The sequence below is a fragment of the Numenius arquata genome, chromosome 6 (assembly GCF_964106895.1).
Source record: "Numenius arquata chromosome 6, bNumArq3.hap1.1, whole genome shotgun sequence".
Lineage (NCBI taxonomy): Eukaryota > Metazoa > Chordata > Aves > Charadriiformes > Scolopacidae > Numenius > Numenius arquata.
In genome coordinates, this window is record NC_133581.1 from 35792922 (window position 1) to 35863485 (window position 70564).

General features: G+C 46.5%; 2 protein-coding genes across 4 annotated transcripts in view; one reads left to right on the plus strand and one right to left on the minus strand.

The window, feature by feature from the left end:
• The first annotated feature begins 4081 nt into the window (after positions 1-4081).
• Positions 4082-41640, plus strand: PRR5L (proline rich 5 like). Of its 2 annotated transcripts, XM_074149639.1 has the most exons (9): positions 4082-4251; positions 5693-5773; positions 9808-9856; positions 23894-23951; positions 27308-27399; positions 31367-31507; positions 32945-33071; positions 41184-41218; positions 41267-41566. In XM_074149639.1, the coding sequence occupies exons 1-9, from the start codon at positions 4082-4084 to the stop codon at positions 41564-41566; spliced, it is 1053 nt and encodes a 350-aa protein (XP_074005740.1). The 2 variants fall into 2 exon arrangements, with proteins under 2 accessions (XP_074005740.1, XP_074005739.1); XM_074149638.1 differs by having other exon boundaries at positions 41184-41640.
• Positions 41641-58637: 16997 nt separating this feature from the next.
• The window catches only part of TRAF6 (TNF receptor associated factor 6), a 16098-nt gene continuing 4171 nt past the window's right edge, over positions 58638-70564 (minus strand). Inside the window, exons 2-7 of one of the 2 annotated variants that reach the window (XM_074149258.1) lie at positions 68541-68691; positions 67772-67930; positions 66799-66870; positions 64177-64254; positions 63202-63322; positions 62441-63138 (exon numbers count right to left, since the gene is read on the minus strand). In XM_074149258.1, the coding sequence (XP_074005359.1) occupies positions 62441-63138; positions 63202-63322; positions 64177-64254; positions 66799-66870; positions 67772-67930; positions 68541-68691 (1279 nt within the window). Of the gene's footprint in view, positions 63323-64176; positions 64255-66798; positions 66871-67771; positions 67931-68540; positions 68692-70564 lie in introns of both variants that reach the window. The other variant, XM_074149257.1, reaches the window with a different exon arrangement.

Genomic DNA, 70564 nt, shown 5'->3' on the forward strand with positions numbered 1-70564 from the left:
GCACAGATGACACGTCTCCCTTGTTAGGCGTCTGGAGGGTTTTGGTAGCTGGGGTTTGAGATGATAATCAAGGATAAGAAGAAAAAACCAGCCAGGGGGTAGGACAACTGAAGGGAAGGAAGAGCTATAGGTAGGTATTACCTATCTCTCTCTGATAGGTATTACCTATCTCTCTGACTTATGTCAAGCTTCTTGCCACAAAAGAGACGCGGGACCATTAAGCGAGATGTGGGGAATGTTTTAGGATACATCGGCTGGTGAGCAGTTTGAAATGCCCTGATGCCACGTAAAGCATTGTCTGGAGCACGTGGCGGTGAGAGATGATCTTGGTGTGGCTGTATCTCTCACGCAGTCTCCAGGTCTTCGTGCCTTTTGCAATCAATGGGGAGGGTGTTCTTGGTGGCTGAACGTGTTGCACCCCGGTGTCTCCCTTCACTCTGCATAAAAGGGGAAAAGTAAAAATTGCTTCTATGTAAAGCTTTTTCTAGTTCTGCGGTTGATGAATTATAAGACTATGATTATTAGAAGCAGGTTTTATTTTGTAGTCTTCTAAAACACTCTAATCTTAGGAAGAGGCGACTGTAGATGTGAGGGAGTTTTTGGACTGAAGGCCTCCAGGAGGACAAAATCTGTTTCTGAATGTTTCTGTGTAATTCTGTGGGAGTTCTCACGGCAAAATGAAGAGGAAGATTGTTCTTTGCTGTCCTCAGCATTTTGCTAAATACTATTCATTTCCAATAGCTAAAATAGCCCGAATACTATGAGGGCTTCTTACTAACCTATAACTATGTTAATGCCTTTCTTGCCACAAGGGTAGTTTCTTTCAGTAAAAAGCCAAAAAAATTGCACACTGGAGAACACACACCACAGACATTGCCAACAAACTGCGAATGCAGCTTCCCTGCGAAAATGGAGCAGTATTTAAAGGCTGTCTTGCTGTGAGAGGAAACTCTGGTCTGATGGAAGTGTTTGGTTGGGTTTGGGTGCTTTGTTGTCCCTTCAGGTGCTCAGGGTCTGCAGACGACTTGTGCCAAAAGTCTGCTTTCTAGTAAGTGCTCTGTTACTTTGAGCTTTATGAAACTCTGAAAATAGTTTAAGTAGACTGTGGGATTGTCCTTCTCACAGGCTTTGGCATTTCCAGTTCTGATAACAAGAGGGTCAGTTGTGTTTGGGTACCATTTGGTGGTGAGCATTTCTTCAGAATAGCAGCTTGCTGTGCCTGCCATTTAACAGTGATCTTAGATAAGAGAGGGGAGATTTGTATCTTTGAATCCTGAAGAAATGTAAAAAAGATTCTGAATCAGGTCCTAAAGCTGAAGATCTTGTCTTAAATTCCTGATGAGAACCTAAAGTAAGGCTGACCTGACAGTAAGAGGGGGTTGCAGATTGGGGGTGAGGGAGGAAGGGGAAGAGGGGGGGTCTTATCTGCTCTTCGCAGACCAGAGTGTGTTATTATCTGTCCGGGTGACTTCAACAGAGATGAAGGAAAACAACATGTGTGTTTCCGTGCGCAGAAACAAGGACATTCCCTTGGTGAGAAGTGATGGGGAAATTTGCTGTGGGGCTCTGTGTAATGCCATGGTTCGGAGGCTGCTGTGGCACCAGTCTCATAAATCCATAGCCCAAGCTCAGGAGAGACTTTCCCGATCGTGGTGTTTCACTGCTTGCACAGAACAGGCCAAAGAATTTCCTACAGAAATGTTAAATATATCTATAGTAAGGCACAGAGGTTTTTCTGCTGATTTACATTTCTGAATTTAAGCTTTCAAATTCATCTAACTCAACTTAATATAAGTGGAGCTTTATAAAATGATTTCATTCCTGGGGAGAAAGATGCACTTAACGGCACCTGGAATAGCGATAGGAGGAGGCTTGTGGGCTAGCACAGACATCTTAACCACTGCTTTCCAGCCCTCTTAAATCCCTACCACTGATCTAAAGCAACACTTATATTGCATTTTATAGCTTTGAAAAATGTATGCTGTTTTCCCTGTTTAAAAGTGGTTAAGGTAGAAATTTTACTGCAGTGCTGGGGGAAGCGAGCTCTCACTGAGCCCCTTGCGCTCTCAGCTTTGGCACTTGAAAAGGACAAGCATTGGCACAAGCACTCGTTTTGCAGCAGAAAAATCTGATATACTTACACTTTGCCTCCTGGACGCCTTTTGGGACGTGGTAAGAAAAGCTTGCCCTGGGCTCTCCAAGGGACTGTAGCTTTATTCCTCTGGTGATTTCTGATGTCGTTGCACTTGCCAGTAGAGAAATTGCTGGCAGATTGAGAAGGTGTGGGCAATGTCAAATGATCTGTTATTTCTAAATGCACACAGAAGACCCTGCTGATTTGGTTGTATTAGTTTACATTTATTCTTAATTTCTAAAAGTTATGACTTTTTTTTTTTTTTAAATTGGAATACAGCAGTCACAGAATCAACAGATTTCTGCGCTTTTAAGCAACAACAGTCAAGGCTAAGCTCATGTCATGAAAGACGTGACATAAGACATGCTTATGACATGAAAGGCTGTCTGGGCTTTGTCATCTCTAAAGACAGCCAGGAGTTGTCTAAAGACAGAAAAAAGTTGTACTTGTAGCTGTGTTTCAGTTCCACAAGGATCTGTGAACACTGTATTTAGCTTGTGGGGGAATAACAGCTGTATTTATTCCTTGAATAGCACTAAGAATGATAGCACTGCATGTTTCAGTGCCTAAAAAAAAAAGGTTTTTTTTCCTCTGTGTTTTCTCCTTTAACTTCCTGGGCAGCAGGGCGGTGGTGGCCATGGCACAGCGAGAGCTTCATGGTGGCTGACCAGAATCCGACAATGCCATGCGGAGATGGGGGGGACAAAGCGAGCTCAGCGTGGAACGGGGCTGGCTGGCTGGGAAGAAAGCTGCTCTCTTACACATAAAAGAGTTAATTATGGTTTGGGGAGTGGAAGGAGTTTGCTGAAGCTGAGCATTAGTCACATTGGAAGCACTGTACAGATGCACATTGCTTCTTTGGCTCTTTTCACCTCATGCTGAAGATGTAGTGGAAAAAAAGAAGATTTTGCTTGACGTCTTTCATGTGCAGCTCAGTTACACAACTTTTTAGTTTGTTTTTTTTCCCCTCCTCTCCCCTTTCTCCCACATCTCCATTCTCCAAACTGCCAGCTACATCTACTGCTTGTATTCATCTGCAGTGGGAAGATGTTGAAGAACAGAAGCTTTGCCAAAGCTTTTCTGTGGTTTTTATCCAGCTAACTTCTGTTTCTGTGGTTTGCTTGGGGCTACATGTTCATCTATACGGAGATGATGATCAGAGTGGAAAATACGAGCATTTTATATTTGGCCTAGCAATTACTTCGCATTCTGTAGAAAACAAAACAAACATAAAAGTCCTGCTTACCCTCAAAATATCTGCTTGTCTGACCACTTTTGCAGAAGCTCCCTATTGTATCCTTTTTGTAATGGACTGATAACGAGTGGGTTTATTCACTTGCACAACACTTCTCAAAAAAAAAAGAAAAAGCATTGTCTTTGTTCATCTTTTTTTCATTGTTCATCTTTTGTTCCTTTCTGGTGAAATAGTTTTCTGTTTCTCCAGTTTCTACTATTTTATACAGGCTGAATGGCTAATTGTATTTAAAGGTATTTGTGAAGTGCCTCTGGCAGAGGAGTTCAGGCACCTCTGTTCTTGCATCTCTGCTAATTGAAATGGAAAGAAAGACCATGCTTGTATTTCTGGTTGGCTGTGGTGGGTCGGTATTTAATGGGCAAGATGGGAAAGGGGGCTGCTGTTGAAGAACTCCAGAAGATTTGCCCAAAGTTGCTGTTAATGGGATAGGATATTTTTACCCCTCCCTTCTCTATCTTGTGCTTTTCCTTTCTCTTTGCTTTGCAGGACTGCTTCAGTTCCTTCATTGTCTTGCAATGCGTGTCTGTGTCACAACCTGATGCCATGGGGAACTGCTAGTCCAAGGCTGACGCTTTGTTTTTGCTGCAGGCTGGGTCCTTGGGCTTGAAGACTCATTGACATCACCGAGATTGACTCTTGGACCTTCAAGAGAAGAGACTTTCTGACGGCCTTGCTCCATTCCACCTGACCCTATGACTGGAGGGTTCACCGTAGCTCCATCCTTTGCTCTCCAGATCCACAAGATGGGTTCATTCAGAAGGCCGCGACCTCGCTTCATGAGCTCCCCAGTCCTCAGTGACCTGCCGCGGTTCCAGGCAGCCCGGCAGGCTCTGCAGCTCAGCTCCAACTCTGCCTGGAACAGGTCAGCGGGACCCCCCTGGTTTATCAACACACATGAATTTTTGGCATTCCAAAGCTTTGCTGGCATTGAAAGTCTGGAGGTGAAAAAATTAGACCGAGTAGTGTTCAGCCTTGGTTTTGGCCAACGTTGTTTAGGGGTACTGTCTTGAAGTAAACCAGAATTGGTCTTTGTTAACGGTTGCATCTTTTAAGTACCATTTAGGAAAACACATTCCTATTACTGTAATAAAGGCCAGTTTCTTAATGCGCAACAGACATTTATTTGCATATTATGAAGCTTTTACCACAGTTGAGTTCCTCTGACAACTGCTGAGCTTGTGGCTTCTACCAGCATTTCCTATTGACAGCTGACTCTGCACGTCATGCAGCAATGGCAACTGGAAAAACAATGTGCAGGGTGAAGAGTGAGATATCCTGACCCAATCTAATGGTCTGCTGCTACTGAAAGTGGATGTTCCCACCTTCCCTTCTGCCACCTTGCACCAGCTCTGCGCTCTGCAGACCCCTTTCTCATGCTGATTTTGCTCGGTTTGGTGATGTCACACAGAAGTATCCCAGCAAAAACATTGCAGTTTTGTGCCAGGACAGTGAGATGAGGTCTGTGAAGCTGGCAAATGCCAGAACTGGCCCCCAGAAGGCAATGCCCATTAAGGGAAGGCCACCTGCTCTTGTTAGCCATGGCAAGCCTCTAGTCCTGCTGAGCCATCCTGTGTGCTGTCACTTTGTGACTCCCTCTGTGCTGGTGAGAGATGTATTAGTTACAAGATCCTCCAACAGCATCCTACAAGCAGTGACAGGGCTTAAAGTTGGGTCTGACTGAGGTGACACTGGCTGCAGAGTGTCTTCCAGCACAGCCAGGGTCCTGCCAGAGGCTGCAGCCTGGGTGGTTCCTGCTAGCATCACTGGATAATGCAGTGGGATGTGTTTGGCAGATATTGCCAAAAATCTACGTCTCCTTACAGCAACTAGCCTGCAGCACACCTCAGAGATCACAGAATCCCAGAATGATATGGGGTTGGAAGGGACCTCTGGAGATCATCTAGTCCAACCCCCTGCCAAAGCAGGTCCACCCAGAGCAGGTTGCACAGGAATGTGTCCAGGCGGGTTTGAATGTCTCCAAGGAAGGATCCCCTAAACAGTCCTCTTAAAGACAGATCTGGTGTGGACCTGTTCTTTGTGAACAGTGTCCCTGGAACAGTTTTCCCTCGCCTACTCTGGGCACAACTTGTGGTTGGTTCTGTTCTGTCTCCCGTGAGAGGTGGAGGTAAACGACAGTGGTGATTTCCAGGGGAGAAAGAGTGGAAGCGTTTAAGTGCAATTAACCTCTCTACCCCATTAGAACCACTCAGCTTTTGGCAGCTAGCTCACTTTGTGCTCTGTGTTAAATCACACCGGTGGCTGTTATTTATGGATGTTGTACTGTCTCATTTCTTTTTTGGCAGCGTTCAAACAGCAGTGATAAATGTGTTCAAAGGGGGAGGCTTGCAGAGCAATGAACTTTACACCCTCAATGAAAATATCAGGTAAGTTGCTGAAATGCTTGAAAAGGGATTTTTGTTGCTGCTTGTTTGGTGTTTGCTTGATTTTGTTCCCCTACAGAACCGCAGTCAGAGGATATTGGTGGGAGGAACAGGGATCGGAGGGAGCTTAAGCACAGCTTTAGGGTTTCAGGCTAACTTGTTTTTTGCTCTTAGATGGAGTGAATGGCACGGGGCACTTGGATAATGTTTCCCTGGCTTGTGTGGATGTGTAGTTTTGACAAGGACAGGATCTGTCTTCGCTTGAATTATAAGGATCTTGTCTCCTCCTAGAGAGTTTACCTCTTCTGGCTGTTTTTTACACATTTTTATCAGGGTATTCATGATGGTAGTAACATCTGTTTTCTAAACCCAAGCTTCTCAGGACCATGGAGTGTATAAAATGAAAGCAAAACAGAGCATTTTGTTTAAAAGCTTAATCTTCACATGGTAATTGCAGAGCAAGACCTGAAAATACGAACCCTAAAGATAAAAACCCTAAAAGCCTAGCAGACGTTTTCGAACACTGATGCTAGTGATGATTAAAAGTATCTTTTTTTTTTTTAAAAGCAGGTTTCATGATTATCTGTGGTTTCATTCTGATTATTTGGAAAGTTTGGCTAGCAGTAGATAGGACTGTAGTGTAGATCAACAGCAATGTGCTCTTGCCTTGGCTCCAGCTGCTGCTAAGAGGGTTATTGTCAGAGCTCTTGGATGTAGTGCCTCCTCTCTTTCTCTTTCCCACTCCATCCGTACTCATTCATTACGAATGCTGTCCTAGAGATCTCCGCTTCTCCTTTTATATGCTCCCTCTTCATCCCTGTTGCATTTTTCCTGAGCGCCAAGATTCAAATGGCAATTTAGGCTGAGCATGTACTTAAGCAGCAGAATAAACTACCCCTTTCCCTACTTTCAAAATAAATGCAGCTCGCAGGGCATGAGACTCTGTACTACTTGGGCTGGTCCCAAAGGTGAAAGTTTAATATAATTCCTTCTGAGAGCTGAGTGAGGGCAGTGTCCCATGCTTTAATGGTGTTTTAGTGTGCTCAGGTCAGAATTCTTCAGGTGAGGTTTAAGTACTTCCAACAGTCTTAATTCTCCACAGGATCAGTATTTCTGTAGGTGAAAAGAAAAACAAATATGGTAAGACTTTGGAAATACCCTGACCCACAGCCCGTCACGGGCTTGGGGACCAGCTTTGGGCTGTTGCCTGCTTTCCCTGCCCAGTGCAGGCAGGTTCCCCTCCCCAGCTGAACCGGGAGGAACAGCCACGGTGCCGGGGCTTGGCCCCAGTGGCTGGACCATGCTCTCTTCGTGTTGGTTGCTGGAGTGGATCTAGACTGTCGAGAGCCAGGCGAAGAACAGGAAATTCTTTGTGCACTGATGGTGGGAGGGGAAATGCCCTCTGCCACGGACAGGCACTCCCAGGCGGCACTTGGAAGCACTCACCTTGAAATATGTGATTAATGTCCCTGCAGGTGCCCTGGGCATTGGTTACATCTCCAAATGTCATTCTCTAAATAGACCACTTTAACATTCAAGTAGCTCACTGATGTCCATCCAAGGACCAAAGGCCGTGTGTCTGTGTGTATGTTTGTGTGCACACCTCAGCCTCTCCCCTGGGACTTCTGATGTGGCTCCCAATGCAGCGCTAGCTCTCTGTGTGCCGGGTGCATCTCCAGCTTGACACGGGGCAAAAAGCCAGACCTGGCAGGTGGCCGACTCCTGTGTGTCATTAGGTCGAGCTGGTGCATTTTCCTTGTTTGTAGCTCTCCATTCAGCTCCTTGGTGGAAGTTAGCAAATGCAGGGCTTTAAGAGACTCAGACTCTGCACAGCACTTAGCTGTTTAATGGTGGGAAACTCAGGAGAGTTTTGAAGTAGGACAGTAATGACAGGACCAGGAGACAAGCAGGTGGCAACAGTTTGTTCTAGATTGCTGCCACCAATTTTTTATCTTGCTGTGATTTGATATCATCTCACTGGATACATTATTTTTTTTTTTTTTTTTTTACTGCTCTGAAAGTCAGTTGTCACAGCAAGAGGAAATGTAAGAAATGCCTTCAGGAGATGGCAATGTGCCTGTGTGGCCAGGAAGGCCAATGGTCTCCTGGGGGCAATTACAAAGAGCAGGTGGAGGGAGGTCATCCTCCCCCTCTGCTCTGCCCTGGTGAGGCCACATCGAGAGCACTGTGTCCAGTTCTGGGCTCCCCAGTTCAAGAAGGACAGGGAACTGCTGGAGAGAGTCTAGCAGAGGCTACAAAGATGATCAAGGGAATGGAGCATCTCTCTGATGAGGAAAGGCTGAGAGACCTGGGGCTGTTCAGCTGGAGAAGAGAAGACTGAGGGGGGACCTCATCGATGCTGATCGATACCTAAAGGGTGGGTGGCAAGAGGATGGGGCCAGACTCTTCTCAGTGGTGGCCATTGACAGGACAAGGGGCAACGGGCACAAACTGGAACATGGGAAATTCCATCTCAACATGCAGAAAAACTTCTTTCCTGTGAGGGTGGCAGAGCCCTGGAAGAAGCTGCCCAGAGAGGCGGTGGAATCTCCTTCGCTGGAGACATTCAAAACCCACCCGAATGTGTTCCTGTGCAACCTGCTCTGGGTGGACCTGCTCTGGCAGGAGGTTGGACTGGATGATCTCTGACGGTCCCTTCCAACCCCTACAATTTTGTGATTCTGTGATGGGATTTCAGGGATCACCTGGCCATGATTAGGAGGAGACCCCTCCCTTGGATTCTCTCTAGGGTGCAAGCCTCGGGTTGCTGGTCTGCCTGTGCAAGGTGAAGTCCTGCCTTGGGCTTCTCCATCAGCTGGTGGAGAGCCCCCTGGATTCTGCTGAAGCTGGTGGAAGAGCTTCTGGCAAATAGACTTATCTGGTTTATCCATCTCACAGAAACAGAAATGTGCTTTGAGCTGGGTGGGGTGAATATAACCACTCTGAGAGAGAGAGTAGAGGCGTGTTGGCATGCGAATAAATGTACACGTGTCGCTAAACGGCCGGGGAGGAAGGTTGCTGTCAGCAGTGACTTTCAGCACAGATGAAGAAAAAGTGGTGCAGTTTGGTAGGAACAGCCCAGCCTGAGAACCGGATGGTCCCTGATTCAAATGCCATTTTCGAGCACTCTTGATTATAATTCATGTCGGTGAAAAGCAAAACTTTTAGAACAGGAAAAAACCTGTAAAGTTTTGCAGTGGAAAGTGTTGGGTGCATTTTACATTTTAGGCAGAATTTACTGCTACAGAATTTATGCTTACAGTTACTGAAAGCTGAAAGTGCAAATACTCTGAACTTTGAGATTATTTTTTTTTTTAATGCTGCTTCTGATGTAAAACAATCCTGATTTTTATATTGGAGTTTTGAAATATAAATATGTATTAGAATTTAAAACTTTTGTTACAGCCTGGTTTAAGATCCAACAGTTTTTATCAGAAATTCTTGTTCAGAGTGGCTTCTGCCTGCCTGTATTTAAAGCACCTCTTGTGAAATTTCTAGAATTTCTTTCTTGAAAAATATGCTTTTTTTTTTTTTTTAATGTGGTAGTCACGGGGAAGCCACAGCTTCTGCTGTGTGTTTACTTCATTGCTCCTCTCCTTATTCTCCCACCTTCTATTTCCAAGAGAAAAAGAAGTACAGCATTAGGTAGATACACTATTTTCAGTGAACTTAAAGGCATCTTTTTTAAAAACAAAAAGCAAAAAAAAAATATGAATTTCAAACTAAATAACTTCAAATTGTCTCCCCAAATTTCTGTGCATTCAGGGGGGTAGAAGTTTTTTTTGCTTGTTCTAGGTGTATGGCTTATAAATAGAGGACTACAGGGAAACTCTTTAATTCCTTCATAGTTTGGGAATAACCTTTGTGGGCATTTGTAGAATATATACCTAAATGTAAAAGAAATCTAACTGTGGCCAAAATGACACATTCACATATACTCACGTTTCTTTGGAACGATAGTAGTAAAGTGCGGGTATACCTGTAAGAGATGACCAGCAATGGCTGTTACTTCATGGCTGCATTCCTTCTGTCTACAGACGACTGCTGAAGAGTGAACTTGGATCCTTCATCACAGATTACTTTCAGGTATTACATTATTTGCTTGCTTTATTTTGAAGTTTGCTCTCTTCAGCTTTTTAGCCTAGAAAAAAAAAAACAAAACTAGGGCCCCTTTTTACACGCAGGTAGCCTGCAAGTTTCATCTCTGTTTTGCTACAGAAGGTGATGGAGGAGCTGGACTTTTTTAATATGGGCCATACAGCCTTGGGAGTAATCGTATTTATGGGTGTTTGTGCTAAATTAAGGGTAATCTTCCTTTGCGCTTAAGAAATGATGCTAGTAGCCTGCCAAAGTCAAGAAGGAATTCACTTAAACTTTCAAAATAAGACGGGATACCGTTTCATAGGTTTTTTTCACCCTATTTCTCTAGCATAGAGAATTCAGGAGTAGGTTTTCTACAACAGGCGCCAGCAAAGGGGAAGAGGAAAGATAACAGCTGTCTGTTTTTGAGGGGGGGAGAGAAGGAAGTCCCTATCAGCAGGAAATCAACCTGGGTGCTGTTTGCCTTTTAGCCCCACACATGTAAACACAATCTGTGAAAAAGTGAAAGACGAAGGATGAGGGAAGACCTGATCGATCATAAATGTGAAGAGGTGTTATTGCTTGTCCAGATAGGCAGGGGTTCAAATGTAACCACATGAAAGCGTGTTGGATGATTTTGAGAGAGCTCTGATGGCTTTCAGTGTTATGAGTCGTTCAGTGCAGTGTTGATTAAAGAAAAAGAGGGCGGTTGCTGAAAACAAGAAGGTTTTCTTCCCTTTGAGAGAGAAAATTTCAGTCCTTTCTGAAGCGGCTGACGCTGCTGCGTGCTGTGCTAACGGCTTAGGGGAAAAAGAAGGCTAGGGTTGTTTCTTATCGGCACTAGATTACACGACTTAGAAAAAAAATCCCCCACGCTATATGATTATCAAGTGAGAAGCAAACTCCTGTCCCAGGGGTTTCACTTCTTCAGGCAGTGTCTGCGTAAGCCGTGTACTGGAAGGAGGCAGCTGTTGGGTGGTTCCTGAGCGGACGCCTGGCCCCGGTGGCAGGACGGCTGCCAGCCCTGCTGCAAAGGGCCTGCCTGGGGTGGAAACGTGCTGCCCCTCCTGCCGATCTAAAAACGGGCAAATCAAAATTCACGCGTGGTGAATGGAAATGTGACAGGTCTCAACCAGGTCGCCGGGTGCTGCAGTGCCAGGCATGGCGCGCGAGGCTGGCACAAGCAGAACATGTCCAGAAGCGACTTCATGCCCTGCAAGGCTGAGCAGACCCTGTCCTGAGGGTTGTGAGGTGCTGACACGTGACTTGTTACCTGGTTTTGAAAATTCGGGGTGTACCGAAAGAGGCCCGGGTGGGTTCCGGGGCTAAGGCACAGCCGCATCGTGTCGCTGCGCAAGAGGAGCCGGCGGCTGCCGGGGACCAGCTGGGCAGCAGGGCTGGTGTTCGGATGTGGTGTTCTCTTCTTCTAGCCTGTGAACCCCGTGCCTGTCACAGTCATGCCGGAGCTAGTGGTATTCCCGAGACTCCTTAGATCTCTTAGTGGTAGAGCTGACAACTGAGGAGACTGCTTAGACTGCAGCCTGCTCCCTGCTGGCGGCTGAGCATCTGTGTTGCACCCCTCTGAGCGAGCCGAGGGCATCTGATCTTGTCCAGGGAGAAGGGTCTGATCGCCAGCACGGTTTTCTGGAAAAGCAGGAGCCAAAGCCATGCTCTTTCACCCTAATGGCAGGGCTGTACTCCTGCAGGCTGAGGGCACAGTGACGATGCAGGTGCTCAGCGGGGCAGTGCTGGCCTTTGCCTGGGAGAGCACTCTTCTGTGCCCACCTCTCAGTTTGTTTTCTGTCAGTCCGTCTGTTCACACTTGGCCAAATATCTACTAGTATCTACTAGTTCACCTGCTGCAGCTGCTGAAGCCACTGTGACTCAAATTTAATTTCTGAGTTGTTTTTTTTTTTTTTTTTTTTGATCAATGTTAAAAAGAGTAACTTGGCATCCAACAAACTTAGCCTGGAGGAAAACTCTTGGTGCTGGCAAACCATGAGACTGGTCTTGAGAAAAGAAGGCTGAGGGGGGATCTGATCAATGCTTATAAATACTTAAAGGGTGGGTGTCAGGAGGATGGGGCCGGTCTTTTTTCAGTGGTGCCCAGGGACGGGACAAGAGGAAATGGGCACAAACTTGAATATAAGAAGTTCCACCTAAACATGAGGAGGAACTTCTTTCCTGTGAGGGTGGCAGAGCCCTGGAAGAGGCTGCCCAGGGAGGTGGTGGAGTCTCCTTCTCTGGAGACATTCAAACCCCACCTGGACACGTTCCTGTGCAACCTGCTCTGGGTGGACCTGCTTTGGCAGGGGGTTGGACTAGATGATCTCCGGAGGTCCCTTCCAACCCCATGTGATTCTGTGATGAGGCAAACTGTGAGATAAAGGCTACTGTAGGAAATGAGCTTTTTTCCCCACTGTGAGCTAAAATGCAGACTTCTGATTCTAGACTGGCAGCACATGGCAGTGATAAGAGTCACTGCTCCCTTCTGAATGTCTTTACCCAAAAATCCTCCAGCTGTGGAGTGGGGAAAGACTATTCATGTGCCAAGGAAGGGCTGACAACATCATTTCATTTGTCTGTGGGTTCAGTTTCACTGCCGATGCCAGCTGATGTACGGCAAAAATGAGCAGAGTTGAATCCGGCTGCTGATTTGGCTGAAAAATATCCTTGAAAGAAAAACTAAAGTATTCAAGCTACTTCCTCTGACTTGTTGTGCTCATCACGTCTGACATGGGGGAGGTGCTGGGGGCAAGTCACCAGGATGGGGACTGGAATGGAAATGCATCTTTTGGCACTGACTTCCTCCTGTATCTCTTAAAGCCCCCTGAAAAGCTATCCTGGGAACCAAGTTTACTGTTCTCTTAGATTGAAGTGGACCCCGAAGGATCTGCTCTCTTGTGTAACTAGGCAGTTTTAAATATCTTAGCAGCAACTAACTGCACCATGTCATATTGAGATGTGATAAATTGACTTAAGTGTTTTCCATTTCTTATGACACAGCCCTTGTAACAGGAGCTACTAGGATAATGTTTAAATTAAATTTTCCATTGCTTTAAGAGTTCTGGCTCTTACATTATGTATATTTTATACACGCACAGAGGCACAATTTTTCTAAGCACTGATTGTTTAAGACTAAAATGGAGCGGAGCTTTTATAGTGAGACAAATCTACCTTTGTGATCAACTTGACTTGATTGCTCACAAGTCTTTTTCACCAACTCCTCGTGCAAATGACCAGTTTTTAGCTCCAGAAGTTGCTAAAGGAATGTTTAGGAACCGGATGAGGTTTAGGCAGTCATTCTCTGCTACCAAATCGTCATCGTACCGGAGTTATTGAGTCTGGTTTGTATTTGAAAGAGGAATGTAATTCCTGTAAGGGTTTTGGTGGGAACTCAGAGATTTGTGTTTATAAATCTGCTGCTTTAGCAACCTTGTTCTATATACAAGCCATCTCCTTGGATCGGAGTCTGGGTGTGAATGCCAGACAGCTGGGACTCGTAATATTTGCTGCACGTCTGCCTTAAAGCAATGCTTGATGCTCCAGGTTTTCCAGTACTGACTTTCTGAATTTGCCCATGAACTGATCTGATTGACAGCTTCCTGTGGCTGAAAAGTGGCACTTTGTACCCTCCGCTCAGTAGCCCAGCAGGGCTCCATGGGCTCTTGCTGCTGGGTTAGTTCTCTGGTGGTCAGCTTAACCACAGCAAGGAATAGTCCTGTGACCACGGAAGGTAAGAGGCTGGGATTTGGAGGAACAGGGTGTATCGGCGCTTGGGACTTTTCTGGGGCAGCTGTAAGATTTTTCAGATAGGCTCCCTTCATTTTCATGCTGTCTGACTTTTGTGGTTGTGGAGAAAATTTTTGAAATATAATATATATTTTTGAAATATAAAACTAGTGAGTGTTGATAAGTCACTGCATTATTTTCCTGATTCTGCAAACAGCCTGAAACAAAACCTTTGAAAATGATGAACTGTTTCTTTTCACTTGCTGGGAGCTTGTTAATCTTGAAACTCACGGGGGAAAATGGGAATGCTGGCTGTTTCACAGCTTACCGCTTTAGCAGAACTGCCCTGTTTAGGCACATTGGCTCCTCCCGAGGCAGAGAGACCCCATCCCTTCCCGGGCACTGTTGCCTCTCCTGGCACCCATGGGCTGCAAATGCAAAAAGACAGATGCTCAGAGCTGATGCCTCTCCAGCCTGACACCTGCTGCCTGCACTGGCAGAGCTGGGAGGTGAGGGATGGTGAGTGGACTCTATTTCCATATCTCCTCATTTAATCCAGCAAGAGCTTTGATGTCCTCAAACCAGAAGCGAAGCTATTGCACAGTTTCCAGCCTGATGCAGTGGAGAGCCATGGGAGGCAGTAATGTCCTGACTCCGGGCCGTGCCCAGAGAGCTGTGATTAATGGGGTGAAATCCAGTTGGCGGCCGGTCACCAGTGGTGTCCCTCAGGGCTCAGTTTTGCGGCCAGTCTTGTTTAATATCTTTATTGATGATCTGGATGAGGGGATTGAGTGCACCCTCAGTAAGCTTGCAGATGACACCAAACTAGGTGGGAGGGTTGATCTGCTTGAGGGTCGTCAGGCTCTACAGAGGGACCTGGACAGGCTGGATCAATGGGCTGAGGTCAATGGTGTGAGGTTCAACAAGGCCAAGTGCCGGGTCCTGCATTTCGGTCACAACAACCCCAGGCAACGCCACAGCCTTGGGGCAGAGTGGCTGGAAAGCTGCCCAGCAGAAAAGGACCTGGGGGTGTTGGTGGACAGCCGGCTGAACATGAGCCAGCAGTGTGCCCAGGTGGCCAAGAAGGCCAACGGCATCCTGGCCTGTGTCAGGAACAGTGTGGCCAGCAGGAGCAGGGCAGTGATGGTGCCTCTGTACTCGGCACTGGTGAGGCCTCCCCTCGAGTGCTGTGTTCAGTTCTGGGCCCCTCACTGCAGGAAGGACATTGAGCTGCTGGAGCGTGTCCAGAGGAGAGCCACCAAGCTGGTGAGGGGTCTGGAGAACAAGTCACACGAGGAGAGGCTGAGGGAACTGGGCATGTTCAGTTTGGAGAAGAGGAGGCTGAGGGGAGACCTCATTGCCCTCTACAACTACCTGAACAGGGAGGGTGTAGAGAGGTGGGTGTTGGCCTCTTCTCCCAAGGGAATAATGACAGGAGCAGAGGAAATGGTCTGAAGTTGGGGCAGGGGAGGTTTAGATTAGATATTAGGAAGAATGACTTTACTGAGAGGGTGGTCAGGCCCTGGAACAGCCTGCCCAGGGAGGTGGTGGAGTCACCATCCCTGGAGGTATTTAAGGAACGTGTAGACGTGGCACTTCAGGGCATGCTCTAGTGCCCGAGATTGTGGGGGTCTTGTGTGTGTGTGTGTGTGGTTGGACTTGGTGATCTCAAGTGTCCCTTCCAACCATGAAGATTCTGTGATTCTGTGACTCAGGCTCGGGCCCGGCTTTCTGTGTGTGTGCAAAACCATAGAAACCACAACATGCGAGCACCCGTGTTGCTGGGGAGTCGAGCAAAGTCGACACAGCGAGATGGTAATGGCTAGCTGTGAAAGCAAGCGGCAGTAGCGAAAAGGCTCCACGTTGGTTGTTTTCCTCTCCCAGTAGAGCCGTCAGAAGTGGGACTGGTGAACCTTCCTGTGGTCAGAGTCCCTCTCGCTGCAGGTTGCCCAGCTGGGCAAGGCATCTGCAGTGGTAGGGGACAGCGTGCTCTCCTCCCTCTGATGTGGCACCGTAAGGTCCCTGCTGCGTGTCCTCCTGGGACCCCAGCCTGTCCAGCAGCCCTTGTGATGCTTGCAGCCTTTGCAAGGCTGCTTTCTAAAGCCACGCTCACAGCTGAAAATGTCTTCTCTCCCTCTCTCCTGCTTGGTCAAAGAGAAAAATCTGGTGCGGGTGACAGTTCTTTCCTTGGTGCCGGGTTTCTACTTCTGCCTGTTCCGTAGGGAGGCAAGGGGGTAGCTGTGTAGGTTGTTGCAGCGATGGTTACGGTTGGATAGAGGCAGCGCTCGCTCCTCTCTGGCCAAGTGATGTCTCATGGCTGGTGCCAGGGCCCGCAGCGGCTTGGCCACTGCATGAGGCGGGGGAGAATTGACGTTTGTGTGAGTTGCAGAGCTCGGCTGTATCTCTGCAACGCTCTTTTGGGTCAAGCTGGTCTTTATTACTGTATTTCTGTCCTCGCTGGCTGGGAACCCCCGTTGATGCAGGTCGGCTAATTATTTCTGCTTCATCTGGCGCTTTCTAGGACTGAGCTTTCATGGAGCAGCTCCAGAGACTCCATAGCAACTGCCCGGCTTTGTTATCTGGGATGGGGTCACCCAGCAGCTCAGCCCGGCTCCCGCGAGCCCAGCAGAGGACCTGGGTGGCCACAGGGACTCCTGCTTTCAGGCCTTGCATGCATCAGCTCCGAAGACGTGTGTGATTCCCTGGAAGTGGTGCCTGGTGGCCATGGCTGAAGGTGGTTAGGAGCCATGCCCCCAGGCTCAGCAGGGCTCCCGCCCGGAGCGGGGACTCGGGTCCAGCCACGGGACTTTCTTTCGGGCACCTTGAGATCCCGGCTGTCGCTGCTGCGCAGCCTGCCCGCCCTGCTCTCCTGACTCTCGCTGTCTCTCTTTAGGTGGGCTTTCTTTTTGAACAAAGCTGTCTCTAGAAGAGCCGTTTGAGGATGTTATTTCATATTTATCTTGCAGTTTGTTCTCTGTTTAGGATCGAAACAATCTCTCTGCTCCTGTCACTATTTTCCCCTCTTCTAGGGAAAAAAAAAAGGGACGGGAGGGGATGGTCCAGGCATGAGATGCTGCAGCTCACGGGGCTTTGCGTCTTGCAGAACACTGCTAAGAAGCAGGTGGGTGTTCGTGTGCAACTGGCAATAACTTTGTAGAAAATACTTGCCAAGTAAGTTTAGGTGATGCTTTTTTTCTCAAATTAACATCAGATTATCCAAGAAACAGTGGCTCTGTGCTTGTAGAGCCTCTAAAGTGTGATTTAACACTAGGACACAAAGCCTCAGTGGACTCGGAGAGGGGCATGCATTTAAGAAATGCTGTAATGTGTAGAAGAGCAACTAATTTTTTCACCCAGTAAAATGGGGTCAGTTATCATGAGTTTGCTCTGGATCATTTACTCCTGTTCCAAGCTATGTTTCTGTTTGATGAACTGGTATTAATTTGTTAATTTTAATGTGGTTTTTTAAAGGCGTACTGGCCGTGTTCGGCTTGGGGACATGAAAGGAAAATAAAATGTCTGTAATTAAATCTTTGTTCTTGTAAACTTCCCCCCAAGAGTAGTGGCTTATTGGTAAATAGTAATATTTTTGATGAGAAGAAGAGTTCCTTTATGCCTTGCTACGCTGCAGGGATGTGGCTTTCAGAGGAGATACGAAGTCGCCTGTGATGGCTTGAGCCTCCTTGATGTTTTCTGTGGAGCTGCTGCCAAAACTACTCCGCTGCCTTCCGCCACCCTTCTGCTTGAAGGCACCATCCACAGCGGAGCAAGCTGTGCTAGTGGCAGGGCAGTCACCCCAAAATCCTTCCTGTTGGCTCTGCCCGGGGGCTGTCACTGTGACCACGCTGTTGGCAGAGCGCTCCCGATGGGCAACACCTGATTTGCCTCTGGCACAGGCGGCTGGGTACCGTTTTGCCCACACGGGGAGGGCGTCCATGGCCCCCATTGGGGATGAGCAGCCCCTGACAGGGTGGAGGGAGGGAGAAGGTGCCCGGCACCGCTGGCACTGCTGGTCTGAGAGAGACAGCTTCCACCTTTGGTCATTGTGCTGGGGGAACTGGAATTGCTCCTCAGGGCATGGATGGAGAAACTCACCTCAACTTCCCTAACAGGGAAAATATCTGTGCTGGGAAAAAAAAGAAGGAATTACCTAGAAAGTGTCTGTTTTATAGCATGACATGTGACTGCCTTCAGGGTTTTTTTTTTCCATTCTCAATGATTTCAGCACAGCTTGCTTTGCAAGAGTAGGGAGCACACACACGTTGTGGTAGGGTCTTTGCTGTGGGAAAAAATGAAAAGGGATTTTTCTGGGGCTTTGCTTCCTGTCTTCCCAAACTCAGGGCATTTGAAAACTTACTTAAAGGCTTTGTCTTAGCTGCACTTCTTGGTGCTGTGCCCGAGGCAGCTATTGTGGTTTTCTGCACTGAGAAAAGTAGGGGGGGTTCATCCTGTGAGATCTCACGAGCTGCACAACATCTCTCTCCACGTTTCTCAACTGCACGTACCCGGGGGGCGGGGGGGAGTGACTTGGGGCTCTTGTTTCTCTGCAGCATGTCCTTCCCTGTGGCCAGAGGGAGGGCAGGAAGGCTTGCAGCACCTGCAGTGAGCGCACAGCGGCCCAAGGTGTCCCAGCAGCAGAGAGAGGGCTTCCCCCTGGGGGTGCAGGGGGAGCTGATGTGCAGCACCCACTGCAGCCGCATTGCAGAGGGATGGAAGGTGGCACCTGGACTTCTTCAAATAAACGTGCCCTTCGGTCTCACGTGGTGGGAGTCTTTATCTGGTCTTGCTGTATTTATTAGATTGTGTTGATTTGTCAGCAAACCCTGGAGGGCTTTTTAATGAAAATTCACCTGTCTGGCTTGATCTGAGAGGGCAGCGTTTGGATTGAATCCATTTCTAAGCCTGTGACTTTAGCAGAAAAGACGTATGTAAAATTTCCAGATATTTTTAAGATAGGGAGAAGGGAAATGTTTTGGTTTGTGCTTTTTTTTTTTTTTTAAAGTCTCTCTTCCACAAGAGAAAGGAAAATTTGAGAGGAAAATGGAAACATCTGCGGTAACTTATGAAGCTAAGCTTTCGTGTTTTTTTTTATAGAGACCTTATGAATGAGATGATGCAATCTATTTAGCACATGGAATTACTGATAATACATCCATAAGAGCATTATAAATTCTTTACTACAGGGCAATGATTAATGATAGAACTGTGCTGCCCATAAAGGTGTACAAATGCGTATTTTGTTTGCTGGCATTAGCTGTAACATAAAAAACCCCTCTGAAAGTAGAAAGCATCAATAATACTAACTTATAAGCAAAGTAGCTGGAAAATTGTATCCACAGTGCTCGGGAAGCATATATAAATTGAAACCTAATGTTCTAGTGCAGATAGAGAAGGGATTTGTATTTGTTGAAAGAATCACACGAAAATAAGTGTGACACCCTCATATATGTGTGTGTGTATATATAAACTTTTTTATTATATATTAGTTTAAAATGACATAGTATTAAAGACCAGCTGTAATATTTCCATTTAATATATAGGAGAGGTAATTACCTTAAGCTATAGGTCAAAAAATAAAGAATTGAAGTAGTCTATTAATAAAACGAAAGCATTTGGAAGGAATAAAGTGCAGTATCACTCCAAACATTATCTGATTGTTCAGGCAGAAACATATTTGCAGTGTAAGTGGGTTTCACCTTTTTTTCCCCTTGTAGTTTTTTTTTCCAGTCCAGATTTCTTCCTCCCTTCTTTTTTGCATTTAATGTTTTCTCCTGGAAAGTCTTTTTTTGTTGTTGTTGTCCAAAGCCTGACATGTGTTGTCATTTATTTATAACAATATATACAAAATATATTTATTTATAGCAAATATAAAATGTGAATGGAGATCCCAATAACTTAATATTTCCCTCCAAAGCCTATATTTCTGTGAGAGAATCTTTGCAAGATAGTCTCCTTCCATTAGTTGATGTCAATGTTTGGAAAGGTGGCAGGCTTTTTTTGTTATGGGAACTTATTTATCCAGCTTGCTAATTGCTGTTGTTATTGCTCAGGTGAAAAGTGTGTCCCAGGCATGTTCTCTTTGCAGCTTACCCATCCTCTGGCAGCCCCCTTCTGCTGGGAACTCTGGCTTTCTCTTTCTCTCAGCCCTAACTCTTACCCTGAGGACTTAGGGCAGCAAAGATGATGGAGGGATTGGGGCATCTCCCTGATGAGGAAAGGCTGAGAGAGCTGGGACTCTTTAGCCTGGAGAAGAGAAGGCTGAGGGGAGACCTTATCTATGTTTACAGTTACCTAAAGGGTGGGTTGAAGGAGGATGGAGCCGGACTCTTTTCAGTGGTTCCCAGGGACAGGACGAGGGGCAACAGGCACAAGCTGGAACACGGGAAGTTCCACTCAAATATGAAGAAGAACTTCTTTCCGGTGAGGGTGCCAGAGCCCTGGAACAGGCTGCCCAGGGAGGTCATGGAGTCCCCTTCTCTGGAGATCTTCAAGCCCCACCTGGATGCTCCTGAGTGATGTGCTCTGGGCAACCCTGCTTTGGCAGGGGAGTTGGACTAGAGGATCTCTAGAGGTCCCTTCCAACTCTGACAATTCCCTGATTCCCTGATTCTGTGGCTGAGCCCTTGATAAAGCCCCCCCCCCCCAGCCATTAATAGTTTCTGACAAGTTCCCTTTACTCCCTGCAGCTTCCTTTGGTAGGCTTTTGTCACATTGGTGATGATGAATAAATCAGAAAATAAGTTTCTGCCGGAAAAAAAAAAAAAAAAGTTTTTTTATTTGGGGGGAATTCCAGAGTCCAAAAAACCACAGAAAGTGGAGGTTTTTTTCCCCGAATAAATGTATGGCTTTTTGGCTAAGAGTGAGTAAGCTGTTGTCAGCAGGGTGAGATACCACAGCTCACAGAGGTGCCGGGACCTGCCAGACACTCAGCTGTGCGTGTCCTGCTGGAGGTCCCTCCTCTCCTACTGACCCTGGGGGGGCACCCACATCATGGAAGGAGTCGGCAAAGACCCAAGCGAGAGCCGGGTGCTCCGTGAGGCCTGGGGGCCGCTGCCTTGCCGTCTGCAGTGATGCCGGAGAGCTCTGCTTTTCCCCTGTTCGGCAACAAAGCTGGTGAAGGGCCTGGAGAATAAATCTTATGAAGAGCAATTGAAGGAGCTGGGACTGTTTAGTCTGAGGAAGAGGAGGCTGAGGGGAGACCTCATCACTCTCTACAACTACTTGAGAGGACATTGTAGAGAGGTTGGTGCTGGTCTCTTCTCACAGGTAATCAGTGATAGAACAAGAGGGAATGGCTTCAAGCTGCAACAGGGTGGGTTTAGACTGGACATTAGGAAACAATTCTTCACAGAAAGAGTGGTCAGACACTGGAAGAGGCTGCCCAGGGAGGTGGTTGAGTCACCATCCCTGAATGTGTTTAAGAGCCGTTTAGATGTGGTGTTGGTGGATATGGTGTAGGGGAGAACTTTGTAGAGTGGGGTTGATGGTTGGACTCGATGATCCCAAGGGTCTTTTCCAACCTGAATGATTCTATGATTCTGTTGGCATCCACAGTTTCTCAAGGTTCCCTTGAGGAGAGTCATTTGTGCACCGTTTGTGAGCGGGTTCAGAAGGTTGCTCACTAAAGTGCTTTGGGTTCCTCTTTCAACATGGTCACCTGTGGGCAGAATAGCATGTTCCTCTGACAAGCAGGACTGCTGAAGTCAGCTCTGATTCCTGTGCTGGAATTCCTAGGGCTGGTTAACAGTTTATAACACTGTTTATAGTGTGACTGTGCTACAGGGATAGGGTTGCTTTAGCGCTCTGCTGGAACTACTAAAGGTCAAAGTCTTGTGACTTGGGTGGGCGGTTCAAATAATACAGTTCCATCCCATATGTTACTCCTAAAATGCTCTGGTTTTGTTGTGTAACTAATTTAAAAGGAACCCGAATTCTACATTATTTTGGGAATAAGACCATACTAAAGATTTTGGGGTTTAATTCTGAAAAAAAGCCATCTGCTAGCGGGGCCAAATTACCTTAATTATGAGCATGACCATTAATTATTTTTCCGTTTTATGCACTATACAATATTTAACCGTTATTGCTACTAACTTAGCTTACCACTGGTGAATTGGATGGCCGTTCCTCCTTATGTCATGGCTGAACTCTGGATACATGTTAGTGGATACAGGTTTTGGTTATTTTTTTTAAAGCAGTGTCTCAAAAGTACTTATATCTGGCTCATTTAAGACAAGTAAGCCATTGTAGCAAAACATGAGTTAGTGTTTTAATGTGGATGAAGTAGCCATGAGATGGGACAACAGCCAAGGAAAGGTACCCATTTCCTCTCTGTTGTACAATGCTGCACTTCTTTCACACCGTGAAGAAGACGATGCCCATCCAGTCTTGTCTTGACATGAAACTTTTCATGAAGTTCCCCCTACTACCCATAGCACGTGAGACGACTGGTGAGCTTGTATGGCTTGTTCTTTCTTCCAGGCCCTTTTTGCTGAAATATTGACAAAGATGCCAATGGAAAAAATTCTCTCTGGTGCTGCAGTGGCACTCAGCCCCAAAGGGTCTCAGAGCTTGCCTTGCATGAGGTGAGATTCCAAAGCGAAAGGAGTTCCTTGAATTCAGCCCCTAATGCTATTAATTTCAGTAGTATTTTCTCACCCGACAACTTTCTGAATATAAATTCTCCACCAGGACAATGCATCCAGAGATATTTCCTTACTGATAGAATGTATGGTGGTCTCTTCGGTCCCTTGGCCTCCACCTACTTGCAAAAGGCTTCTGGAGTCTGTTTGATTAGGTGCTATTTAAGGAAGAGACACCTTTCTTTTCAACACATTTCAGTGATGTCTGGTGCTAACAAGTAGGACTCTCGAGGCCAAGTACAGGTGGAGAGTGTCACAGAGCAACATCTCCTTCTTGTCATTCCCTTCTACAGCACCCCAGTTTAGAGTTGCTTCTTGTGGTGGGGAGGATGCAGAGGTGTGCTGCTCTCTCTGCCTGGGGTGGCTTACCCCGTTATGGTGTGTCGTTAATGAGCCAGCCTGGCACATGGTCACAGGAGGCAGGTCTCATCCAGCGCAGCAGCACGGGGAGGCGTGCAGCACAGCAGCTCACCAGGAGGCCAGGCTGGTGTCCAGGCAGTGTCTATTGGGATGTGCCTTGCTCCCCAGCTGATGGAAGCTTGAAAGGTGCAACTTTGACCTGGTTACCCATTAAAAACAAGCTCTGGAGGATGAACATAAGAGAGAAAGAGGGGTGGGGGGGGAGAGGTGTCTTAATATTGTGCATTACCCTGATATTGAATCCTTTCAGACGGACAGAAGGTTATGTGCTCATATCAGCTCCTTTCTCTGGGATTCTCAAAGCTTTTCAAAGAATCAGAGAATCATTCAGGTTGGAAAAGACCCTTGGGATCATCGAGTCCAACCATCAACCCCACTCTACAAAGTTCTCCCCTACACCATATCCCCCAACACCACATCTAAATGACTCTTAAACACATTCAGGGATGGTGACTCAACCACCTCCCTGGGCAGCCTCTCCCAGTGTCTGACCACTCTTTCTGTGAAGAATTGTTTCCTAATGTCCAGTCTAAATTTTCAGAATTCTCCTCATGCTGTTGGGAGACCAAAAAGGTTGGCGTTTTTGCACCATTCTTATATCTGGGGAAATTGGAACAGAAAGCTTATCAGGTATTTAGATGCACATCAAGATCTTGATCTGTCTGGTCCATGATAGTTACCTAGAAAGACTAGCTCCTGCGTCTTCTGCAGCTTGAGACTGCATGCTGAGATGATCCAACTGCTAGTGTAGCAAAAAATAAAATAGCCTCATAGAAAGAGGATAGGTAGGAATAGAGAACTAAAGGTTAGGGAGCTGCACTGGCTTACTGTGCAGTCAGGCGAACACTGAGGTAGCACAAAGGAAGAAGAGAGTGGAATGTTTTGGTAGCGTTTGGCCTTTTGATCACCTCCATCGTACAGCTGAGGTATAGCATATGTGGCTGCACACTTATGTTAAGAACCATTTTATCTTCTTGACTCCCTCCCTGTGACCCAGGACAGGTCTACTGTGTCTGTTGTGTGTGTGTCCTGTCTGACTGAACAAGAAGGGGTTAATGAAGGTACAGCACTCACAGTGAGACCAGGTCTGGTGGCTGTGCTGGAGAAAGTACTACTGTATGACTAGACTATATCTTTAGATAACTGAATGCAAAGTGGGTAACTTGTGAAAAAAACCCTTTATTTTTCCATGTTTATTTGAAATCTCAGAAAAGGCAAACGCATGTCTCTCTCTATTCTCTCTTGGCAGAACCAGCTCCTTGCGAAAGGCTTGCTGTTTATAGAGGAGAAGGTTAAGCTGTGTGAAGGCAAGTATAGTAAGAAACCCATTTTGGGAGTTGTGCTTTGATGTTGGGTCAGACAAGCTGATTTGCATGTCTGGAAAGCATACAGCCCTTTCTGGTGCTGTCTTAGGGTGTCCCACAACCTCTCGGGAGCCAGGCTGCAGCAGCCCTGGTGAGGCTCGAGGGATGGTGGGCTGTTTGAGTAGCTGCAGCACTCAGAATCACAGAATCTTCATGGTTGGAAGGGACCTTTGAGATCGAGTCCAACCATACACACACACACACAAAAGACCCCCACAATCTCAGGCACTAGAGCATGCCCTGAAGTGCCACATCTACACATTTCTTAAATACCTCCAGGGATGGCGACTCCACCACCTCCCTGGGCAGGCTGTTCCAGTGCCTGACTCCCACCAGCAACGTCTTCACCGTGACAGCAGGAACATGGGTCGCCTGTGGCAGCTGAACCAGGGCTCAAGGCAGTTCTGGGCTGGACATGTATCCTGTTGCAAAACTGCTGAAGGCGACCTTCTGCTTTTTATTTCTCTATGGGATTTGCAGCTTGATGCAAGTGTGACTTTGGTTACTGTGGCATGGTTTTGAGAGCTGAGCTCACAGGCTTTGTGTAAATTTAAAGACAAAGCAGTCACTTGAGTGGGAATGAAATCCTTCAGGGGAGAAGTCGATCACACATGGAGTTCTGCTCAAACCACCGCGGAGCCTGTGGATGGAGGCTCTCAGGGCTGGACGTGGGGGGAGTTAGTCATGTTTATTAAGAGTTTGCTCAAGCAGAGCAAGCTGTCTGGAGCACAGGTTTTCATTCAAAGCTAGGCTGCTGTTTGATATGACCCAGTTTCGTAGCCCGTAGGGAAGATCCCTTGCTAATAACTGACCTGCTGTGTCTGGGTCATTAAATGCCAATAGACACTTAAAATCTCGCATCATTATTGGCACTGGATTCCTCCGCACTGCTCTTCAGCAAGTGACTTCTCTTGCCAAACTTCAGTTGCCAGCTTCCTGCTCGCTCCCAGCTGCTCCGGCACTGGCCCTGGGAGGGAGGGAAAAATGCAGATTCCTGCGTTTTTGTAGAATCATAGAATCATTCAGGTTGGAAAAGACCCTTGGGATCATCGAGTCCAACCATCAACCCCACTCTACAAAGTTCTCCCCTACACCATATCCACCAACACCACATCTAAACGGCTCTTAAACACATTCAGGGATGGTGACTCAACCACCTCCCTGGGCAGCCTCTTCCAGTGTCTGACCACTCTTTCTGTGAAGAATTGTTTCCTAATGTCCAGTCTAAACCCACCCTGTTGCAGCTTGAAGCCATTCCCTCTTGTTCTATCGCTGATTACCTGTGAGAAGAGACCAGCACCAACCTCTCTACAGTGTCCTCTCAAGTAGTTGTAGAGAGTGATGAGGTCTCCCCTCAGCCTCCTCTTCCTCAGACTAAACAGTCCCAGCTCCTTCAGTTGCTCTTCATAAGATTTATTCTCCAGGCCCTTCACCAGCTTTGTTGCCCTCCTCTGCACCCGCTCCAGCACCTCGATATCTCTCTGGTATTGAGGTGCCCAAGACTGGACACATTTTCCCCACTACGGGTGCCTTCCCTGCTGCTGTCAGCTCTTCAGAATAAGTGCTGCGCAGCTTGTCATAGGTTTTGTTTTCTGTATTCATATAAAAATATTCCAGTCTCTCTTTTAGCATTATAGAAATTGAGTTCCAGTCTGTGACAAGCTGAGAGCCACCCAGGGGGTAGTTTGCAGCTGCTGGAGTAGTTTGTGTAGGGTGAAGTTTCCCAGGCAGACAGCAAAACCCGCTTCCTATGCCTCATTTTTTTTTGTCCCTATTTTGAAGTGACACCGGGGCCTCTTTGCCCATGCAGACGGGCAGCTCTGCGGGAGATGACTCACGGGCGCCTTTCTTTCTTAATGTGTAGGTTTGTTGCAGGCCTGGGGAGGAGGCAGAGGAGGGAAACATTTAAACACTCAATTAGTCTGTTTCCTGTTGTCTTTTTCACTTACAGTTGGCAGTTCCTGGTAATGGGTAGCTGTTACGGGGGTGTTGGGTAGGTGCTCGTTTGCAGCTCCAGTTCTGGAGCTGGTGTTGGACCTGGCATGGTGAAGCCCCCCCTGGGAACCCTGCTGTGGGCTCAGAACCCTCCAAAGGAAATCTCTGCAGGAGCTGCTCCTGCTGGCCCTCTGCTCTCTGGGGTGTCCTAAGCACAACCCATGGGCGAGCATGGACTCCCATGTGGGAGTCTCCTGCTGGGGGAAGCTCTGCAGAACTCCTTTGAGTTGCAGTTTGACGTGTGTTCCAGTTCCTTGTGAAGAGCCTTTAGTCCCTTTGAGTCTGAGCCCTCAAAGCTGTCGTGAGCAGCTGTCTTCCATTCATGCTCCTTGAGTCCTGACTGGGACCTCCAGCTGAGGCTCTGTGGAAGGTATCCTGGAAAATCCTTTCATCAGAAACGTGTTATTAAACCTGGGTCTGTATTTTTACCTGGAATTTCTGGGGAATGTCTCTAAAACTTGAAAAAAACTTTGTAAACCTTTTCAGTGTTTGGGATGGGCAAAACCACATAAAAAACTTTGAGGTTTTGGGTACAAATGCTGAGGAACACACAGCTCTGTAAGCCAAGCCTATGAGCATAATTTAAAATGTCTATTCAAACGATTATGTTCAGTAGAACATTCTTTTGTTAATAATGGGATTTTGACCACAGTTGTATTCCTGTTACAGGAATCACGAGTTGCATAACTTAGTCTGCCTTCATTTGAAATTCCTACTTATATTTGGGGATGTTTGTTCGAGTCAGAGTCATATGAGGGGTAGCCACAAGTGTGAGCCACAAGGTTCATGCGGGAACCTTCCCAAGTGCCACATTCGAGAGGAGCGTGGTGGCTTTGTGGCTGATCAGGGTCCGGACTCTGTGTCTGTGTTTGGGAGTGGGAGGGTACTGGAGGGGGCTCAGCTCTTGTCGATGGTTTCCCTCACTCAGTTACTGCAGGACAGTTGTGACCTGCTGGTTTTCAGAGGCTCCCATGCTAGTGGAGCCTGCTAACTGAGCTGTGAGATTACACAGTCCTTTGCTGGGGAGTTGAAGAGGGGCTTCACTCTTTTGTTGGGACTGGTCCCGTCTTTTGCACAGAGCTGTTGTCTTTGCAGCAAGCAACAGAGCAATCTACAGCCGCAGCCTCGTGTCCCTGTCAGTTAAGGGGAAGCTGAACTGAATGATGTCCCGTTTTGGACAGAAATTGTGAATGTGAAGGGTGGGTTTGTATCTCTTTACTTGGAAGTTAGAGTAGTGGGAAAATTCAATTTGATTTTAGTGTCCCTGTTGCTAAAGCTTCTGCTCCCCATCTCTGTTTCTGTAGGTGAGGATCGCATTGATGTCCTGTCTGAAATCTGGGATCACTACTTCACAGAGACTCTTCCTACACTCCAGGCAATATTCTACCCAGTCCAGGTAATCTTAATTATAATTCAGTCTTCAGTCAGGTGAAGCAATGTAACTGCAATGTCTGCTGATGGCACATGGGAACTTCTTTTCTGTTCTAGCAGCAGCACTGTTTGACCAGTGGCTAAAGAGCTCTCAAAACCTTTAAACTAAATCTGGGGGAAAGTAGAGTTTGCCCAATTCAGCATTAACTGTGTACGAAGGACTGCTAAAATCTACTGGGCAAGCACAGTGTTTTGGGCTGAATTTATTCCCATTTGTCTGCCCTCTGTGTGTGCTTAGCTAAGCTTGAATACCAAAACTATCGGACTACACCTTGTCCAGACTGAAGCTCTGGGCCATTTGTATTTATAGTTCTTCCATTTTTATATACGTGGCACTCTGTTGGTACAGATGACAACAATGACAAGTTGTCTTCAGAGGGACAAATCTGAAGGCTCAGATCAGGAGGAAATGTGTTTAACTCACCCTAAAAGCTTTTGGAGTGCTTATCTTCTGGTTGTACCTTTGGAAAATCCTTTGTTGGGATTTTTAAAGCATTAATAAGGGGACAAATAGATCTGTGGGTAGGGGAAAAATGAACAACTTCATGCAAGACCTTTTTAGAGTCAGTATTTTGAAAGCTGAGTGTCCCATCAGAAGTGTTGAGCTGTATCATTTTTTAATGTCGTTTTAGTCAGGGTTTCCAGATGAGCAGTCCAGTTACCTCCCCAGCCTATTCTGATCTTTTCCATCAAAGAAAAATAAAAATGTACCTCATGAGGAGACTGACGTTCTTGGAAATGCTAGCCTCCTCCTCTTGACTTTTGCCTCTTCCACAAGACATGCTTTCCAGAGCTTTTTAAAGTTGTTTTCCCCTTGTATTGTTTGAAAGGCAGCAGGTAAAGCTCAAAGGTTGCCCTTTTCCTCTAATCCTATTAAAGCTGGCATTTCCTAAAGAGAAAGGACTTCTGTAAAGACAGACACTAACCTTTCTACTGTGCTTATTTTTATTCTTTCCTCGCTGCAGATGCTTCCAGGTAGGTGTTTGGCAGGTAAAACTGCGCAATTATAATATCCTCCCTTTCTCTCCTTTTGTAACTAATTCTCAGTCAGGGAGTGACCTGTTCTATCTAGGCAGGGGTTTGTCTGTTTGTGGAAACAGCTCAGCTAACTGTACGTCATACCCACTGATGCTAATAATTCTGCCACTCATCAGAAAAAATCTACTCCCTTGCTATTAAATGTCTCTAATGAGAAACTGAACAAAAGTTACTGCGCAGTGGGTGCAGCTTTTGGAAGTAACTTGGTGGTAGTGGTGAAAACGTGGCTATGGGATGTTGAGGTTCTTTGAAACAATAACTTTCTTACCGTGTTTGTCTTGTCACAATACCTGAGTCACTCAAAAATATTTCACACAAGCTGTGAAGTTAGGGAAGTATTGCCATTTTACGGATGAGGAACTGAAAGGTAACAGCATATTTAAAGCTTTGTAGGCACCTAAGTTCTACACAAATGTGTGGATTTAAACCACCTAAATACATCCCAGAATTTGACTGTGATTTAGCTGCCCTAGGCTACAACAGAGAGAGTTGCTGGTGCAGCAAGAAATAAGAAAATGCTCTTATCCCAGGCCAGTGCCCTAATAACAAGATTGGGCTCTTCCTACAAATAGAGAACTGTATGTACCTATTTATGGTGTGTCACCACATCTGAAGAGAGCTTCTCTAGCAGATCTCTTTCACCCAGTTGCAGTCCTTCGTGCGCTACTCTGGCAGGTGGGAAAGTCCTTACGTCCTTGTGGCCAAGAAGGCCAATGGCATCCTGAGGGGCATCAGGAAGAGTGTGACCAGCAGGTGGAGAGAGGTCATCCTCCCCCTCTGCTCTGCCCTGGGGAGGGCACATCGGGAGCGCTGGTACCAATTCTGGGCCCCCTAGTTCAAGAAGGACAGGGAACTGCTGGAGAGGGTACAGCAGAGGGCTACAATGATGATGAGGGGCCTGGAGCATCACTCTTATGAGGAGAGGCTGAGGGACTTGGGTCTTTTTAGTCTGGAGAAGAGAAGACTGAGGGGGGATCTGATCGATGCTTATAAATACTTAAAGGGAGGGTGTCAGGAGGATGGGGCCAGTCTTTTTTCGGTGGTGCCCAGGGACAGGACAAGAGGAAATGGGCACAAACTTGAATATAAGAAGTTCCACCTAAACATGAGGAGGAACTTCTTTCCTGTGAGGGTGGCAGAGCCCTGGAAGAGGCTGCCCAGGGAGGTGGTGGAGTCTCCTTCTCTGGAGACATTCAAACCCCACCTGGACAAGTTCCTGTTCAACCTGCTCTGGGTGGACCTGCTTTGGCAGGGGGGTTGGACTAGATGATCTTCAGAGGTCCCTTCCAACCCCATATCATTCTGGGATTCTGTGATTCTGTGAAAGACAGTTTGTTGTTGGTTCCCCATCCTTTGCTGCAAATGTCACCGAGATGGCTTGGCTGTGCTCTTCTGGGATCCCAGCGGCTGCTCATTCAGAATGAAAGTAAGGCAGCCACATGCGAGAGCGTATGTCACTGGAGGCAGTAGCTAGAAGTCACTTCCTATCTCAGCTAAGTTTACACCAGGGGCTCAGAGCTGTTGCAGAAATATGACCTTTAAGCAGCCAAGTTGGTTAAATTGCTGTACAGAGGGAAACTGTGTAAACAGGTCACTGGTTTTTGTATAGTTGCAGCTGTTGGTGTAACTACTTAGTGTGGAAAAAGTATAGCAAATCTTGTTTTGTTTGGCACAGCAAGATGTTTGCATGTTGAAATGGGGTATGAAGCTAACGGGGCTAAACTGCGTGATATAAATAAAAGGCATGCAGCTGTTGCAATGCAGTTCAGAGATACGTACCAATCTTTCCTACACCTCCATCTTTCTAAACGCGGAGTGATGGTTTAAAACAGCAAAATGCTTTTATTATGGCCTAGCTGCCCTCCAGTATATTGGCTTTAATTCATATTTACATATTGATGATGCTGTTAATTATGACATTAAAGTCATTATGAATTAATGATTAACTGCTGTTAATTCCTTCCAGCTAAATATTTACCATGTTGAGTGTGCTATGGAGACCATAAAATAGTTCCCAAACAGACTGTGGGGCAGAGATTAACATCCTGGGAAGAACAAGGGAAATTCTTCAGGCTGGAAAGTGTTGGGCAGGGCTGGGAGGAAAATTTCTGCCGTTAAGCTGCCGTTAAGCAAGAGAAAGTCATGTGGACGTTAAGCATAGCAAAGGGAAAGGTGGTGACACCAGAATGCCAAATGGAGTCCAACTGGGTTTAAATATGCAGAAGAATATTACAACATCTCCATCTGCTAAGCCTGCTCACTTGTGGTGTTGATGTAAAAAAGTAACTGGGGCGACATGGAGAGCCTTACAGTGGAAATCAAAGCTTTTGCTTTTTAAAATTATGTTTGGCACAAGCAGTCTCACTAGCTTTGGTCGGCCCTAAATCCTAAAATCTGTAATGGACTGAATTGTGGATTTTTTGTCGTATCAGCAAGGTCCAAGATGCAGATGTTGAGCAAAAAGAGGATCCGACACAGACCAGACATAGGCTTAATTAAGGAATACTCCCTACCAAACCTTCTCTGAGTGGCAAAAGCAGGAGCTGCATCCATCCTGGGCTTTGGATGTTTGTGACCAAATTGGATGGCAGTTGGGTTTTACGAATAAGTAGTCTTTCGGTGAAATACAGGCCCATTTTTGGCTTCACTACAAACCTAGTGGTGCCTCAGATGAGATATTACTCATTTCAGAATTTGTGTGGGATGGAGGCTGAGAGGGAAGCGGCCAACGGGTGGGACCAAGTGGGGTGAATCCTCAGGCTGAGCAGCTGGGGGTGCTTTTCCACAGCAGCAGTGGGCAGGACAGACCCTTTCTGTCTGTCTATGTACGTGTGTGGGTGTGATGCTCACACCTCCCTTACCAACTCTTGGATTTTGCCTTCTGTGTTTTTTAGGGCCAGGAGTTGACTATCCGTCAGATTGCTCTTCTTGGCTTCAGAGACTTGGTCTTGCTGAAAGTAAAGTTGGAAGAAATTCTTCCTCTGGTCCGGACAAAGCTCCCAGCTTCCATTGTCCAGATGCTGTTAATCCTGCAGGTGGGGAGCCTCTGCTCTTCTTCATTTGACTCCACCTGGGTGTCTCGACCTCACTGAACTAATACAAACCCTGGAAAGGAGAGGGGGACAGCAGGGGGTGTGATGAAGGGGAAGTGGTGTGTTTATTTGTGAGCTGTGAATGTAGGAATGAGATCTGAATTTGAATGTCCTGAGCTTTCCTGGGAACAGGTAAGGATGTTGCTGTGAAAGGGCTGGGTTCTGCTCTTTGGTGTTTGTATTTTTATTGTTACCTCTCCTCCCCAGCTAGGAATAGAATCAGGACTCTTTTTTTCACATAAATTTTCATCTCTCAGCTTCTCTGAATGCCTCTGTGCCCTAGTCCTCCTGATTTCTCAGCTTTGCAATGACAGGGCGAATCTCCATCACAGCGGATTGTGGAGTGTGAAGGAGCTGTGGCTGTTGCCTGCCTGACGCCAGCCCCTTGGGAGGAGGAATATCTTTTGGCAGCAGGCAAAATGCTGTACGTCTTCCGAAGGCCTCTCCCAAAAGACCCAGACCTTCTGAGGACTATCCTCTTTATCCAGACCTCAAGAAAGTATTTTCCAAGCATGCCAAATACAGCCATGTATACCAGCTGCTTCATTTTTCGATATCACCCAGCCTGACAGTCCTGCAAAATACCATATTACAGGTGGCTGTTTGGGTTCATCTCACTTTTATTTCTTCTGCTATACACCTTATCATGAGTGGCAGGGAGTGAAACTTTCTGAAGTACAATCAAAACTGCAAAGTGGCTAAGCTGGTATTTCTGTCTGAGTTCTCGCTGTTCTGATGTTCCCAGTGACCCAGACTGTAATAGCAGGAGACACTAAACTTCTAGCTCAATTGCCCTGAAATATTTTAGTGAAAGAATCTTGAGGGCAAAGAGGGTCTCAAAGTGACGCATTTGAGAAAGAAAAGTGATTGAAGTTTTACAGGAAGTCAAGTCTGTGAACCGTTTCTAAAATTACTGTTGAATTGGCTAGTGTTATCTACCATCTTCACAGCTGTAAGCTCAGCTACAGAGGGTGCTTTTCCTGCAGTCCTGCCTCGGCAAAGAGCAGGGCTTTGCCCAGGGTGTGTTAAGGGTTTTCTACAAACAGATGGTTCCTGATAAGACTGCCCTGGTATAATTACATTGTAGTTGCACTGTTCAAATCCTCAGTGTGAGCTCAGGCACCTTGTACCTTCCTATCCCTTGGTCAGAAAAAAGCCAGCTGGCTGCTCAGTGTCCATTGGCTATGACTGGAACAAGGAGGTCGACCTGAATGGCTCTCAAATCTCCATTTGGGCTTATCAGCTGTGCTCCTCCAAATGTTCTACTGATATGGTTGGGATATTCCAGTGCAGAGATGTTTGATAGACCCCAGGCTTTACTCAAAAGTCTTACTCAAAACTACGTAAGGTTAATGTTGAATTTTTATGTCTGAATTTCAGAGTGTCCATGAGCCTACTGGCCCCAGTGAGGGTTACCTACAGCTGGAAGAACTGGTCAAGCAGGTGGTATCACCGTACTTGGGATTGTGTGAGGATCACAGCTTCTCCGGTAGCACCTGCTTGCTTGGTAAGACTATGTGCATTGTACAGAAGCTCTTGTTGGGGCACACAGGTTGTGTACCCCATGTGAGGGTTAATGTGAGGCGGTACACATCTGTGCTAGGAAAGGAGACAGTGTGTGACTCCATGAGAGTCAGAAACCCAAGGCTAAAACGCCCTTGAGAAGGTCCTCATTAATACATTTCTGAATATAGATCTCTGTGACAGGGTTTTTATTTTCCATGACCGAGTGAACTATTCCTGCGTCACCACTGCGCGCACACACGTGTGCAGAGTCTCCCCTCTCTCTGGAGGTGTGCCTATGGTCTATGCCTGAGGTTCTGCTTTTGTCCCACTGAGAGGCTGTATCATCCTCTGCTGCCGGTCCCTGTCCCTGCTCACTAACCCGCTGCGGCTGCCTGGATTCCCATGCCCACTGCTGCCTCGGCCAGCCTTCGCAAACAGTAAAGCTGTTAGATTTCTGAAGAATTACAGGGTTGTTTTTTTTTTTTGCATGGAGTCTTCTTCCATCTGAGGACTCTCTTTAAAAAATAATAATCTGTGTTTAAACTGTGGATAAATGGGTCTAAGTGAGAGAGCTGGCACTTAACATCAGGAAGGGGATGCTTATCGTGGAAAACTGCTCCATACCTGATCCCGGAGTTCTGCTTACACGTGTGGCCGGCCAGAAGAGATTGGCCAGTTAAGAAATGGGCATAGTGATACTAACTTGATAGTCAAGAAGATTTAAATAGAACAGTTGAAGAAAGCTCTGGTCTGCCTCTGTTTTTATAAGCTTTAGCCTTTGCTTCGATGCAAATTGTAGCAGTCTGGAGACACACAACCTGTCTTGTGCTACACCTTGGGAGTACGGGGAAAAGAGGGTCTTGCAGTAGAAGGATTTGTCAGGACTCATATCATCTGTGCCTGTAACAAATTCATGGCATCACTTTAGGCAAACTGTGGCTCAGGGTTTTTGTTGTTGTGGTTGTTGGGCAATTAAATTAAATATCTTTTATGCAAGTGAACATGGTTACCCAGTATACATTGTAGATTTGCAGATCCTGGGGCTAAATCTAGACCACATTCCCCCATAAAAGTTGAGCCTTGACAAATGTGATTGTTTTGCTGTTTGTGGACATCTGCATGCTGCTGGGATAGTTTGAAAGGAAGCTGCCTGACCTGTACTGAGGGCTCTAGCCATCATGGATTTCCACCAGCTGAACAAGGCATTAGTGTCATTAAAAATACCAAAAAGCACAGGAACTGTCCTTGTAAAGTTTATGTACCTTAAAATCTTTGTATTTACTTTGATTTTAGCTGTCCTTTATTTGTGTGTATTTCCAAGGTGGCCTTTTGCCCCTGCTGCACCCTGTGCTGAGCAGGAGGAAAGGAGGAACTTGTGTTCGCGTTGCACAACGTTGACAGCAGAGCAGCACTTTCCTGCAAATAATCTTGGTATTTTCAAAGTGCTGCTGTGGCGGTGGTTTCTTTTGCTTAACACCCACTTCTAATCAAACTTCTTTCTCTTCCTCTCTCCCTCTTTTTCTGGTGCCTTTTTGCTTTCTCAGAACCAGTTTCTTCTCTCACTGGGCAGCCTGTAGCGATGATGAAGCCCAGTAGGTAGCCCCTGTGGTAGCTTCTTGGAAACGCGCTGTTGCTCTTTGGGTACGTTTGGTTTCTCAAGAGATGCTATGGAGGCCAAACTGCCCTCTGGAGTGGAGCTGTCAAGAGGAACAAGTGTTGAGGAATGCGACTGAAGGTGTTTGCTCACAGCTGTGAATGCACATAAGGCTTCAGCCAGCAGGCTGCTGTACCTTAAACCTGATTTAGAGTGGGGGGAGCGCAGGGGTGGGTGTCAAAGGGGACAGGACGGCTCACAGAGGGTAGCCGTAGAGAGCAGCACCCCCACCTGCTCTTCTGTTCCCACCTGTCCTGCTTTGCCCATGTAAATTAGCTGTAACCTGCATTGGAAGGATGGTGTGTGCTGAAGGGATCCAGTTGTCTAAGAAACAGGGTTTTAATTGGGAATAGAGAAGGTAAAACATTCGCTCTGTTCCTCCCATGTATAAACCTAACATCACTGCTGAGCTGAGTTTGCTTGCAAAAAATTCCCTTAAAAACTCCTCCCAGTTTATGTTCCTGGCCATAATGCACCAAAACAGAAATAAAATTTTTAGTTAAAATATGCATGACAGCTCCCTTAAGAGACTGTCTTTTGTGGCCAAGAAAGTAAAGGGGAAAAAGTGAAGCGATAAATGAATGTTCAGAGTTTAGCCTAATTTTTACCTCATTCTCATCACAAAGGATTTTAATTTTGTTGCACAAAAATAATCTGTGGATATTTTTTCCTCAAAAGAGTCAGGTCATTCTTCCCTTGAAGAGAATAAACATCGAGAAATTCCTCACTGTCCATCTCTCTCTTTCACTGCCTGGTCAGTCATGTGTATGCCATGTCTACAGCTACAACTTCAGGACAGACATTTGCTGAGGGGGGGAGACCGAGGAATTACAGAATCACAGAATGATATGGGGTTGGAAGGGACCTCTGGAGATCATCTAGTCCAACCCCCTGCCGGAGCAGGTCCACCCAGAGCAGGTTGCACAGGAACATGTCCAGGGGGGTTTTGAGTGTCTCCAGAGAAGGAGACTCCACCACTTCCCTGGGCAGCCTCTTCCAGGGCTCTGTCTGCAGAGAGACACTCCAGATCATGAACAGGTAGAAAAGCTTAAAATCCAGGATTTTAATCCTCAGGCTACAAAACATGGGTTCTTTTAGGTGTGTGGGCAGAGCTCCATCGGGGCAGTGCAGAGAGGATCTTCCTGCCCTCCTGCCTGTGTTTCCCAGCTGGTGGCAGACTCTCAGCCGTGCTGGAGGTGCTGCCAGCAGAGCTAGGATATTTTTTCTTCTTATTTCTAGCTAGCTCACTGCGTGGACAAAACTTTGTAGACAATTATGACACTTCCCATATCTAGTAAGAGAGCAGCCTTCAATTTTAAATATGATTAAAAACTGGCCTGGAGCATAAGACGATAGCAAGTGTCTTGGAACCTTGACTCAAAAAGCGGAAACCAAGCATGTCCGGGTTGGCCTTGAGGTGGTGGCCAATGTGGAAAGTAAGCAGCAAACAAGATGGATTCACTTTCCATTCAAAGTGTGGGAGAAAAATGTTTTCAAAATGGATGGAGTGACAACCCAACAATGAATAAAGCACAGGTTGCTCAAACTGCCAGTTGATCCTTTATTAAGATGCAGAAAGCCTCTGACTTCAATCGGAAAGGTAGATGACAGAACCACAGAATGCTATGGGGTTGGAAGGGACCTCTGGAGATCATCTAGTCCAACCCCCCTGCCAAAGCAGGTCCACCCAGAGCAGGTTGCACAGGAACTTGTCCAGGCAGGTTTTGAATGTCTCCAGAGAAGGAGACTCCACCACCTCCCTGGGCAGCCTCTTCCAGGGCTCTGCCACCCTCACAGGAAAGAAATTCCTCCTCATGTTTAGGTGGAACTTCTTATATTCAAGTTTGTGCCCATTTCCTCTTGTCCCGTCCCTGGGCACCACCGAAAAAAGACCGGCCCCATCCTCCTGACACCCACCCTTTAAGTATTCATAAGCATTGATCAGATCCCCCTCAGCCTTCTCTTCTCCAGACTAAAAACACCCAAGTCCCTCAGCCTCTTCTCATAAGAGAGATGCTCCAGGCCCCTCATCATCTTTGTAGCCCTCTGCTGTACCCTCTCCAGCAGTTCCCTGTCCTTCTGGAACTGGGGAGCCCAGAACTGGTCCCAGTGCTCCAGATGGGGCCTCCCCAGGGCAGAGCAGAGGGGGACCTCCCTCCACCTGCTGATTCTAACTAACTAAGATTATTTTAACTTCTTCCATTGAGTGCCACCAGCTCTGTCATACGTGCTTCCAACACACATGTGGTTCTTTCTCTGGAGTCCTACCCATTTTGCTAGGATACTTGACTGTTCCTGTGATCCTGTGAAGCTGGATAATTCCTGTGGCTACATCAGATAAAATTTTAGCACTTTGTCCTTTAACCTCTTTAGTTTGTTTCACACCACCACCACCTTCCTCCTCCCTCCCCTGTCCCAACTTCTGTGAAGTTTTATGGTCAGGGATTGGCACAGATGAAGGTCTAGGTTATCGAAGGCACCCAGATACTTAAACAGCTGGGGTTCCAAGTCCACCAGTGAAGTGCTGGCGTTGTCCTGGTTGGTGGGTAATACTGCTGTAAGAGGAGCTGGAGGGGACTTTCAGTAATTTTCAAAACCCACCTTTTCTGTCACTTGGTTAACTCTTCTCCTGTCTACTACAGTGTTTCACACTGAGATGCATCTCAAGCACAGCATCTGAGCAGCACCCTTATCTTCTCAAAGGATCACAGTGGCAAGAAAAGTCTGGTGTCAGGCTGCGATATCTGGGACAGAGTGGCAGCTTGACTGTAACAGAATACAAGGGAGAAGAGGAGTTTAGTTGAGTTTCTCCAAACTGAAGAATGCACTGGGCATAAACTGCTATCTATTGCTTGCCTACTTAAAAAACATGTCACGCGAGCCCTGACTGAATGTGCATCTACTTGTTGTTAAGGTTGTAGAGAGGCAGGGGTCGGTCTCTTCTCCCAAGGAACAGGCGATAGGACAAGAGGAAATGGCCTCAAGTTGCACCAGGGGAGGTTCAGATGGGATATTAGGAAAATTTTTTACATGGAAAGGGTTATTAAGCCTTGGAATGGGCTGCCCAGGGAAGTGGTTGAGGCACCATCCCTGGTGGGCTTTAAAAGAAGGGTTGACATAGTGCTTAGAGACATGGTTTAGTGATGGGTTTTATCAGAGTTAGGTTGATGGTTGGACTAGATGATCTTAAAGGTCCCTTCCAACCTGGACAATTCTATGATTCTGTGATTCTACTTTTAGCATAAAGATGCTCTTGCTGGAAGCCAGCTCATGGTTTAGGCAAACAGCAGCCCTGCTGCCGCACCACAAGCCCCAGCACATGCTGCCCGTGTGTCTGTCCAGATTCCTGGGTGGGTTTGCAACCTCTGCTCCATTCTGAGCTCAGCTTTTTGCAGGGCTCTGGGTTGTAGCAGTTACTTCACTACAGTCAAACTGAGGACCTTTGATGTATTTTTGCTCGTGGGAGGCGGTGCAATGCTCCTGTTTGCATGCTCATAGAGGTCTGAGAGGAAGAGCGTGGTCTTCTAAATTACTGCTGGTGTTTCCTTTGATACCAGCAGTTTTTTACAATCTCCCTATCCAGGTTCTGTTTATATTCGAGAGCTGCATGAAGTCAGACTTTGAAACCCTGGTGTGTACATCAGCTCTGTGCGGTCTGCTGGTCAGGGAGTGTCCGTAGACGCACATGCAGACAGGTACACAGGTTCATCCACTGTGTGTAAGCCTGTGAAATGATGAGTACAGACCGGCTGGATTGCAGACTGCCGTGGCAGTTGATGTAACTAATGATACCAGTGGACCACTCTACTACAGCAGACATGATGGAAAAGGCTCTCAGGGTCTCTTTGCCAGTTCATGTGAGGGCAGGAATAATTTTATATTATTGCTTCCTATATTATGCTTTCTCTTAGTGGACTTTAATCTCTCAGGTCATCAGGCTTAGCTCTTTCAGCAGCACTGAAAGTTTACACACGAAACTGGCTCTTTTCCCTCACAGGAATATTTTTATTTATCTATTAAGTGAACATCAGGCCATGGCCATGATTTCTCTTTTTCCTGTGTAACCTGGCTTTTTGAGAAGGGCGGCAAGCTGTCCCTGTTTAAATGAAGCATGATTTAATTTTTAATGTATAGGAAAATAGAAGAATAAAGATTCAGCCTTTGCCTGCAAAATCTGCAGCTGTGTAGTCTGGAAAACCTGCAGTGTTTTGCACGGCTCAGTTCAGTTTAATCTTCTCAGACCTCTCTGAGGTCTAGCTAACTAATCTCTAGTTAGCTCAGACAGCTCTGCATAGCTGAAGCCATTGCAGGATAGACTTAATGTAAATATTAAATCATGGGATGGGGGAGTGCAATGAACCACTACCTCAAGAGGCTACTGAGCTCTCAGCCCAAGAGCTGAACAGCTCTTAAAGATGTTTGACTTCCCGGTGTCGACAGGAGATGGGCACCTAAATGCATTTAAAAATCTCAGCCTGGGTCACTCACGTTGCAAGTATATGACTGCCCCCACCACTGGCTTCTCTCTTTTCCTATCAATACTTCACTCTGTTCACAGAAGTCAGAAGTGAGGAAACCCTGATAAGTCCTGGTGAAGGTGGAGAAGCAGCTACTGCTAATGACACTAGTATTATTTCAGTCCTGTCTATGCCAGGGTAACTTCCCAAGACCCAGGCATGGGCAGCAGCAGAATGTCAGTGCAGTGTGTGGCATTTGGGGATCCTGTGCCCTGCCTGCATTCTTGGCTGCCCCCCTGCCTGCTGCCCCCCTGCCTGCTGCCCTCCTGCTCCATGCTGCCTGCTGCCCTGCCTCCTGCTGCCCTGCTTGCTCCTGCCCTGCCTCCTGCTGCCCTGCTTGCTCCTGCCCTGCCTGCTGTCCTGCCTGCTCCTGCCCTGCCTGCTGCCCTGCCTGCTGCTGCCCTCCTGCTCCATGCTGCCTGCTGCCCTGCTTGCTCCTGCCCTGCCTGCTGTCCTGCCTGCTCCTGCCCTGCCTGCTCCTGCCCTGCCTGCTGCCCTGCCTGCTCCTGCTCTGCCTGCTGCTCTGCCTGCTGTCCTGCCTGCTCCTGCCCTGCCTGCTGCCGTGCCTGCTGCCGTGCCTGCTGCCCTGCCTGCTGCCCTGCCTGCTCCTGCCCTACCCGCTGCTGCTGAGGGAGCTGGAAGGAGGGGTGCGCAGCTGAAGCACACTCGTGTGGCTCCCCCCCTAAATTACTTTTTCCCAGTGCCCTCCGGCTTGCTGTGGCTTGAGCTGCAGATGACACCTAAAGAGTGTATTTACCATAACCAGCCTCAAAAATTATTTGCACATACGCTTAAGCATGAAATGAACCGTTTTGAATGAATGCGTTATGGGCAGCAGTGGGGTGAAGTGTTGTCATACCTTGACTGCTGCCAGTGGTGGAGTCTTGGCTGCTCACGCTTTCCCCCCTGCAAGAATATAGAGTTTGTTTTCTGCTTTTCTTCCTGGTGCAAGCTTCCAAAAGCTGGGGTCTGCGCCTCAGCTTTGAGTTTCAAACCCGGCGTTTTTTACCCTTAGGCGTTTTTGCCAAAAACACCCTTGGCGTTTTTGCCAAGCAGATGGTGGACCCTGCACCCATCAGTTCTGTGTCACCACCTTCAGCCGTGCTCCCCAAGTACTGCCTTCCTCTTCTGCACCTTCCCCCAGGTGCTGTGGGCTGTTGCTGTGCACTGTCAGGTGTTTTCAGTGTCTAGCTCCAAAACCAGACATGTTTTGAAGTGGATGAAATGTTCTTTTTCTTCCATAATCTTTAAAAAATACAGTGGGATAGTGCTAGCAGAACCGCCTTTCCTGAGGCAGCTAGAGAGGCAGCGCAATGTAAGTGCCAGGAATTTCATGTTGATACCAGCTAATGGCATCTCCTGAGAGGAATTTTCCTGAGGAAGGGATGACAACTCAGGTCCTCACTGAACGCTTTTCTGGGGACTTGTGCCACTTTGGTGTCGCTGATTTTAGTGAACCTGCAGGTGAGAGCTCCTACTTGGTCCTTACCCCCTGGGTAAGAGAGGAGACTGTCAGGATGCTGAAGAAAGTCCATTTGCTGGACTTGTTACTTTTTGGCTCCCTCCTCTTGCAAACAGCAGCGCCATTGCCTTACAGCAGGATGGGAGGTGTCTCCTTGCTGGGGGAGAGGCAGCCCTCCTTTCCAAACCCCCAGCAGTATGAATCATAGAATCATAGAATGGTTAGAGTTGGAAGGGACCTTAAAGATCATCAAGTTCCAATCCCCTGCCATGGGCAGGGACACCTCCACTAGAGCAGGTTGCTCAAAGCCCCATCCAGCCTGGTCTTATGAACTAATTGAGCACCGAACTGTTCCCCGGTGATAACGAGGTGGGATGCTCTCTGGCTGCACCCTGAGTCCTCCTTGTTCCCTGAGGCCAGCCTAGCAGTTCAGAGGATGTTTGGTCCGTGCCCTGTTGACCATTCCTTTTTCTCTTCCAGAGAGGCGGTACTCTAGATCCCGTCCTAAGCCTGGTGTGCCGAATTACTCATCTCATGTGCCGACGAGCCGGCAGCCCAGTGAGATGGCCCTGACCCCGCTGACAGAGCAGGAGGGTGAGGCTTACCTGGAGAAATGCGGCAGCATCCGTCGCCACACTGTCGCCAACGCTCACTCGGATATTCAGCTCCTGGCCATGGCCTCCATGATGCACACAGGGATGGTGGCTGAGGAGTCGGACAGTCCCGACAAGTGCCGCCTCCTGCAGCCCAGCTTTAGCCACAGGCAGTGCTCCAGTGAGCCCAGCATTGCCGACGGGCCGGAGGCAGTGGTGGCGGCTGGCAGGCAGGACCCCCCAGAGCTGAACTGCACCTCGGTCAGCTAGAAGACATCTTGCTGAGGAGAGGAGGAGAGCTGTGTGCACTAAGCTGGACAAGGTGCCGTCTCGTCCCTGCTGGGAAAAAAAGGAAAAAAATTTTGAGTTTTGCTCGTGTCATTGAAATGGCCTTGAGGGATCTTGGGTCTCTTTGGGAATGCTCTCTAGGTTTGTTTTTCTCGCCTGTCTGGGATCAGTGTTGATGGAGGTACCGGGCTGCTCCCAAATGAGCACTGAGGGCTGCAAAGGTTTCGCTGTTGAGCAGCGCAGTCACCTTATGTCAGCTTCCTTCCTCCGCTAGTCCAAACCCTTTGGCCTCAGGTTTCCTTCTGTTTCTTTGGGATGATAGCCTTCAATGTTAGCCTCTTTCTGCTTTTCTCCATCTTTCCCAGCTTTGTGCTGCTTGTTTGCTCTTTGTTCCTGCAGCAGAGACCCCTGTGCAAAGTGTTCCCCTTGCGTCTGGCGCCAGGATGGTGATGGCCGAGGACTGCGTTTCTCTCTTTTAAAGGTGAAATCAGGGATGAAACTCTTTGCATCCTGCAGGAAGATCTGCTCAGGTGACTTGTGAGGGAAGGAGATCTTTCACTTTGTCTCCCATGGGCATGGATGAAATGTCCAAATCCAAACAAATCAGATTTTTTTTTCCCCCAGACCTGAGGAGAACTGAGTGTACACGGAGTCTCAGCTGAGTACTTCTTCTGTACCTTATTTGGTTCCGGTCACATCTCTGGGGATAGTGGTGTAAGTTGGGTGCAAAGGAGGGCTGGGTGTGTAAATTGGGGGCAAAATACAGTCCTGAGCATCCTAGCATTTGGCATCAATTTGTTTTCAAAATTTCAGTGGTGGTAGGGCTACAAGGGAAGGAGAAATCTAAATGGATCTCCTTTGGGAAGGAGATGCTGGGCAGAGTCGGCACTTGTGAAGGAGACATAAAGGTACTTCTCAGCGCTGGGCCCCTGGTTCCAGACCAGGAGGTGAGGAACAGAATTTCATCCTTGGGTTGCTCTGGAACTTTTAGCACTCACAGATTTCGTGAGACCAAAGATAACCATGGGGCGTAGAGAGGAGTCCTGCCTTGGCAGTGTGTTCATGAACTGCTCCTGACCTCCAGTGGTACCTGCCTCAGCACAGGGTTCCTTCTAAGATAGAGAGAGGTCTCTTTGCAGTCTTTGGTTTTAGTTTTATTTTTTCTTGAAGAATAGGAGCGGGTCCAGTTTTCAAGTGTCTGTGTCCGGCCCTGCAGTGTCTGCTCTGCAGCATCGCTTGGTACTCACACGCTGCTTCTGTGGGAACAGATCCTGTCTGTTCGAGCCGTCCCCTGGGACCCTCTGCCCATGTCTTGCTGTGCCATATCTACACATTCCTTAAATACCTCCAGGGATGGCAACTCCACCACCTCCCTGGGCAGGCTGTTCCAGGGCCTGACCACCCTCTCAGTAAAGTCATTCTTCCTAATATCTAATCTAAACCTCCCCTGCCCCAACTTCAGACCATTTCCTCCGCTCCTGTCTTTATTCCCTTGGGAGAAGAGGCCAACACCCACCTCTCTACACCCTCCTTTCAGGGAATTGTAGAGGGCAATGAGGTCTCCCCTCAGCCTCCTCTTCTCCAAACTAAACATGCCCAGTTCCCTCAGCCTCTCCTCGTGTGACTTGTTCTCCAGACCCCTCACCAGCTTGGTGGCTCTCCTCTGGACACGCTCCAGCAGCTCAATGTCCTTCCTGTAGTGAGGGGCCCAGAACTGAACACAGCACTCGAGGTGAGGCCTCACCAGTGCCCAGTACAGAGGCACCATCACTGCCCTGCTCCTGCTGGCCACACTGTTCCTGACACAGGCCAGGATGCCGTTGGCCTTCTTGGCCACCTGGGCACACTGCTGGCTCATGTTCAGCCGGCTGTCCACCAACGCCCCCAGGTCCTTTTCTGCCGGGCAGCTTTCCAGCCACTCTTCCCCAAGGCTGTAGCGTTGCCTGGGGTTGTTGTGACCCAAGGGCAGGACCCGGCACTTGGCCTTGTTGAACCTCATCCCATTGGCCTTGGACAATTTGGTAACAAAGCATCAGAAACACTGGTGGTGAACACAGGTCACGCTGCCTTTGTAAACAGAGGTGGTGTTTTGTCTCCTGTGGTTTGCAGATGCTGGAAGAGATACTTGAAAGGGCCTGGGTTTGTTTTTTGCAGTCGCCCATGGCACCCTCGCCATTGGCCTTTGTGGAAGTGGAGAGTGTTTTGCTCAGCAGCACGTGTTGAGGAGCAGAGATTTAGTTGTGCTGGCTGCCTCCTCCTCGGAGATGCACAGCTCAGTGGAGGTCAGGATGATACGGCTTTAAGAAGTCTTCACTTCAGATGGATTCTAGGATAAATTGCCCCCCCTAGTCATAAATTAGACTGACCAGGCCAATGTATTTGTTGTCCTCTGCCCCAGGGTGGCCATAGATTATGGTGAAGCTCCAGAATCCCTGCGGTGACAGCTGAACTAGTAGACTGTGCTGGTCTCACCTTGGCACAGTCCCGCCAGCGTGGTGCAGATGATGGCATCCTGCTCAAAAGGAATTGATTTGGCCCCTTGCAGTGATTCACAGCTTTCTCTTAGTCACAGTGGGACACGTGGGGAAGTGATGGCCCTGCAGCACCCTGCAGTTCACTCTTATGAATGCTTTTCTCCTTTCTATTCCTCCTCTAACCCGTTTGTCTTCTGTAAATACCCAAACCATTTGGATTAGTGAGCAGCACCCTCTTTTATGTGAAAATTAGAATGATTTATTTATTTCCTGACATATTTTTCGATCGTTTCTAGGGCTAATAAGAATCCAGTCCTGGTTTTAACTTGAATTTCTTTTGGTTTACGTGTATGTATAATTTGAATTATTGTGATTTTGTGTCTGTTACTTTGCAAAAATTTGCACCAAGCCCCTCTGAATCATGCACTTCCCCGGTTGGTTTGTTTTGAGGGAGAATTAAAGCTTGTGGCTTTACTTTGTCAGCTGAAGGAAAGAGGACTTGTTCTGTAAACCCCGCTGAGGGTGTGACCCTGAGCACCACTCTCGGAGACGATGCGCGAGCCTCTGCATGCCCGTGCCTTTTGGGGCAAAGTGGGTGAAGCTGAAGCAGTGGGAAAGCTGTGCCCTGCAGTGCCCGTCTGGCACTGGGGGGTGGTAGGGGCAGCTCTGGGGGCAGAGATGAGCAGCCCCCCCTGCCCTGGGACTACTCGTTCCTGCAGAGCCGTAGCCCTCTGGAAGCGGAGAGCAAAGACTCTGTCCCTTGGCCAGAACCACGGTGTGGGAAACACATTTTGGGCACAGGGTTCTGGTGTGAGGTCACACTCCTGCCCCGCTCACTCAGCCGGGCACGGGGCAGGTCCTCCCTACCCTCATGGTCCTCCCCTGGAGAGAACCTGCGGGAAGAACTCTCACAATGGGGAGAAGGGATTCCTCTCACCACCTCCTAAAGTATGTCTGCTGCCTTTTAGCTGGATAATCACCTGGACTGAGTCAGTTCCCAGCACACCGCATCTGTCTTCTCTTTTCACTCTTAAGGTAAGTGGTTTATTCTCCACGTCTGCACAATTCTGTCATAAACTTACGGAGGGGGTCTCAGCAGAAATCTAGTCTTAGTACAATTGGCCCTTTTCCCAACATCCCCCATAGGCAATCAGCGTGTTTTTATGGCCAGTAGGCAGATCTTCTTCAGTCCCCAGCTGGGTGGGCAACAACCTGGTCTATTTTTTTGTTTGTCTGAAGAAATGCAGCAGATCTTGGTGCTGGCGCTGGTGGGAACAGGGGGAGCACCACAGGGTTTGGACTTACGCTGAGGTAGAGCATTGCCCTTTCTTTTTAGGTCCGCTTGGCAATGGTTCCCCCTGGAAGGGACGGTCTTTTTGTGCTTACAGCCCTGGGCTGACAGACTGAAAACGCTTGGCTCTTAAAGACAGCCTGTGTGTCCCAGAGAACACAACCTGAGTGTCTAGTGAGGGACAAATATTCCTCTTAATTCAAAATGGAAAGAGCGTGGCTAGTACTTGGTACCTCCCAGAGCAAAGAGGAGATAATTAGTTGTCCTATTCATTTTTCAAATGTGGAAGGTGGATCTGGCAGCGTAACAACAGCTTAAGTGGGATTTTGTTACATATCCACCCGTTTGGAGAGTGCTGACTCTCCCCCTTGCTATCCAGCAGCTCCGGGTGAGAGCACCACAAAAGCTTCAGAACAGAAATGCCAGCTTTTAAAGCAGCTTGGAAGCAAAGGAACAGCATGGTCTCATTAATACGGTGCTCAAAATTGCATGCAATAAAATACCTGCCACTTTCCAGCTGGGAATTGGCTGCCCTTCATTCATTACTTGCACCTGAAGATACCTTGAGTGCCCGTGCTATATCCAACTGATATTCCCACCCGGGAGGGCAAGTGCTGTATAATTGTGCCAGTTTACGTTTCTCCTGTGTGTAAGTTCATTTCCTCCAGGGCAGGATGAATCCCGCCCCGAGCCCTTCTCCAGGTGTAGTGAAAGCTGTCCTGAGTACACTAGGAGCCTGTGAGTACCTTGGGCTGCACTTCTCCTGTCCAAATGACAAAAAGAAATAGCAGTTCCAGTGAGGCTACAAGTGAACTGAAAATTGCCATTATTAATCAGTAGTTGCTCGTTGTGCATGGCCGACACACTCTCTGGGCCACAAATACGGGCGTGCGTGTAGGAGACACATCTGGATGGGACAACATATGGGAGGGCAATGAAGAAGAAATATATGCAGGTAGAGGAAGCATTAAATCTTTTCCCAGATAATTGGTATAACAGTGGGGTAGAGGCTTAATTATACTTTGGCCATCAGACTTTTCAATAAGCAAAAGGAAAACAAGCTCCTTAAAAAAAAATCCCAAAATACAATGGCTTGAAGGGTCTCGCCTACTGTAGTACGGAGCAGCTTTGCAGGAGCTGTACATTGCCACAATATTCGGGGAGTCACTTTCTGAAGTGTTCGTCATCAGGCTTCAGAGCCAACTCCCACTTATGCCAAGAGCTAGTTTGTAATTCTTGTGGCATAATTATTATGGACTATGCAGTAACAACCTCTGTTACATTGAAAAATAGATTGGAGTCACAGAATTACGCTTTCTGATCTTGAAATTTATGAAGACAGCTGCACACCCAGGAGTTGTCTGTGGTTGCTATCATCATCATTCCAAGCTATTTTTTAATTCTGTCTTTTTTTTTTTTTTTTTTAACCCACAATTATGAGTTCTGTGAGAGTTGCTTGGACTCCTCAAAGAGCAGACAGGCCAGTTACAAGATGCTCAGGGTTCAAGTCAGTACTGCACCAGGACTACCTGGAAGGGAACAGAGGTTATATATATTAAATGTCAGCAAGAAACCCCACAATCTGTGCCCTATATCACCTACCCCGTAGGCCTCTTAGACTGATTTACACCCATTATTGGTAAGCAAGACCTCTTCTCCACTGCGGGATTTTAATCCCCTTGACACTAAACGCTTATCGATTAACATATATCAGTGGTTCTTGGAGTAGAAACGAGGACCTCCCTTGTCTCCTGTCTCTAATGAACAGCTTCACTATCACAAGTGCTAGACTTCAGGCTCATCTCAGGCCGATGAATTACCATTTATTTGCTGTGTGGTTGGGTAGAAGAGAGGGTGGGAGAGGCTGTTCTGAAGGAGGGCACTGATGATACATATGTAAAGCCCCCATTAGGTGGTTTATGCACCACATTTACAAGAAACACCCTGCTCTAATCCTCTTTTTTTTTTTTTTTCCCTTTGGTGGGGATGGAAGGGGAGCTCTGATGTGCATTGAGACTTTGACACTCAGGGATTCAGAATGACTCTCCTTTACAAGTTTGAGTGGGTGCTGGGGAGGGCAGAGAGGAGGGGATTTCTTGTGATTTTCCCCCATCCTCATTTTTTTCTTAGAAGACGGTGATGGGCAGCTATTGCATGCTGAGCATCACTGCATTTGGTAGCGCAGATGGAGTTCCTCTGAGCTCCTATGTTCAGTCTAGCGCTTGATATCATCGGTCTCTCTTCTCACTCTTAAATGTTAGACATCTTTCTTCCCTGAAAAACCCAGGAGCAGCTGGAGGCGTGCTCCCCACTGCACCCATGCTCCTGGTGAGAGGAGGCAGCTCATCCTTCCCGGCACTGCAGCAAAAAGCAGCTGCCACTGTCTAGTCACAGAATCACATATTCACAGAATCTTCATGGTTGGAAAGGACCTTTGAGATCACCGAGTCCAACCACACACACACACAAAAGAAAACCCAAACCAACAATCTCAGGCACTAGAGCATGCCCTGAAGTGCCATGTCTACATGTTTCTTAAATCCCTCCAGGGATGGCGACTCCACCACCTCCCTGGGCAGGCTGTTCCAGGGCCTGACCACCCTCTCAGTAAAGTCATTCTTCCTAATATCTAATCTAAACTTCCCCTGCCCCAACTTCAGACCATTTCCTCTGCTCCTGTCATTATTCCCTTGGGAGAAGAGGCCAACAGCCACCTCTCTACACCCTCCTTTCAGGGAGTTGTAGAGGGCAATGAGGTCTCCCCTCAGCCTCCTCTTCTCCAAACTAAACATGCCCAGTTCCCTCAGCCTCTCCTCGTGTGACTTGTTCTCTAGCCATTCCCCTATCAAAGAGTGTCCCCTTTTCTTTAATCCAGCTCTTTGAAATGAAAATAAATGCCAAAGTAAATGAGACCTGGGAGCATTTGCCAGGAGCCCCCTCCTAGCTTATTAAAGCATATAAGGTGGTGTGAACCAGGCTTGTGAGCCAAACAGACAAAAAAGCCCATCTTCAAAAGCGTATTTCTTTGACTTTCCCCAGTGCTTGGTCTGATCCACTGGCTGTCTGCATCGTTATTGCCATCCTCCTTTACTCCGGGTTTACAATGGAGAGTGGAGATCAGTAAGATCTGCACCCCTCCCATCTGTTTGTTTGGTTTTTTTTTTTCCCCTGACTAATTGTCATGATGAGCTGATTCACTAGCAGAGCAGTGATGCCTTGAGAGGCCTCTGTCCCCACCTCCGCTGGCCTGGCTGTGGTGAGGGAGACCCAGCTCCCTATGAAATAGCGAGGGCACATCCAGCAGACGGGGCTGTGGGGGGCAGGCAGAGCAGAATCAGGCATTTGAGGGGGTGGGTATTGACTTTGCAGGATGTGTTGCTCCTATGTTGCTTGTTTGGGGTTGCCCTTTGTGGAGGAGCCTCAAACGGGCTTTTGAGAGTCTTAGAGGAAAGCAAGAAGAGTCTTTGTCACTTGCCCTGTCTCTCACCCCCCCTGCAAAGCCCATCCCCTCCCCTGGGCTGTGCCTGGGGCAGCCGGCACCTCCGGTACCCTGTGGGCAGCCTGTCTCTGAGGACAAGAGGGAACGTCAGAACAAGAGGGAACGGCTTCAAGCTGCAACAGGGTGGGTTTAGACTGGGCATTGGGAAACAATTCTTCACAGAACGAGTGGTCAGACACTGGAGGAGGCTGCCCAGGGAGGTGGTTGAGTCACCATCCCTGGATGTGTTTAAGAGCCGTTTAGATGTGGTGTTGGGGGATATGGTGTAGGGGAGAACTTTGTAGAGTGGGGTTGATGGTTGGACTCGATGATCCCAAGGGTCTTTTCCAACCTGAATGATTCTATGATTCTATGATTCTATGAGAGCAGGTAAGGTAATTTGGTTAATGCTGGAGAGGGTGTACAGGGAATTACTGCAGCAAAGGTGGTTTGGGGAGGAGGAGAGCCCAAGCCCAAAAGGGCTCCAGGTGCTTAGCGCCACAAAGCACCCCTGGCACTGGTGAGAGCAAGGTGTGTGCGGATGAAGCTTTTGGGTGAGCAGCAGCCGTGCCCACGCTCAGTATATCCCTGTCCTCTGCTTCCCCGAGACTGCTACCAGGGGTCCTTTCTCTCTCTGAAAGGGATAAAGCCGTATTTACCTCGATATTGCAGGTCTGCTCTAGCCAGCAAAGTATCTGTAAATGTAACCGGTGGAAACGAGTGAGCAGAAGTTCACGCTGCCCGATGGGGCTCACTGCCAGCAGGCAAAGTTTCTCCAGACACAGGGGTGTGTGAAGTCCAAACTGGGAGACCTCACCCAGTCTCTTTGGGTGTGCCTTTAAATCACGGGTCTGGACGAGGGGATCAAGTGCACTCTCAGTCAGTTTGCAGACAACACCAAGTTGGGTGGGAGTGTCGATCTGCTGGAGGGTAGGAAGGCTTTGCAGAGGGACCTGGACAGGCTGGATGGATGGGCTGAGGCCAATGGTGTGAGGTTCAACAAGGCCAAGTGGCGGGTCCTGCATTTGGGTCACAACAACCCCCTGCAGCGCTCCAGAGTGGCTGGAAAGCTGCCCAGGAGAAAAGGACCTGGGGGTGTTGGTGGACAGCCGGCTGAACATGAGCCAGCAGTGTGCCCAGGTGGCCAAGAAGGCCAACGGCATCCTGGCCTGTGTCAGGAACAGCGTGGGGAGTAGGAATCCAGAGGTGATTGTCCCCCTGTACTGGGCACTGGTGAGGCCCCACCTTGAGGGCTGTGTCCAGTTTTGGGCCTCTTAACACAAAAAAGACATTGAGGGGCTGGAGCGGGTCCAGAGAAGGGCAACGGAGCTGGTGAGGGGTCTGGAGAGCAAGTCCCATGAGGAGAGGCTGAGGGAGCTGGGGGTGTTCAGCCTGGAGAAGAGGAGGCTGAGGGGAGACCTTCTCACTCTCTACAACTCCCTGAAAGGAGGGTGTAGCCAGGGGGGGTCGGTCTCTTCTCCCAAGGAACAGGCGATGGAACAAGAGGAAATGGCCTCAAGTTGCACCAGAGGAGGTTCAGATTGGATATTAGGAAAAATGTTAGGTTTAGTTAGGTTTCAGTTAGGAAAACTGAAAGGGTTATTAAGCCTTGGAATGGGCTGCCCAGGGAAGTGGTTGAGGCACCATCCCTGGAGGGATTTAAAAGAAGGGTTGACATAGTGCTTAGAGACATGGTTTAGTGATGTGGGGTTTTTTTTGTATGGTTTTCTTTTGTTATTTTATCAGAGTTAGGTTGATGGTTGGACTAGATGATTCTATATCGGATCCTACCAGCAGGCTCTGCCATCACCCCTTCATAAAACATGCAATTGTGTCGAAATCCTGGCTGAGGGGTGGCTTCTACAGCACCAGATCAGGCTGGCATCCAACAGGCATCCAACCCTTAGCCAAGGGAGCAGCCACCCGTGGAAGTGGGACTAACATGGTCCTGCCATTAACGCTTTTGCTTCAGACATGGATGATAGATGCCCAAACCTGCAGCTCTGCAGGCAAGCCACCCATGTTAAAGCCTAGGGGGGGAGGTCAGTTTTTCAGGTCACTGGACAGCAGGGGACTCTGGTACGTGGGAAAACGTTCAGGGATTCCGCATGCAGCTGGATGCAAGTTTATCTCCTCACCTGGAAGGGAAGCAAGGCAGTTAAATGAACTGTAACAGAGCGGCTTGCATCTCTGAAGGACAATCAGTAGAGTGTAACAACAGGCACAGGTCGCTCTAAGGGTCAAGGGTCACACTGCAAAGGGAAAAAACACCAAACCTTTTTCTATCTTGCTTTGTACCAGAACCAGGTGTTCAGAGACCTTCCTTTCTGTGCTCCTTCCCATCGCCCAGTGATGAGCTGTGGCACTGGGGTCCTGGCCTGAGAAGCGGTGTCTGGGAAACCGGACAAGCAAATGAGTTAGTGAAGTCATCCACTGAAAGTCTGGGTGAACAAACGTTCCTTCCACCCTGAGACGCAGATCTTGTGGGTACAGGGAGATCAAAGGCTAGGGGGAAGGATAGGTTTTGTAGACGTTTACGTTGCTGCACGCTCTGGGACTAACAATGTAGGTGTGAAGGTGCATTCACGTTGCCCTTCTGATGGATCAAAAGTGACAGCAACAAGCAAAAGGCTGAGACCAAAATAAAAAACTCCACGTCAGACCTTACACAGAGCTTGAGGCCGAAGTGAAAATTCTTCTTTGGGGGCTATTAAGAGGGGCTACAAAGAGAACCTTCAACAAATTCAACTTCGACAAATTCAACAAACTTTCAAAAAAATTTTCAGCAAAACAAGGATCAAAGGCTCTCAATTTTGGAAATGAATTGCAAGAAGATGACCTCTTAAGACAGGGAAGTTTTAGGTGTCCTTAAATTGGGCTTATGGAAATGGTCCTCCAAAGAGATGGGTGTTCGGTGCGAATTACAGTGGTCAAGAAGCTCTGAAGGCAGGACCCCTGACTGGGGATGTGCCTTGGAAGACCCCAGCCATAAATGTGTTTGGAAATAATGCCCCCATCCCCCAGCGAAAAAAAAAACCCAACCAACAAACATATAAAAAAGCACCAATGTCAGAAGCAGCAGGACTGGCCTGCTGTGCTTTCTGCGTGAATGACTGGGTGAACGTACATTAGTTTGTGCTTGTGCTCTGTGGGTTGTGTACTGCCTAATCCTGGAGAAAACTGTTCATAAGCCAGGTGTCCCTATCCTGTTAGAGACTGCATGTTGCAGGTGAATCCTCGGAGCTTGCTCCACCCTGTGCCCTCCTCCCTGAGAGACCTCACAGCATCACAGAATCACATGGGGTTGGAAGGGACCTCTGGAGATCATCTAGTCCAACCCCCTGCCAGAGCAGGTCCACCCAGAGCAGGTTGCACAGGAACGTGTCCAGGTGGGGTTTGAATGTCTCCAGAGAAGGAGACTCCACCACCTCCCTGGGCAGCCTCTTCCAGGGCTCTGCCACCCTCACAGGAAAGAAGTTCCTCCTCATGTTTAGATGGAACTTCTTATGTTCAAGTTTGTGCCCATGTCGTTCTGACTTTTTGTTACTGTTCATTGCCTTTCAGGAGTTTAATTTAATTTTGCACATCCAGACCAAACTGGGTGTGAAGGTAGATCCCTGAGAAAGGCTCCTCACTGCAGGAGGGACTGGGTGGGAGGGTGAGCTCTGGCTCCCTGTACACGTGGGGGTCTCTTCATTCTGCCGTTCCTCGTGGTGGCCTCTTCAAAGGGCGTCATCCTCACTGGTGTGCTCTGGTGCTGCCCTGCTCAGCTGGATTCTCACAGGGCAATAACCCTTTGTCCAGTGATTGCCATTAAGTTAAGAGAGAGGGTTTAGGTGCAGGACCTTTAAATGCATTTAGGTGCCCACCAGCACTCCAGGCCGTTACCGCAACAACCTGTGTTGCTGCCGCTGTTACAAAGGAATCAAAGGGCCTTACCCTTGCTTTTACCCTTTCTGATTTTGAAGAAAGGTGCTGGACACACACCTCTGGCTCAGAAACCTGGGGACAGTTGTACTGGACTGAGAGTATGTTAGAGTTTGTGATTTTTATTATTTTCATCTTTATATATTTTTATAAATTTTGTGCATTTCATAGAATCATGGAATTGCCCAGGTTGGAAGGGACCTTTCAGATCATGGAGTCCAACCATCAACCCGACACTGACTAAACCACCACTAACCCATGTCCCTCAGCACCACGTCTGCCTGGCTTTTAAATACCCCCAGGGACGGGGACTCTACCGCTGCCCTGGGCAGCCTCTTCCAGGGCTTGACAACCCTTTCAGTGAAGAAATTTGTCCCAATATCCAAACTAAACCCCCACGATCGGTGTGTGTCAGCAGAGAGGAAGAGTGTTTCAAACCCCAGCAAAGAGTCAAAAAATAGTGTGGAATATTCCCACTCAAGTCAAGGCACTGCTGAAGTCCTGTGGAAGACGTCCTGAAATATTGAGTAAAGGTCTTGTATATGATCTACTTGTAGTACACATTGCATTTGTATATACTTAATACACTACATCCATATTATTACATTATATCTGGTAATTTAATTAAATTAATTTAAATTAATTAAATGAAAGAAGTATTTAATTTTATATTTTATTTTTTTTTAAATTTTTGTATTGAGTTTATAATCTTTATTATCTTTATCTGAGACTCTTACAGCTGGACTGAGAATATATGAGAGTCAGAACTAGGAAGAGGTTTCAATACACCCTCTGCATTCCCAGGGTGGCTTCCATGGCTCTCCGGTGACCATGTGCACGTAGGGACCCAAGGAATCTGCGCCGCAGGCACTTGCATAGGGAGGTCTGAACTCCCCGCTGCATGCAGTTTATCGCACCTGGGTGTGATACTGATGACACTGAAACTAGGAAAACTGGTACACGTCACTTTGCCTCGGCGGTACCGTGGCTCTGTAACACCCTGCCAGCAAAATCCAAGCTCATGCCGGACTGAGACTGCCATTTATTACAGGCAGTGACAGAAGTAAAGTTACATCTTGGAGAGAAACGAGCCCGTGCATGAATAACAAAGTGGAAATAAAAACGCTAAGTGCGAGCAAAGTGTTGTAGGAAGTGACACACCAAATTCCCAGCCCCCACAGACCTTCTCCTGAGCCCCTGCTGCTGCGCGGGCAGACTAACCCCCAACAACCCCTGCTCTGTGGCAGAGGAACTGGGGCTCTGCAGAACACAACCTGCTCTGCACATCAGGTGAAATAATGTAAGGTTTGTCTTTTTGCCCTTTTTATTTTTTTTCTTTTTCTTTTCTTTTTTTTTCTTTTTTCTTTTTCCCTTTTTCTGTTTTCTTCTTTTTTCTTTTCTTTTTTCCTTTCTTTTTTCTTTTGTTCTTTTTCATTTTCTTTTTTCTTGTTTCTTTTTTTATTTTTTCTTTTTTTATTTTTTCTTTTTTCTTTTTTCTTTTTTCTTTTTTCTTTTTTCTTTTTTCTTTTTTCTTTTATTCTTTTATTCTTTTTTTCTTTTTCTTTTTTATTTTTTCTTTTATTATTATTTTTTTCTTTTTTTCTTTCTTTTCTTTTATTCTTTTTTCTTTTTTCTTTTATTCTTTTATTCTTTTTCTTTTTTCTTTTTTCTTTTATTCTTTTTTCTTTTTCTTTTATTATTTTTTCTTTCTTTTTCCCTTTTCTCTTTTTTCTTCTTTCTCTTTTCCTTTCTTTTTTCTTTTTTCTTGTTTTCTTTTTTTTTTTTTTCTTGTTTTCTTTTTTTTTTCTTTTTTTTTTTCCCCTCCAGTGTGTCAATTATCAGCTGAGATTCGTGGAACTAAGATTCTGTCCGGGAGGACTAAGAAACACACATTGTCAGACAGTTCATTGCTGGGCTTTTAGCAAGCTCTCCTCTCTGCTTTTAATAAGCTGAGGGAATGCAGGAGTGTTTTTCCAAAATTGTCAGTACCCAACTGCCTGATCACTGCTCTGCTCACACTTTGGCCCCGTCCTTGCTGAGCAGGACGAGTGTCCTGGACAAAACCAGCAGCACCAAGAGGTGACAAGGAGCTGGTGGGGACAAAGGAGCGGGATGGAATGGCTAAACCCAGGAACCTCCATGGGCTGTGTTGCCTCAGAGCTGAGTCGGAGAACAGACCGAGTCAGAACAGAAAGGAAAAGGAGGCTCATGGGTGGAGGCCAGGACGGCAGCTCATAAGGGAAATTATCCTCCTGTTTCACAGCCTCCTCCTCTCGCACAGTTTCACAAATTTTCCTATTCCATCTGAGAGGAAAAACCCGGCCTTTCGGAGCTGTGGAACCCGAGCGCTGGTTTCAGTGGAACAAACACGATGGCCAAAGGATGGTGAAACAGGGCCCTGGGCATTCAACAGGAAGATTCTCTCTGTGATGCTGTGTCTCAGGCCACACCTGCTCCTCCTCACCAGAAAACAGCAAGGTAAATTCAATTCTATGATATCGTGTATTTTTTTTGAAATAAAGAAAACTGCAGTCTTTTTGAGGGGATAAGAAGTGGTTGATGATAGTTCTGCTTGGAAGAAAATATGGGTGAGGGTGGACTCAAGCTGTGACTACTACAGAACCTCTTTCTGCTTCCTTGCAGGCAAGTGGAAATGAAAAAAAGAGAGACTAGGAAAAATGGGGACAGTTCTGTCTGTGGGTTGGGGTTTTTTTTATTGTTTGGGAATGGGAAAAATATTGCAGAAATAGCACAAACTCCTCACACGTTCTGAATCCTGACAAGCCTCAAGTAACTGTCCCACGGCTGCCTCAGAGCTCAGAGACACGTGGTTTTATCGTGGAGGTTAGGTCTAGTTGAAAAAAAATCAAAATGAGTAAAGGAAAAAGAAATGAAGGCCAGAAACACTGAAATGTGCAGGTCACCAAGACTCTCGGAGCTTATAAGGCTGGTGGTGGCACCAGGTGCTTCAGTCCAGCCTGGTCAGGCCACCCCTTCTCGATGGAGCAGACAAAGGCTCAGTGAGGGGAAAACGCTGAGGGTGCCAGTGAAGTGTGTTTCCTTCGGGCACTTCTCCTGCTGGGATAACAGTGCCCTCTTAGAGGGGTGTGAGTGCTGGTTTGAGGTTATTTTGTGGGGGGGGCTTTGGTGTGGGGTTTTTTTATTTTTTTATTTTGAGCCAAAATGTGTAATGGGCAGAATTCAACAGCCATCTTACTCCTTTTGTCCAGACAAGCCTGGTTTCCCTACTCACCAGTTTTGGCCCATTAACCTCCCATTCTACTCCCTTGTATTTATTGCAGTTACAGGTTGGGGGCTGACCTACTGGAGAGCAGCTCTGAGGAGAAAGACCTGGGAGTCCCGGTGGACAATACGATGACCATGAGCCAACAATGTGCCCTTGTGGCCAAGAAGGCCAATGGCATCCTGGGGTGCATCAGGAAGAGTGTGACCAGCAGGTGGAGGGAGGTCATCCTCCCCCTCTGCTCTGCACTGGTGAAGCCACATCTGGAGCACTGTGTCCAGTTCTGGGCTCCCCAGTTCCAGAAGGACAGGGAACTGCTGGAAAGGGTACAGCAGAGGGCTACAAAGATGATGAGGGGCCTGGAGCATCTCCCATATGAGGAGAGGCTGAGGGACTTGGGTCTTTTTAGTCTGGAGAAGACTGAGGGAGGATCTGATCGATGCTTATAAATACTGAAAGGGTGGGTGTCAGGAGGATGGGATTGGTCTTTTTTCAGTGGTGCCCAAGGATAGGACAAGAGGAAATGGGCACAAACTTGAACATAAGAAGTTCCATCTAAACATGACGAGGAACTTCTTTCCTGTGAGGGTGGCAGAGCCCTGGAAGAGGCTGCCCAGGGAAGTGGTGGACTCTCCGTCTCTGGAGACATTCAAACCCCACTTGGACACATTCCTGTGCAACCTGCTCTGGGTGGACCTGCTTTGGCAGGGGGTTGGACTAGATGATCTCCGGAGGTCCCTTCCACCCCCATATCATTCTGGGATTCTGTGATTGCACATTAAAGGCACACTCAACACTCACTGGGGCTAATTTAGGAAGTCTTGTTGACTTCTGTAAATGCTGCCTTGGAAGAGGCTTGGTCCTCACAGAACCAAAGAGCTGAAGTCACCCACCCAGGACAGGGCAGAAAGGAACTGCACAAGGAGCTCTTTTTTCCCAGATGGAACAGCCTTCATGCTGGGCTGGTGTTTTCTGGGGGCAAGGAAGTCGGCAGAACAACTGGTTTTGCACCAGTAAAGGTTTTGGCTAGAACAAACGCATTCTTCCTGTGAAGTTGCTGCAAGGAACTGGTATTTGCCCAACAGAACATGTAGTCAGAATATCCCGGTCCACGTTTGTTTTAGCAGTACAAAGTCAAGGTATTTTTTCCGAAACGTCCAGGTACATGAGACGCTTGTATGTACATGAGTGTGAATGTACTTTTATATTCCTGGCCTCTTCTGTTTCTGTGTGCTGACTTTCTGTTCACAGGCTCGGCTGCACACGCCCATTTTTCCTGTTAAAAAAAAAGGCTGTTCCTACTTCATCTCACCAAAAGAAGATTTTAGTGTACTTAAAAATATGGAGCATTAAAAATGGATTAAGACAACAGCTGCTGGTATCCAAGCATGCTTTCCTCTCCATCACTCGGGGGAGCTATTACGACCAATTTGTATGAAAGATAAAGCCATAATTAACTTGACATTAACGGCACATCATTAGATATTACGTCTAGTAAATACCACTATGCTTCCTTAGGGCAGTGATGGTGCCTCTGTACTGGGCACTGGTGAGGCCTCACCTTGAGTGCTGTGTTCAGTTCTGGGCCCCTCACTCCAGGAAGGACATTAAGCTGCTGGAGCGTGTCCAGAGGAGAGCCACCAAGCTGGTGAGGGGTCTGGAGAACAAGTCACACGAGGAGAGGCTGAGGGAACTGGGCATGTTTAGTTTGGAGAAGAGGAGGCTGAGGGGAGACCTCATTGCCCTCTACAACTCCCTGAAAGGAGGGTGTAGAGAGGTGGGTGTTGGCCTCTTCTCCCAAGGGAATAATGACAGGAGCAGAGGAAATGGTCTGAAGTTGGGGCAGGGGAGGTTTACATTAGATATCAGGAAGAATTACTTCACTGAGAGGGTGGTCAGGCCCTGGAACAGCCTGCCCAGGGAGGTGGTGGAGTCGCCATCCCTGGAAGTATTTAAGGAACGTGTAGACGTGGCACTTCAGGGCATGCTCTAGTGCCCGAGATTGTGGGGGTCTTGTGTGTGTGTGTGTGTGTGTGTGTGTGTGTGTGGTTGGACTCGGTGAGCTCAGAGGTCCTTTCCAACCATGAAGATTCTGATTCCTCAGAATTTGAAGGTCTTGACCATGACACACTCGATAGGCCATGAAGTTCGAAATCAAAACACCTCTTCCTGCAGGCCCCAGAACGCCTCTGTGGTTGAGAGAAATCAGCCAATTGCCATGAAGCAAATGCTTATTTCTCTTACTGACAGAGGGACTCCTTCGGTTTCTGATCTGAGGATCCTGCAACAAAGCTTCGACCCGCAGTTTTTTGTGGCAACCAGAACAAGTGAGCAGGATGTGGCCAGAGGTGACAGCGTGCAGCGTGTTTCAGAGCTGCATCTTAAAATTACAGGATGATGATAACACTCCATTTATCATCAATTACACCATCTTCTAGTAACGAATACAACTACCATCACCCTTTATAAGTGACAGAAGTTTTTTTTACCTTGAAATATATTCTTTGCCTTCTTGGTGCTCTCTCATTGAAAACCAGCCAACCCCGAAACCCACAAGGCAGGAACTACCGCAGGGGTCTCGCAACAGTTAATATATTTGAACAGCCATCCATATGAATAAAGATGCGACACACAGTGCACAGTTTAACTAGTTTATTTTTTAAAATCCTGTCAGAAATATAGCTATGCATTAATTACAAAATATATTAAACAATCTATCAGTACTTCCAAGGGCACAGGAGTGCTTTCATTCTGTTCAAACGCAAACCAGTACAAACCTTTAACACTGACCTCAGAATATTCTTTCGCATCCAGCATCAATATATCTGATGTGAAGGCATTTTTAAAGTAAGAACAGAAAAGCTACCCCAATTTTATTTCATCAGCAAGTTCAATCCCCTGACAGCAAACGTGACCAGGCAGATCACCAGACCACTTAAAAAACAAGTCTTTACATCTCACATTATCTGAGCTCCCACATATACATTACATACCAACATTTTTAGTAAAATAATTTTCCCTGCCCTGCAGGGGAAGACATTCAGAGGCAAAAAGAGAACACATTTGTAATATATTATAATTGGAAGATTTGTGCCATAGCAGCTTTGCAAACACGCACAGTAGGAGTGGCTGACTTAAAACACATTCAAGACAACAGAAATTTGGAAGACAGAAGCAGATAAGCCACTTTCTAAACCACCTTGAGACCCAGGAATGCTGCAAAGCATCCAGAGTTACAGAACTAAAGAACCCCATTCCTCAAGAAATTACACAGGGAACTGGTTAAACCCCTATATTTCTTCATATTTGTTTTAGAGAGAACTCTCAACACTGCATACCTTTCTCTCCCATTTAAGCAGTTCTAGGAATTGTACCTCAATTCCACCGAGGTAAAACAATTCCTCGAAAGAAAAGATCAGGTTTGGAGGAAAGGGAAAGGAAAGGAGGCTTTTTCAGTGAAAATACATTTTCACAAAGAAACTGAATCTCTTCGTGGTAACCTTAGAACAGTTGGACTAAAAGACAATAGTCGTGAAGACTGTACATTGAGACAGGAACAATGTAGACTCGCAAGTTCTTCCATTAGCCAAAGATGATCTTTTTGGTATGAGAAAGCTCTGGAACTGCAGCTAAAATGAAGAGTAGCTTGGGAGGTGGGGAAAAAAAAGAGGAAAATGGAACACGTAGATGAACAAACATTTCATTAGCATTTATAATTTTTCACGACAAGAAAGATTTAACTGATACTTAGCAGATTAGCTCTGAAAGTCTCTCACGTAAAACTCTGGCATTACAGTAATTTAGCATCACTCAGAGTTCTACTTGGCAAAATTAAAATACAAACCAGTAGAATAGCAGCAGTGAATAAAGCATTTGTATCACTGTGGCCAATACAGCATCGTACACGCAGTAACTTTCTATTTCCTATTGCTTGTGCTCTCGTACAATATTAACCTGAATCATTTAAACTCCTGAACCTACCACCAAACCGAGTCTCCTCCCAAGGCAGAAGTACGTCAGATCCAGCAGATAAGGCTCAAAGCAAACATTCAGTTCATAACGCAAAGCTCCAAAAGAAAAGAAAGTATTAATGCACTTAGTGGGTCTTGGGTATAAACTCTTAGAACACAAAGGACATTTTTGTTCCTATCGCTAGGGTTGAGAAAGGAACTGTGGCAGGCAGGAGGTCTCAGATCACAAATGTTTCTTTTGCCCCTTCCCCCCCAACCACCTCAAAATAAGGAGAGGAGAATGGTAGTCTTTGAGCATCTCGGAAAAACACCTGTAACGAACACGGGCTGGAAGTGCGTGGAGAACTGGCGCACGGTGCCTCCTGCGGACAGCGGGTCTGGGCACAGCCACGTGAGTTAAAAGCTCTCGGTTGAGAAGGGTTTAACTACGAGGAACGCTCCAAGAGAGGACACTCCAAAACAGCTCAGCTGATAAGATGAGGCTATTCAGTATAAAAACCATCCAAGAGCTTTCAAAAGACAGTTTTAAAGCATGGATCTTTTCCTTTTTTGAGCAATATATGCTGACCTGCTGACCTGTCCTCTAAACACAGAGAATACACTAAATTAAAGTCAACAAGTGACTGCGTTTGCCTTTAGCCAGGAAGCTCATGTTTCAGTAGTGACAATACTCCAGTGAGCACAATCCTTCAACTAGTAGGCTCTATCTGCAAAATAAATTTTATTCATCTGGATATGATGAACAAAGTGGCAGGAACTTTTAATCACAGGCAGAGTATCCTCCCAAATCAATATATTTACATTACTTACAGCAGTCTTTCATGAGCCTTGTATATATTCAGCATATGCACTTTCCCCACCGATGGCTCCCACGGGATTGCTTTGATGAGGACGAGCAGTTGGAATACTCTTCAGTATCTTTTAGGTTGCAGTGTCTTAAGTCCTTAGGTTGTTTCAGCAGCTTGGGGAAATAATTTCCATATGCTTATGTATGGCTTACTCCTTTCTTCGGTATCACACGGTGTACTTAACTTGTGGGGTGAACAAAACTTTTTTTCTTCCCTCCTTTTAAAGACAAAGTTCAGAACTTTGTCAGCACCACGAGAAGTTAAGATTTTTAGCACCAGTGAACTTGAACTCCTCAGCTTTGGTCAGAACTACCATTTACATGGCACACAAAGCATCAGTAGAGAAGACAGCAATACGTGCAACATTAGGAAGCTCATGAATTCTTGACGCAGTGAATCTAGTGTTTGGTAAATGAGTAACTATGGAAGCCAGATTTTTTCCTAAGAGGATGACAATTTTTCCTCACATTGTCTAATTAATAGGCTTTTCTTCCCCTCCAAAGCATTGAGTGGCCCAGCTCCTGTTGTCAAATGGGACAGGACATACCCATGACAGCTGGATGTTGGTATGGCCAGATGTGCACCGAGGACTCACAGGAGATGACACAAGGTCATACGTCACCCAGAACACCAAGGGAACGCTGGCACAGACGCAGGTCACAAGCTCAGCTTTGGTACAAATTCAGGTTTCAACAACAGCAGAACAAGTTCTGCATTGCCCTGTCTCATCAGTATGTACCTCTGCTCACGTACCCACTCCTGACCCAAAAAGTGTCCGGCGCGAGGAGGAGATCCCACCAGCACAAAGGTCTCTTACTCAAACGGTGCACTTTTATCCATCTGGTGATGGTGACTGACATTCTGGGGCCAGAGCACACACTTACAAAAAGATTTATCAAAATAAAGAGAATTAGGGGAGTACTTTCAGACCACAGATATTTCTCCAGTGAAGTCAGCTCAGAGTCATTTCACCCTCTCCGCACCACTACCATGTGTCACTCACAAACACCAGTATCAACTCTACACCAACACGCAACTTCCTGAAGGCAACTCCGCGGAGGAGGAGGGTCAAAGCCCACCTCAACCCTTGGTGATGGACGCAAAGGCTTAACCTGACTTTGGATCTCAAGAGAAGCATAGCCAATTCCAAATTCTAGATAAGTCAATATTGAAACTGTCTTAACTTTCCCAAGCTCTGTGAAAAACAAACAAACAAACAAAACTCCCCTCACCTTTATCAATTTGACTATTTCCCTGCTACAGTATTTATTCCAAGGCACTGAGGTGAGAAGATTCACAGGTCTTTTCTGACATGACTTAAGTTTTACCAAGGCGAGATGTACACGTACTTCGATAGGATTTTCTCATAGGCAGTTAAGTTTTAATTAACAGCACTTCATTTAGTTAGCTTGCTACAGAAGTAGCTTATTACTTTAATGGAGAACAATACCAAGTATTTGAACACAGCAAATACAGCAACAACAAAGTTCTATTCAGGTGAAGATCAACTATGTTGGCAACTATGATCTTTTCCAAATGCAGCCCATATGGACATGTTGTAAGCATGTTTGTAACTGTGGGAGAAGCACTGGTGGCTCCATTCCTCCGGTTAAGACTTATGGTCTACATAGCTCCATCAGTACTGCGAGACTGAAATCCTTCTCTGCGAAGACTGTTTAAATCTAGACGAGTTAGAACTTCACAGCGCACCAGAAGGGTATCATCCTTTACGAAGGTTCTTTGTTTCAAGGTTTGCAGGTGCATGAAAGTCACATAACCAAACCCTTTTGGATTGCGGTGAATTGTTGGTCTCTGGAAGGCTAGTAACTCCGGCTTGGCCTCCATGACTTCTTCATGATTCTGCCTTTCAGGGCCTTCTGATTGATCCAAAATAGAAAGTCGTATAGTGCCTTGGAAAGGCCAAGGCAGATGGCTGTCATATTCTCCTTGCATAGTGTGGACAAACAGAGAGATAAAATTAGCACAGCGCTGAGCGTTTGGTAACTGGATATGCAGCCGCAAACACAGCTTGTAGCCAGGCTTTCCGGTATAGAAGCCAGGGCTGTGCATTACAACAGGTCTCTCTTCTTCCTGGGCTTTCTGAAGTCCACTGAAGTTCTCAATCTTCCAGATATAAATACCATTACACTGCTGTGCCTCCATTTCAGTAATCTTTGCCTCCAAACTTCGGATAGTACGTTTGAGCTCTGCCACATGAGTGTTCTGAGTCTCCATTTTGGCAATGAGTTCTCTGATTTGGTGATCTTGTCTTACCAGACGGCCTTCCAACTGCTGAATAGTTTCTTTGAAGTTTGCAACTTCTGGATTACAATCATACGCGGCATGTGACACGTGCGAGAAGAGGGCAGGCTCAAAGGGCAGGCCATTGATGAAGGGTACAGGATTTGTAGCAGTAACACTGATATTTTGAAAACTCTGAGCCATCATTCTCATGTGAACCTGAGTGAACTCCTGCATGTGTCGTGCCAGTTCATTCCTTTGCATCTAGAATTTAAGAGATCCAACATTAGGAACATATCACAAATTCTCTGCAATCACATCTTAAGTGTGGCACTGAAGAAAATCCAACAACAAGTTGCTTCTCTTATGGGAGAAAAACTGGAATATGAGTCAAGGACAGGTGACACGACAAAGCAGTACTTTACCAATGGAGGGCTCCAAATTTAAGATCACTCTTACAATAAACAAAAAAAGAAGTTCAAACGCGTGTGGGTAAATACTGTTCAACTCAAAATAGTGACATGGTGAAAAAGTGTTACTGACAAACATACATTTAGTATTTTTTCTGTGTTCTAAATCAGCATTGTATTCCCTTCATTGATTTGCTACAATGCTCCGCAGTACCAAATACAAAGGTGTATGCGAACTGATGTGGAAATGATGAAGGGAAAAGATCCATTTTTACAAAGAGGTATTAAACAGCTAGAAATAAGAGTATCCAGATGAAATAATTTTAGAATTTAATAAAATTCAAAGCACTGTGAGGTTTTCTTCACTGAACTCTAAGAGCCATAACTGTATTTGGTCACAACTTTGGAAGAAATGCTAGAAGCTACTTTATTGACATGAAAGCTGAGAAAACCCTCATGGATTAATGAAAGCAAGTTCATCAAGCAATTCACTCACAAAGTTTTTTTTAAATTTGAAAAAAACTTTTGAAAGGCAATGTATCAACATACAGTATTTTAGAATTAAGATACCTCAAAACAGAAAAAAACCCCCACAAATCACTGGAGATTTGGGCTGGTGAATGAGACAAGAATAGGAAAAGAGATTAAAAAAACCCCACCAAAACCATGCAGAAAGTCTGCAATTAATGATTCTGATAAAAGGCTTACCTTTTCAGGACACCCAAAGGCACTGTAAAAACACGGCACTGGGGCAGTAGGACAATCATTGTCATAATGGTTAGGCATCTAAAACAAATCAGATTTGAAATTAATTTTTCCATCAAGAGTATTCTTTTATATCATCCTAAAAGAAAATGGCTGGATGGACTCTGAATAGGTACCTGAAGTCAGATCAGTTTATACCCATATAATTTCTCAAAGAAATATGGAAGTTTTGAACAAAACTGTTAGCTGCTGATAAAAATTTTACATCCTCCTTGTATGTACTTGAACAATTCATTGCCTTTGCTCTTGCATTAGACAACAGAGAGCAACAGACGTCATTTAGCTGAGCTTGTGCAAAGCGTCTGACACTGTCCAGTATGACATCCTGGTCTCTAAACTGGAAAGACATGGATTTGACGGATGGACCACTCGGTAGATAAGGAACTGGCTGGATGGCCTCACTCGGGGTGTTGTGGTCAATGGCTCAATGTGCAAGTGGAAGCCAGTGACGAGTGGCATTCCTCTGGGGTCGGTAGCAGGACCAGTGCTGTTCAACATCTTTGTTGGAGACAAAGACAGTGAGACTGAGTGCACCCTCAGCAAATTTGCTAATGACACCAAGCTGTGTGGTGCGGTTGACACGCTGGAGGGAAGGGATGCCATCCAGAGGGACCTGGACAGGCTGGAGAGGGGGGCCTGTGTGAACCTCATGAAGTTCAACCAGGCCAAGTGCAAGGTCCTGCACCTGGGTCAGGGCAATCCCAGGCACAAATATAGGTTGGGCAGAGAATGGCTGGAGAGCAGCCCTGAGGAGGACTTGGGGGTGTGGGTGCATGAGAAGCTCAACATGAGTCAGCAATGTGCGCTGGCAGCCCAGAAAGCCGACCCCATCCTGGACCGCATCAAAAGGAGCGTGGCCAGCAGGGCCAGGGAGGGATTCTGCCTCTCTGGTGCGCTCTGGGGAGACCCCACCTGGAGTACTGTGTCCAGCTCTGGAGTCCTCCACACAGGAAGGACATGGACCTGTTGGAGCAGGTCCAGAGAAGGGCCACAAAGATAATCCAAGGGCTGGTGCATCTCTCCTATGAAGACAGCCCGAGAGAGTTGGGATGTTCAGCCTGGAGAAGAGAAGGCTCCAGGGAGACCTTAGAGCAGCCTTCCCATCCCTAAAGGGGCTATAGGAGAGATGAGGAGGGACTCTTGATCAGGGAGGGGAGCCATAGGATGAGGGGGAATGGTTTTAAACTGAAAGAGGGGAGATTTAGATTAGATATTAGGAAGAAATTCTTTGCTGTGGGGGTGGTGAGACCCTGGCCCAGGTTGCCCAGAGAAGCTGTGGCTGCCCCATCCCTGGAAGTGTTCAAGGCCAGGCTGGATGGGGCTTTGAGCAACCTGGTCTGGTGGGAGGTGTCCCTGCCCAGGGCAGGGGGGTTGGAACTCGATGATCTTTAATGTCCCTTCCAACCCAACCCATTCTATGATGCTATGACATTAGAAAGCATTCAAGTTTTCTTGCTAGAAGAAATGCCTTTTGTTTCTAGCCTATTCACAAGCTGGATCACAGTCCCTTCTGAAGCACCACTTGCATATACTTCTTGTGTCTTACTTCATTATCCTCTTCCTCAAAAATCTCAAGTTACTTCCATTTTCCTTATGGTCTGTGTTTTCCAGACCCAATTATCTCACTGCTCTGGATTCTCCCTATTATGCCCACCTCAAAAGCTGAAGAGTTTCAGCTGAGGTCTTATGAACCCTAAACAGAACAAAGGATAATTCTGGATTTCACAGGCAAAATACCTGTTTATACAACCCAGTATGTCTGCCATGTTTAAATATCAGGATGAAGTAGATCACAAGCTTAATATAGGTCAGCCATTAATTCTAAACCATTGCCTAGTTTAGCATTCTCTGTTCCCTACTTTTGCAGTTCATTATTCTACCTAAACAGATTTTTGCCTTTATTGCTAATATACTCAATCCTGTTTTTCAGAGTATTTCTCCAATTTGACAAAACCGTTCTTTATTTCAACCCAGGTCATTAACATAGTTGCCATCCCATTCAAACAGGGATAGGCTGCAAATTCAATAACAGTTACCATTTTCTTGTCAATGAAGTAAGTTGCTATTGAATAGAAGAAATAATAAGGGCTACTATGATAGAAGCAGAATTCCAGACAGGAGCTACAGTTTGATTGTGAATAATTTATAGCTACTTTCCAACAGTGCCTTTCCAATTACAAATACTCTCCCTCTCTGCACAAATCAAAGCCTTGTCTTCTAGTGTCAGCTAGTGTCAGTAACCACTGGCAGCTACTTGGTATTGTTCAACCTTTGTTCAAGATGAAAAACATGCATCATGGGCCCCTATCGAGAAGCTGTTTACCAAAACAATGTGATTTCAACCAAAAATCTTGCGGAGGTTTACCAGACTGCACCTGCAAACTGGAGCAGCATTTAAGAGTATTGCACCTGCACTGGATGCAACATTCTGAGAGAGAGCGAGAGAGGCAGAGATTTAGTAGCTAGTAGACAAGCTGTTTCCTCAAGTTTAATTTCAGATTAAAGAAGCAATGTAAATACAAAACATCCAACCCAGACTAAAAATGGAGAAAGGCAGTCTCTTACCTGCTCTCTGATGAGCACTGTGTTGCAATATTCACAAAACACATTGGCGAGTGGACAGGTTTGGTCATGAAGCTTAGTTATCAACCAGAGAAAAAGAGAGGAAAGAAAGAATCAATAAAGCTATACAATTCAAGAGAGCGCTAATCACCTCTGATGTTATATTTTTATTTACATTTCAAATGTTGCGTTTAGCTGTATGTAACTGTGAAACAAAGACAATCCCCTTACCCTGGATAGTATGTTTTCTGTAATTACTGTTTTTTCCTGGACTCATACAAGAGATTCATAAAGTTGCAGATATTTTATTTCCTAAAGCTTTTATGCTCCAAAGGAGTCTGAATTTATCCCAAAGTTTCTGAAATTCATGTTCAATTGCAGTAGAACTATATTAAAGTTTTTTTTTTTCTATTATTGGACTATATGAGGTATTTTTGTTTGACAATTCACAATATTGATACCATAAAATTAAGAGCTCTTGAGATAAAACATATTCGTACGCAAATGAAGAAATGGAAGCTCAAAAATCAAAGGACCATCCTCAGCATCACCCAAGTAAAAAATGCAGAGCCAGGAGAAGAATTCAGAAATGACTTTGGTCTCGTGTATTAGCAGCTATCCCCAAAAGATGCATCTCCTGACACATCCTTTCTGCCTGGCATAAAAACTGTAGATAAAAATATTGCTTGTGTCTCACTTCAGTAGTAGATGCTGGCCTCTCCGATGGTAAGGACAAAAATCAGTGGTTCTTATTCAAGCCTTTTCTCACCACAGGGTTCCCAAGAATTGCATTTAAGCACAATCCTCTCCCCAGCTTTCCCCTGTTCCAGACTAATGTCCTGAGTCTGCAGCCTCTCACCTGCGCAGCACAAACAGCTCTTCTACACCAAAACCTATTTTTTTTCCTAACTGATGTTCCATTTACAAGCAAACCCATGTGAATGAAGGTTGAAGGACTAAGACTCCTGCTAAGTACCTCTTTATCTTCATAGGCCATAGATGTGGCACAGTTGGGACAGCAGACTTGTCGCCTCCGACACTCCTGCGTCATGTGCTCTTTCAGATGGTTCTTCTGGAAGGCTCCTTGGCACTGTGGGCATTCCACAGTGGAAAAATCACACTGCAACTGGTGGTCCTGAACAAGGAGAAAAGAGGGATTTGATCCTACAAACAGGTACTATTGTCTCATCTGTTTTCAAGATAAAGTACAGCAAAGAGGAAGAAACTGCAATCTTTCCTTCATGCAAAGAAATCCTTATACACTGATGTTGACTTTACCAAGCCTGTTATTGGCCTGTTACAAAGATCAGGGCTTCGTGTATTCAGAGCTTTAAGAATGCTCTCAGGCAAAAAATTTAGCTTTATGTTTATCCTTTTAACTGTATATTATTTTCCAAAACAATCATTTCAACTAATATATCTAGCTGCTTTGAGGCAATATTAAACTGACTGTAGGGAACTTGTGTGAGGTACAGATACAGCTCATCAAAAGACAAACGTGAATGACCCTAAAGAGAAAGCTGCATTAGTACAATTTTCAGGCATGACGACGTTCACTTGAGAATCAGATAATTACAACTAAAGACTCATCAAAAAAACCCACCAAACATGCAGCTATCATCTTGAATGAACAATGCATTGAATCAGTGTAAGCAGGTATCAGGTATGACCGTCTATGGTAAGTTATTTGGAGTTTTTACGTGTCCATGCAAACATGGTTCCATATTTTGAAAACTAATTCTCACCTCTAAATGCCTCAGCTCCATCTTCATATTGCAGCCCTTGTTGGGACACTTAACCGTTAATGAAAGGATTTCCCGTTTAGCGAAGTTATCAGGAAAAAGTTGATTTTCAAGTAGAATTTCGTTGTCTACTGGACATTTGTGACCTGCATCTCTACAATGCAGAAAAGAAAAGAAGAAGAGATTCCAAGTTTCCTTTGCCCTTCGTTTAAAATATTTTTACGCCAGCAAGACAACTATAACACATTAAGATATGTCTGAAAACAATGGCATTTATGTGGCAATTACCAGATAGTACGCAATGTACACCAGAGAAATTGTTAACACACAAGTTTCACTAGAGGTGGCATGACTGGGATCACAGCACTTGTCTAACTCAATAGTTTTTCTTTGGACAAATGCCAGGACAGATACTCTGGAAATAAATTTGAGGAAAACGTAAAGAAACCTCAGAAGGCCCCGCTTCTGTAACTACTTCACATAGCTCAAACATCACAGAATATTTCACGTATTATTTCAAAACAATCCTTTAAAGATTCTTGGACCTTTTCTACTTTCTTTCTCACTTTATAAACAGCCAAGGTGATCACAGCTGAGAGAAAAAGCAAAACCTCTTGTTTTCTTCCCAGATTCACTTCATCTATTTGCCACCACTTTTCATGTAGCCCATTTTGCTGCTTTTGTTGTACAACAATTTGGTCAGTTGGTTGTCCTTCAATTTGTACAGCAAAGAAGGGTGAAAAAAGTCCAGATACAAAAATTACTAACAACTATGAGAATTACACTGGTGGTGTAACGAAGCCACCTGAGCAGCCAACGGAGTGGATGACAGTGCTAACTAGCCGACGTTTAGAGTCTGATGGTGGAACACGGGTGCATGGAACTTGCTCAAGAGAACTAACAGCCTGTTCCACTTCTCCAGGTTCTGTCTTGCTGCATTTAAGCACAAGAATCTTTAAAAACAGAGCAAAAGAGGGATCACCTCCACCAAATTTTCCTTTAAAATATGCAGTATCAGCTCATCTCTGAAAGCAGTAGGTGAACTTATATATTCATAATGAAGGAATACAGCTGAAGAGGCACAAGGGATCAAAGCTTCTGAGCTGATGTGCTAATGGAAACACCAATAAAATGGAAAAATGCATGGGGTGGAAAATATGTCAGAGAGCACTTGTGGTCCAAAGACCAAAGGCCAGATCATTGTCACTGCCTGTGACCGTAAGGGGAAGCAGAACCAAGTGGGCTGTGGAGAGCATAAGGGAATTTGTGTTCTTTGTTGGAAAAGGAAATAATTGCTCAGCAACTCCTCCCTCAGCAGTGCTGCCAGAGGAAGCAGGGGTAAAGCTGAGACTTCAGAAAGAGACAATGAACTTCCTTTCCTAGGTTTTGCTTGCAAAAGCTAGCTCACTGAAAGTCTGAGAGTCGTACTCCTAAACAAATGGAATAAAGAAAACACCTAAAGCGCCATTTAGTTCCGTAGCTCCCTGAGCTATGAGCAGCGTGCCGGTCTTTGTCACAACTCAGAAACGTTCCCTCGCTTTGCAGGCAACCTACAGCAAATCAGCATTCCCAGGTCTAACTCGGTTACCAACACCCTGGTTAGTGAAGTACGGTGCCAGTTCAGCAGGCCTGCTGTCCTGGCTCGAGGTAAAACTCTCTGAAAGTCATGGCGTATTTTTAAGACTAGTCTGCTTCCAGAGACTGATAAAACGTGATTGTTTCTAATTTATGCCAAGGAACGGTGTGCAGAGAGGCTCTTGCTTATACTTATTGCTCTGACAGCCAAGCTCAGCTCGTTTCGTTATTTGCCCTGTTAGAGGGTCAGAAGCAGAGAAGCCTAGAGGGGTCCCACCTGTGGGGAGGAGGGGACAGGAGAGGTGACCCCAAACTGACCAACTGGGTGTTCCATGCCATCTGCCTCACGCTCAGTATAAAAGCTGAGGGATCCAAGGGTCAGCTCTTCCTTCAATGGCTGATGTCCGAGGAGGACCCTGTCGGTTCGTCTGCCTTTGATCTCGATCTGTGTG

What these genes read in the sequence shown, in the direction of transcription:
- PRR5L (XM_074149638.1), top strand. Translation starts at nt 4,082, where the DNA reads ATGACTGGAGGGTTCACCGTAGCTCCATCCTTTGCTCTCCAGATCCAC. An exon ending in ACCCTCAATGAAAATATCAG is followed by an intron (nt 5,774 to 9,807) that starts GTAAGTTGCTGA and finishes TTCTGTCTACAG; the next exon opens with ACGACTGCTGAAGAGTGAAC. An exon ending in CGGTAGCACCTGCTTGCTTG is followed by an intron (nt 33,072 to 41,183) that starts GTAAGACTATGT and finishes TTTCTCTTCCAG; the next exon opens with AGAGGCGGTACTCTAGATCC.